Raw genomic sequence first — 55,844 nt, 5'->3', positions numbered from 1 at the left:
TAGGTCTGGCAGGCACCCAGTTGTGCAGAGCAGCAGAGCAAGCAGGTGTTGTTATCTTTCATTCTGCCCTATATTCCTTCTCTGGAAACACTTAATCAGCTACTCTTTAAATTGAAATAGTAGCGGCACTTCACCTACAGAAAAAAATATTCAACATAAATTCTGTTTAGCATGGCTTAACTTGGTTTCAATGATGCTGTGACAATAAAAGAGGAGCACAAGTGATTTAAATACAAGAACATTTCATTTTATTTAGAATTGATATAAATACAAGTTTCATATCATACAGTAGCTCTAACATTTATACTTTTGAATATTATAATACAGATCACATTGTGTATTTTAGTTGTGGTTAATTAAATGTAAGGATTTACATACAGTATAAACCTATTATATAAAGACTGTCTAGGGGTGTCTATATATTCATTGGTCATCATACATTTTCCATGCTATTGGACTACCATCTATGTTGTGTCTTTCTGCAATATAAGATAGAATATAAGATTTAAATAATGACACCAATACCAAAAAGCAACAAAACTGACAGCTGACAAAAATGTATTTTGTTTGTTTGTTTTTTTAAGTTTATTATGGACCTATTATTTTTATTTTTAAATGTATGATACACACGCAATATTAAGGTGAATTTAAAGATACAATGATCCAGTGCCTTGAAAACACAAAGGCACTTTTAAAGTGAGATTAACCGCATGAGGCTATGTACAGGAATCTCATAACTGTAAATCTACAAGCTTAAACTATTCACATCTACTGTATATATTCCTCACATTTTGACAAATGTTTCTAACTTCATAAAATTAAAAATAAATCATAGGTTTGCAGGTGGTGAGGTTGTCACCTGTTTGAGCGGTGTATTTGTAGGAACCTGGACGATGTAGGTGTCGTTTGGCAGCTGCTGGGACAGAGCCAATCCTAAATGGCCTTGTGCCCTTCTGCCACCCCCGCCACCATTCTCTGCCGAGATGTGTCCCAGCCGAGGGTCCGAGTCGATCTCGTATCGGTAGTGGTATCCCTCCAGGACGTCATGGCATGCGTCTCTCATGTCCAAGATCCACTTCTTCATATCTTTGCGATTCAGGTAGAGCACAAAGAGGAAAACCATACCCACAAACCCCAGCACCAGGCCCAGAAAGACATAGGACGTCTGCAGGGTGAGGTCAACCACCACCTCCGCTTGGACTGGAACCACACACCCTATGGCCTGGATGCCCAGCCCACGCAGCCGGGTGTCACTCAACCCTCTTGGCTGGGCGCAACTCACAGCCTCCACGTCCACCTGAGCTCTCGATTGGTTCAGCCAGGCCACAAAATGACCAATCTCACAAGAGCAGGTGTAAGGGTTGTCGCCGAGAAGGATCCGGATGCTCCCGAGCTTCTCCAGCTCTCGCAGAGCGTCGGCGCTGAATGACCTGAAGGCATTGTAGGTCAGGTCCAGCACCTCCAGGCGGTTCATGCCAGAGAAGGTCTCACTGTAGAGGGACTGCAGGGAGTTGTTAGTGAGGAAGAGCTGCTGCAGGTTTGGAAGCTGTGAGAACATGCCAGGGGGCAGCAGGGCCAGGCGGTTCCCGGAGAGGTCGAGGCAGACTAACCCACCCAGGCCTCCCCAGCGCAGGGCCGTGCTGAGGTCTGTCAGGGCGCTGAGGTTGTAGAGCGAGTGGCTCAGGTTGAGCTCCTGAAGGGGACTGCCGGGGATGCTGAGAGCTTCTGGGTGGATGAGTGCCAGCTGGTTCCCGCTGAGGTCTAGGAAGCGCAGGTTGACCAGGCTGAAGAAGGTGTGGGACGCCAGCTCTGTAACCCTTAGGGGAAGATGACTCACATTGTAACACACCTGTCCTTGCACATTTTATGTTATTTTCAAGCTCATAATACAAAACGTGTTTCACTTACTGTGAAAGGAAACAAGGAAAAAACACTCAAGAAAATTTGACTTTAAAAAAAAAATGTATTCGATACACATCCAGAAAGTTTGTCATATTGTCCAAATGTTGCTGTAAGTACATGAATGTAAAAATAATTAAAAACTGACAATGACATTCTCACCTATTGTTGCTTAAAATGATTTTGGTGATGTTCTCCAGCTCTGTGAACGAATCGGGTCCAATCTGGTGGATGTTATTCCCTGTGATGATGGCAGTCCGTGCGTATCCTGGAACAGTTTGTGGGACTGTGAGCAGATCCTTGGAAACACACTTCACTGTGCGAGTGACGACAAAACACTCGCAACTAAAAGGACACTCCAAGCACAAGTGTGGTGCACAGAGGAGGACTCCCAAAAACACTCGTACTGCAAAAGCACACATCTCTTAAGTACAGCCAGTAAAGAAAAAAAAAAGTAAAATTTGGTAATCTCAGCAACACAGATAATAATAATTTAAAGTGGATAAGTAAGTCAAATTGTAAATAGAGCTTTTGTTCTCAAAAACGTATCAAACTCTGCAGAGGAGGCAAACCGCAGCTCCGACATTGGCTCTCCCGAATCTGCTCCACTCTGGGAATAAAGGTTCCCTTAAATTGATGGGAGTTCATATCACGCAGAATCTGCCCGGATGAAAAAGTGTATGCAGTTCCCTTAAAGGTACAGAGGACTATAGGGGCATCCACCGCTTGTGACCTACACCACAGGATGCCAGGGGGGACTTAAAAGGCTTTGTATACATCCTACATTAACTTACACAAAAACACATAGTAAACTGATGGAGGTAAAAAAAATAAAAATAAAAAGTATTTTGTCTTTTGGGTACATTGTATCAAACAAATCCAAAAATAAACAATACATAAAATAATTTACTGTGGTACTGCTTCATTTCATTTGTATTACTGAGTTATAGTCACATAAAACACAATCAAATAATACACTATAGAATGAAAGAAAAAAGCTTCACACATTTGTCTTTATACACCAGAGGAAAGAGGATTCAAGAGCTATACCTCTATCTATCACATGTGGGTCCTACGTCATTCTATCTTTGGTAGCGGCTCACATCTCTTAAACGAATAATTGATGAATACTTTCAGCATTAAGATTTTTGCGATCCATTCTGTAGCGATTTATCACCCAAATGTACATTAGCCGGTACGAAAAAACACATTTGTCACTGACATTCCTTGAAAAAATACATGGCTGGATTTCAACATTTATCAATCTGGGTGATCTTCTCTCTTCAAAATACTCTTTCAAAGCAAAAACACAAACACAGAACCCGCAGTGTGAAAAACATTAATGGTCAATTTTTAAATTTTTTTTTTATCGAATATACATAAAGAGAAGAAAAAAACATTCAAAACATAAATTATTTGTTTTAAAAATTACCCTCAAACAGCTCTTGGTTGCTTTTAAATACTATACACATTTGAAATAATAAATAACATAATAATTTTTTGTGATGAATATGAATGAATATCCTGTCAAATCACGTCAACCACATCGAGTTAAACCAAAGTCTATGAAGTCATCTGACTGCTCCTCTAATGTAGGTAGAAGGTTAGCATGAATGTGGTGAGGACTCCGCACAGCATGAAGGAGGGAAGCCAGGTCTTGAGGAACGCTGCCCAGCTGAAGGATACAGAGAGGGTAAGGTGTGTTAGGGAAGTTGTGTGTGTGTGTGTGTGTGTGTGTATGTGTGTGTGTGTGTGTGTGTGTGTGTGTGTGTGTGTGTGTGTGTGTTTATGAACAGACAAGGACATGCCAAGTGTGCTGTAGTATCACAAAGTTCAACCTCTTAACTCCCAGAGGCCCACAGCTCCCCCACCCCTGCCCACACTCTCTCTCTCTCTCCTCCCACTCCCCCTGAACACACCCCAGCCTGCACTGCGTCCTACTGTCCTCTCCACCCAGCAGGTTGCAGGGAGCCCCACAGGAGAGTTGACCTTCAGCTGCGACACAGAAGCGAAGCGGCTGGCAGTGATGAATTACACGACTACCCCGTTTTAAAAGACTCCGGTGCCGTGGGAGTGTGAATGTGCGGAGGCAGCACAAACTGTGACGCCAGCGTTCTCTATGTGGGTCAGCGGAGAATAATGCGAGGGCTTCTCTGTGCCATATGTCTCTTAATGCTCCCAAGCAATCCGACAGCGGGGCAATTTAAAAAGGCTGTGAACGTGTTTGTGAGACGAGTGCTTCAGGTGTGTTTGGCCCAGTATTGCTAACATCCATATTTCCCCTCTAGTAACTTATGATCCTTCTGCTGCTTCTTTTGTTTTGCCTGCATCTGTTGTAGAGAGTATATGATGGAAATGTTTACGAAGTATAAGCGGTTGAAATATTACTTCACACTATACAGCAGTGGTGGATTTTTATTTAACTTTTGAGAGCGAAAGAAGACCCCACGCTTGAGCAAGTGCAAACTTGGAACTATGGTTTTATATGTAAACTCTTCCTAATAATGGTAATACAAATTGCGGCTGCAATGAATCTAAAATACTTACCTTACATGTTTTCCATGAATAAGAGACAGCGCACACAGGTTCACCATGTTCCAAGCGGAGCTGTTGTTGTAGCGCATAAGGTTTAGGGCCATGGCCACGTGTGAATGACAGTTATCCATGCACAGGTTGTGCTGGAAAAAAAACAGGACATAAAAAAGCAGTTATTGCTTTGGAAATAACGTATCTGGAAATGTGTGTATTATTAACGAGTCGTAACTATCGTCTCACCGGTCTACATTTGTATTCCTCAGATGCATCATGAACTGCTTTGTCCCATATGGCAGCACTGCTGCCACACACCTTGTCCACATCGAGCTTCCAATACCTGTCAATTTAGTAAACAATCAAAGTGTTGATTTAAAAGTGGGGTTTGTCTTATTGAGATACTATTTAAATATATTATTTTGATAAATAAGCTTACTTAGTTGGTCTACCAAAGCCCATGTTGTCCTCCTGGTGGGGACATAGTTTAAAACATGTAATGAATCATACAGGTTCATTTTGGATTCCACCTCTGGTTGAGTGGGTTTATAATTTTATCCATGAGAATAAAGCAGATGAGAAAAAATTAAAGAGAGGAACGACTAATCCAGAAGGCAACAACTACCAGTTCAGCAGCTTTGCTGTGCACTCCATCTCAGTTAAAAGTTGTGCATTTTCCTTTTATATCACTAGAGATTACACTGAAGTGAGGGTTTACATAGGCTAGATAGATTGAGTTGTTTTGTTTTTAAAGCGATACTCACAGAGACAAAGTATGATCCTGCAAAATCTCGTATGATTCCGGAAGAAGTGCATATGCCCATGTGACCAATGAAGGGGAGCACCCACCTGCAGGATGCGCCCAGCAGAAAACAACACATTCAAGTCAAGTCATGAACGTGTGATTGATTGTGCAATAGAATGCATACTGTGCAGTATAGTAGAAGTTAAATACATAACATGGCATTCAATAGAAGGCTAAAATACATCTGCTTCGTCTTATAGGGCGTTATCAACAAGACGTCACATCACACGATCAACTCGGAAGGAGCAGGATAACTAACAACATTGGTAAGCCTCTTACGATAAAATAGGAATAGGCGTCCACACAATGCAGTAGGGGTAGCGGCTGCTTTTCCTGTCGCTTTTTAAGAAATCCGCCTGGTAGCTCATCATCACGTCAGTCTCGTCCACCTCCGCCATCACTACCCGGAATGACGCACAGACGGCGCGGGAGCGCGCGCGCCGCGCGGTCGTCGCCTACAACGGTCGGTCAGTGAACGCAACACTGGTCCATGTGTAGGCTACAGTGTTAGCTGTTTTTAAATGAGTTTAAAGAGAACGCTACTGCAGGTTTCCAAAAACCTTTTTCCCCCATTATTTTTTTATTCCAAGCCTTTGTGTATTTTATGAGGATTCTTTGAGTTACAGACAATGCTGCTCAACTGCTCCAAGGACAAGATCAATCATGTATTACTCAGAGGAATGGATGTAGCTTGTCTTATTTTACAATGTAAGCCTATTAGTGTTAAACGTGCTCGTGTTTTTTTTAATGGAGGCCATTCAGCCATGGTGGGCTATATCACTGACAGCCACAACTATTCAAGCTGGGTCACCTCATTACAGTAGCTACAGCATGTGGGGCATGAGATGCCCCCTGACTACTCATGCTTGTGATGTAGTGTGCTCATATTTGTTGCCTAATAGTCAGCAAAACACTGGGAGTAGAGCAGACACTGATAAATGAGCAGGATATTTTCAGAGTTCATGCCGCAGCAACAGTACATCTTCCCAACCTAGTTAGTAATGTGTCAGTGCTGCTGTATCCGGGACTCCAATAGGAAAACAACTTAACAAAAATTCAACATTAATGTTGCCATTTAAAGCGCACAAGCAGAAGTACACAGCCTAGGAGGGGATCAATAATTTTATTCTTCACTTTTTTTTTGCAACAAAAGGTAATTATAGGATTCCTCCAAGGAAAAAAAGAGTATCTCAAATTAATGAACAAAGTCCAACGCATAGGAGCCTAGTGTTGCAAGTTGTTGAGAACCCACTCCTTTACGAGCTTTTCACTGAGCATCAGATGGGATGGCTCTGTGTCCTTTATTCACCCGCAACTATGGCCAGAGAAGCCTCATGCAAGCAGAACTGAACAACTGACTGCAGCAATAGGAAGCCTATCGCCACCCAATACTTGGTGCCCAGTTTCCATATATAACAATTAAGCATCTGTGTCTCACTTACCATAACATACCAAACAGACTTTTCACACTGACATTTCATGCCAACCATTTGAAATTAACGGATTTGTTTTAAAACAACAAAATACATATTAGAAACTCTTTTCTTTTTTTACAAACATTTTTTCATTGATATCTTGTTGATCTTGTACATCTATTGTAGTAAAAACCCATAACTAAAAAGGAGCCCAGTAAGCCAAAATTATGTTTCAGTGAAACAAAGTAAAGCAAACATTAATCCGTGGCCATTGGGATGGTAAATGAGTCTGACAACCTTTGGCAGGAGGAATGGCCTGTTTTCTTTCTGTTATAAACTAAACAAAGCTTATAAATACTTTTCATTGGAGCAACACTTGCAAAACATTTCATATCCCCACATAATGACAAACTAAATCTTGGCTTCCTGTGAGCCAAATTCCAACTGAAAATACGATCAAGTCTAACTCAGAAACGATGACTTGGGTGTGTAGCCTTTCTGAGATGAGCGGGGACCAAGATTCTTGGCTCAGACTGTGAAACAGTCAGGAGGAGATGCAACAAAGCACCGTCTTCTGTCCTGTGATCCAATCCTCCGAGGAGGACGCTGCGACTGTGTGGCCACACGGACCTGAAAATAGGTCGCCCGACTGCAGGCTTCTCCTGCTACGTGTCTAGTGTATCTCCAACATAAACCTGAAGAGCCATTAGTGCTCAACTCCTCCTTCCTTGTGAGAAACGGGGGAGTGCTGTGGAAGGTGCTCTCCTCAAAACATGTCACCCCCCCTGCCACCACTGGGTGGAGGGAGAGGGTGAGGTGTCGTCGGTGCTCTGAAGGGGGCGAGATTGGGCGTTTTTCTCCACCCTCTGTGAATCGCTCTTTCCCCAAAGTGGTCTTCACCAGTCCTTCTTTTTGGACAGGGGAGGGCGATGCATAGTGCAGAGATGTGACATGACATTCACTCAATGTTTCTGTCAGACAGGAGGGAGGAAATTAAGATTCAAACAGGAGCTAGGGAGGGGGTTTTTCCCTTCCTAACGTCCATTCAATAGAATGGCTGACCAGTTTTTTAGCTGGGCCGACACTGCACTTGTCCCTCTGAGCTGTCTTCTTCGTCTGAGCCGTCTGGCCCGACGCCGCGCAGGCCTGTGATGCGATAGCCCATGTTGAGCAGCATGACCTCCAGCGGATCAGCGTTCATACGCCGCTGGTTGGCCTGAGCAGCACTGTCCATGTCCTCCACTACTCGCCCGTTCTCAGTTTCTGTCTGTGTCATGAGAAAGTAGAGGGGAGGAGAAATGGGTTTGTTAAAAATGCTGTGCAATAAGTATAAAACAGATTAAGTTAAAAATTCACTTGATCAGGTCATCTGTAATCTATTGCTTTGGCCTTTCGGGTAAAAGGTTTATAGTTATATTTTTTTCATGTTTATTTAAAATACATATAATGTACTTTTTTTTTTTTTGGAAAATGTATTTAAAATCACATATACTTCAAATAACGTTATGCAGTGTTGCCTTATTTTCCTCATTTTAAGTTTAAATTTACCTCTGGTCTTGGGTTCCATAACCGAACCACTGGGTCTATACCACTGGTAGCCAGGAAGCAGTAGCTTGGGTGGGGCTGTAGGCAGTTGACTATGGACTCATCCCCCTGCAGGATCCTCACCAGGTTAGTGGTCTCCTTTTCCCAGACAAAGAAAGAGCCGTCGTCTGAGCCGCTGACAATGTACTGGCCTTTGCTGCAGAGAAAAAGGGGAATCATTCAGACATGTCTAATGAGCCATGTTCTTGGGACTTATCGTATTTATTAGGAATCACAAAATTCACAGCTGTTCACCTCAGCATATGGGTGTGTAACCAGGCCTTTCAGTTCTGCTGTGAAAAGGGAACTTAGCAGGGCCTTCTGGTATACAAGGTCCAAAGGTACCTGAGCTTTGTTTTACATTATGTGTTTTACATTCCAATGCTTCAAGTTATTAAGACTGGATATTGTGACAGGAACAACCAGGCGAGGGTTAAGTACAGTACAAAAGGCTGAAGATTCCTGCTTGGAAGGGATTAGACCCTTTAATTATTGTTTCACATATGTTGCAGTGGCTTGTGTGTGTTGTTCAACATTTTGAGTTATCAAACTATTTGTAAATTCCGCACCAAACCGACAAAGTATTTTTTATATAACATCTAAATTACACAAAGTCTCATGAGATAAATAAGCACACATTTTGACTGACATGTTTCAGTGTGAAACCGACTTTTGCATTCTAAAGTTTAAAAACTGTGAGAAACCACTTTTTGAATTGGTATACACAATGCACATATTATGAAATATGTGCCTGTATTGAAATGTTAAGTCTTTACAAGGAATGTTTTTGCCCCATCACAAAATCTGGTTGAGAGCTAGTGTTCATCGCATTTTGTTGATTCAAAGTACATTCATCGTTCTCTGTCTCAATCTACAGAGCTTGTGACTGCCCCCTAGTGAACCCTCAGCAGACTGACAGTGTGATCTCCTGACCTTCCAAAGAAGTTGGCCTCTTTGATATCAGTGGTGGTGTTGCAGTGACCACAGTATCTGTGCTTGTAGTCAAAGCTGCGGTCTCTCAGCACCAGCTCATCTTCAGGTATGGACTCTTTTCGACTGAATGAGTTGAATCGAATGGAGCTGTTGGACTTCTTATCCTCTGCTGGTGAAGAAAAAGATATCCCACTTAATAAAGCAAACTGATTCAGATTTCAGATACATTTACAAACAAACAGAGGCTGTCTGTCACTCTTGAAACACACAAAGACATCAGTTTACTTTGTATAAAACTCTCTATTTCACTCTCCTAAAGGAAAATATATACATGGGTAGTACCAATGAACTATTTTTACCTGATTCAGTCTTGGTGAAGAGAGCAGCCTTGATGTCTTTATCCAAGGCGTCACATGCACTACTGTGCGCCTGCTCTGGAAACTTTCCTTTGAAATCTTCCAGACACTCCAGAGCTTCAGCTACATACTTCAGCTCAAACAGACACCGTGCCAGCCTGAAGTGAGCCTTCAAATGACCAGGGTTTAGAGTGAGAGCCTTCAGACAGTCCTTGAGGGCATCGTAATGGTCTCCATCCCTGTGAATTACAGATGGGAGCAAAACACTTGATAACTGCTTCCTGATCTTCAGCAGAAGATGATGAATTATTTGCCTGAAGTGACACAATGACACATACCACTTGCGTTTCATGTAGGCTGCAGCCCGGTTCCCATACAGCATGGCGTTGCAGCTGGCCTGATGGATACCTAAACTGTACAGCTGGATGGCCTGCGTCCACTGTTGCCGGGCAAACGCATCATTAGCCTCTTGCTTTATCTTCTCCAAGTGAGAAGGGAGCTCACTAGAATAAAAAAAAAAGATAGCAGAAGATACATAATGGAAATATGTGTCTAAAAGAACAATCACTGACAAGGTGAAAAGAGTATTACCTAGAGTGCATCTTGCTTTCAGCAATATGAACATGGCTGGTTGGCAAGTGGATTCCATTGGCGACGCCATTGGTTGTCTTCCCGTTCTGTACATCTCCTGTGAAGCCAAAAGTTCCAGAAACCACCAATATTACTTTATGATCTCAACACGGCACCATTCAGGATCTTTTGTCAAAGTGGATGGGACAGGCCTACCTGGTGATGACTGGCACCTTTTTGGGAGCAAGAAAGTGTATGGCTTCTGTTTGAATGTCAAGTCGAACAGATACACCTAGAAGAACCGTTAAAAGAAAATGTTGAAACACTAAAACTGAAAATGAATTACTTCCCTCACCATTCTTTGTTGTTTGTTCTGAGAACCATTACCTGTTCCCCACCCATGTTGACTAGTAGCTCAGTGCCATCTGGACTGAAGGTGACATATGTAGCCACCAGGACCCTCAGGCGGTTATTGTAGTCCGGGAGTTTCACTGGCAGGTGGCCTGGAGCATTCAAGCAGAAAGCGGTTGTTATTCAACCACATCCTCCACATTAACTTTCCCACAGCCATTACAGTATAACTAGAAAATAAATGTATCCATTAAATACATTTGATACCACACAATTCACATATGCACCTGCAACATAATACTGGCCGGCTCCGTCGGGGATGGGCTTCTGCCTGTCACAGAACGTGTGCACAGCTGCTGATGTGCTCTGGTTCATTGATTTCCTGCGTAAGGACAAGAAAACGTGGTTGAAACCCCAATTGTGTTCACATATACATCAAAAGCCTTAATGGGGGGATGTCAAACAATTGAGTGGTTTTCAAATAAGTATTGCAAAATGGAACAACATCTTAGCATTTAACCAACCTGTGATCGTGAATCATTCTGATGTCATAGAGACGAACGAATGGACCGTTGGCTCCCACTGCCATGTAGTTGTTGTCCCGCGGGTTGATGGCCAGACACTTGGCCTCGACCAGCTGACCACAGAACTCTGTTAGGTCTATCAGCACTTCCGAGCGTTTACTGCTCTCCCTCAAGTCATATTGTCTGTAAGGGAACAGGACAATAGTCAACATATCACCTGTAAGGGGATATCTCTTGAGTCAAAAAAACAAGGTGCGATCTCTGGGGGCTCTAACCTGATGATGCCATCCTCTGCAGCACTCCAGAAAGTGTTGGGCCACATGGGTGCTACGGCGATGCGTTTGACTCTGTTGGTGTGATCAGAAAACATATGGATGGTTTCCTTCACTGTCAGGTCGTGCACGTGGACCTTTGTATCGGCCGCGCCTGTTATCAAGATTCTGTCCCCGGAGTGTGGGAGGAACTGTGGAGACAGACAGGAACGTCAGAGTGAACTAATGACAACAGACACATCCCAACTGTTCCCAGTAACTTAAGTCTTTGGCACTAATAAATGTATTTACACACAGTTGATATCCCCATTTCTATGCTGTGGATCATAGTCTGATGACGTCTTTTGTTATCGCCACCACCACATTGAAACTGAATAATTTTCCCTTCAGTATGGACTTCTTCCTAAGCTTTCTGTCATGCAGCCATAGTGTTAGGCCCTTACAGCGATCCATGTTTACACACTGCAAACAAGCCGTGCCTTGAAAAGCATCAATGTATTCAAACATGTACAAAGATGGTATCCGCAAAACAATATGCCACTAAATAGTGCCACCTACTATACAGGATGTGAATTTGTATCAAAGAAAGCCTTTTTATTAAAAAGGAATGAGGACAGGCAGAGCGATGGGTCGTATGTACCAGCCTTTTTATACATGACATCCTGACATTAAATAGCACTTTGTCGGAAACTGTGATGGAAATTGTTAAAGCAAGTTGAAGTTGCATACATGTGTTCAGTTCCCATGGTTAAAATGTCCTTCAATGAGACTAGAATGGTAGCACGGCACTTGCAGTAATACAAACTTAGTAAGTTTGCTGCCTTATTCACAGTATGACTTGATAATCAATGTGTATGTAAACGCAGCCATTGTAAATTATTTCAGCCCAGCGTTCCAACTTCCTTTAAAATGCATCCATCTTTCACCCAGTCTGCCCTTACCTTTACAGAGAATATATTGGCTGCATGACCTGTGTGCATAGTTGTAAGCTTCTTGTGTCTGAATGGATCCCAAATGATGGCATGTTGATCATCTGAGCCCGAGGCCAGTAAACTGAACACAAAAAAGTACCACCAGGACAAGTCAAGCAACATTTTGTCTAGGCTATTTAACATATACCTTCTAGTGCCATTTAAAAAATCTGTGTACTTTGAAAAATGTTAAGATGAGCAATCGCTGACTCAAGGGAAGCATTATTTGTGGATTCCTCTTGCTAACTGACAACTTTTTTATTTTGGGGTGATTTAAGTCAATCTTTTAGCACTGAAAATGTCAAGTGTGAGGAGAGGGAACTAACTGCTTAAAAATACACTCAGGCATACAGATGCCATAACAAAATAGTAAAATTGTCTAACTATTTGGACATGTAACCCAGCCATAGTAGGCCTTCACTGGAAATACTGTACGTATAACGTGCCCCGTGATGTAACCCAGGCAGTGATCCCCAGTCAGAGCCTATGATTGAACAGAAGATAAAACTTTCTGAAGACTTACTCTCCTTTTTCGTTCCATTCCAAACAGTTCACACAGCCAGTATGGCCCTGCGGAGACAGACAGTTTAGAAGATATGATAATACACAGACATATCTTCATTCTCACTTTCTGTCTATACACATACACACACACACGCGCACACACACACACACGCACACACAGTCACTGACCTGCAGCTCAGACTCCAGTCCGAGTCTTTTGATGAAGGGGTCCGTCACATGATAGGACCTTTGGAAGCCTGATGCTCTTTTGTCCTGAAGACATGAATCAATGTGTCCATCATTTTTATGCATTCAGAAATAGTTACAAAAAATATATAGAAATCCTTTTGCATGGGGAGGGTCTTCTTAGGTTAGTCCCAAAAAGATTGATTCTACAGAATAGAATAGTACAGTGATATGGTATTATCACAGATAGATAATGCCCATAAAGGTGCTCTGGCATTTGTCTACTCACTCTTATCTGCCTGTGCAAGATGTCTTTGGTGATGTTGGCTGCAGTCATTGTCTGACTGCAAAACATAGATTAGGGTCTGGGTTGAAGGGTCCGGTGGTCAGAGCTCTGATGACATTTACTCTGTTTTTCCAGAATAGGCGTAAAGACGTAGGACACTTAAGATAAGGGTAGATGGTACATGAATACAACTTTTTACAAGCAAGTGGTTTTACTTTGGTTTAATGTCAGTTTTAGAGTAAATGTCAACAAAGGCCTATTTAATTGTTCACTATAGCCTATGAATACTATGCAAAAACCTGAAACATAAGCATGACATAAAGTTAGCTGCTTGCTGGGTTATGGTTGCCAAAGACAGCCCCGTCAACGAAAACAACAATGCGACTTCTTTAGCTACCTAGCTAATGTTAACTACGCAGCTCAGTCAGTGTTGTATTCCGTTGACTGTAAACGCAAAACACTGACACTACGTCAAACGGCAAGTTTTTTTTAGCCTGTTAGAGTCGATAGTCACCTATGCATCGGGCCTTTAAGAGACCTGTCGTAGCTGGCGTTAGCGTATTGGCGTTACCTTGCTAGCTAAAAACAACGTCCCACTTCAGTCAACGTTAACATTTGCAACGCTTTCATTGCTATTTACGGCTGCTGAAGATATCTCGCCACTTTCCCCGGACTGAAATGGCTTCTGTCAAGAAATATCCATTTGATAGACGTGATAAATCATACACTCTATGTGAGTTTGTTGTTCACGCTAATACCTTTGGCTTGAACACAAACCTCCTCCCACCGAGCACTTCCGAAACATGTCTATTTCAGAATAAAAGCACTCTACCCACAGCCGAAGTAGCGAAAGAGACGTCGGACATGTTCTTTTAAAACATAGTTGGTCTATGACCAAAAATAAGTATTAAATTAAGAATGAAAAAGATCATTGTGATCAGAGTGGACAACTTGTGTGGTCTCTTGCTGCAAAAGTAGGTAAGAGGTTATGCTTCATAACACAAAACTGGAGGATGAACAGCATGTTCATATTTTCCAATTTTAATATCAGGTAGCCTAATTATCTTTTTGTGAATAACACCATGACAGTTTCTGAACAATTGTTCAAATGTGTAGCAGCCTATAGACCTATTGTGGTTGGCCTAATTTCAAATGAGCCTCTAGGCTATTTAGTTGGCCTATGTGTGTTGCTTTCCTATTTAGAATGGCCTAATTAAAAAAACAACAGCTTTTGTTGTTACTGGAAAGTGCCACCTCTTTGAAGCTGATTTGAGGGATAGCCTATAGGGCTACATGTTATCAAGAGATCTTATAAATAGGCTATCTGATATTGTGAGTGCTGAAAAAACTCATAAATCACAGCATCTCTCTTCAACTGTTATTTTCACCAAAGGAAAAGGTCCAAACAAACGTTCTCTACGGATCTATCTATCTATCTATCTATCTATCTATCTATCTGTCTGTCTGTCTGTCTGTCTGTCTGTCTGTCTATCTACAGACAGACAGATAGATGGGTAGGCCTAACTATAGCCTACCCATTTGGGAAATTGTGTTGTTTTAGAAGTAGGCGGCAGGCATAGCCTATGACACATAGCCTAATTGTGCATAGGCCTATACGCTTAGAGTAGGCTATTTACCTGAATTCCAATTAATATTTTTGAGGGTGATTATAGGCTAAGATATATTTAAATAGTTAGTTTTTGACACGTTTTTTTTCTTCATTTCAACGTATCTTGGTTTGATGCCTTCGTTTTGGGTGACTGTAATGGCTTCAGTCACATGGCAGGTCTTCTTTTTTTTTCTTTATAAGCAGCAACATTTCAATAAGAGGCTTGGGAATAATGCTGAGTCCGTTTTTTTGGCGGCAATGTGCATATTTAACCGCAGTCGGCTCATACTGGCTACTTTGCAGTTAAGAAATAGAGAGACAATACAAGGTCTGGGGCAACGAAGCGCCACTAAAGGGCGGCGCTGTGAAGCAAAACAAGCGTCCTCTGTGTCTTTGATGGGTCTTCTGCATAATCAGAGGGGATCTGTTCTGCTCAGTCGACAAGCGGAACAACAGCGGATGTTACAGATTCGGCTCCGGTTGCCAGCATCAAACCGAGATTTTCCCTCTGCGTTCTGTCTTTATGTGAAACAAAAGGTAAAGTCTTTAACTAAGCGACGACAGCCAGTTTTAGCTACAGCAACGTCAGCAGGACAGCAAACTGAGGTTTTTAACGTGAATGTAAACTCAAGTCGCCAAGCCAACGCTGAGTTAGCCGTTAGCTAGCTCGTTAGACGGAAACGGATTGTCGTGGATTAGCTAAAATGGTTAACGGGGGGGTTCATCCAGTACAAAACAAAAATGTACATAACGGGAGGTAATAGCCTAACATATAAATATTTTTTTAAACAGCCTAGACCACCATGGGTAGATATGATAGTTGTGTTTGGCCTGCATTATAACATTTGAAATTTAGCTATTAGTCGTTTATTTTCGTCTAGCTTGGTTACGGGTTAGCGAGTAATTTCCTTTATGCATTAGCTAATGAAAATGATTATTTCGTTGCAACCAGGCTGCACCTCAGGCTGCTCATATTCACTATTAATCTCCTTGCCTGTCTCATATTATGTTGTGCTTCTTAAAGCCTCTTAGGGTTCGATGTTTGTGTAACAGATTATGTAACGCTAAATAAGACATGTGCTTGTGTTGTTATTTTGGATGCTGCTTAGAAAAGTCACCCGAGGTTGTTGAGGGGCAGATAGTTTGATAGGTGACGAAATCAGTCAATGGACAACAGCTGTTGAGTCCTACGTTTAATTAGTTCATCATGAAAAGTATGCAAGGAAAGAACTTATCACAAAAATCAAGTTATAAGCCTCTTTCACTGTTTCCATATTGAATTGTTGGTCAGATATTTATAAAAAAGAAACTGTTAGGCAAATTGAACAAGTTCACATTCAGATACAATCATTGCCATTGACTTAGGTTGAGAATTTGATTTTAAACCTTAACAACCCTATAATATATTTTCAGTGTGTCTGTATTTAAAATAATAATGTTGTTTTCTTCCTTGTCTCAATCAGGTGACATTGTCTTGTATGGAATGACAACCTCACAGAGATATATAGAATCCAAACCAGCGGGTAAGTTGACACTGCACAGTCAAAATGCATACACTGTGTATGGGTTCGGTGTCATGTGCTGATGTACTCCTCTGTTGCTGTTGTCCTGTCTCACAAACACACATTAGCTCGGTTTGCGGACATGGAGTGGCAGACACCAGCTGTGTCGGAGAAGTTCCAAAGCCGCTTTGGCCGGCGGCCGGGAACATCGGACAGTGGGGACACTGGTCTTGGCACCTCGGCATCTGACAGCACAGAAGGTGATGACATTTGCTCCCTCTTCCCTTCCTGTATTGTGTAACATTGCTTTGAAGCCTGCATGGCGTTTATGGAGCTCCAGTCCAGTTTGCACCCTATATGCACTTTGCAGGATGACTTTTCATGGTGGTTTAGCAAGTAAATACTTCTAAACTGGTGTTTAAGCTGACTTGAAAGTTGAGAATGCGTTGTGAGAATGGCCCTCAGACTGTGTCGTTGTTGTTTCTTAAGCTATTTATAGAGGGAGAACATGTTCATGATCCACTGTGGTTGCTCGGGAGATTTGCAGAGGTGGATTAAGGTCCCAGCCAAAAATGCTCCAAGGCTCTGCTGCACTACTCTGGTGTTAATGTTCATTTTGAGGATGAGGTGCTAGGATGCCAGGGCTGGATTGATAAATGGAAACTGAAGACCTGTAGAGCGATTTAACACAAATATTTATATTATTACAGTTTTTAAAGGGTAATAGCCCACTGGAGAAAATGTCAAATCCCTCTAGAGATGGTGCATATGTGTATGCGCTATTTTTATTCAGTGAGTGGAATAAATAACAGAAAGGTTCCATGTAATGGCCAGCCTGTTGGGGTGGAGGGTCCCACGTGCCACAGGAAACACTGCAATCTGGAAAAATATCAGAACGGTAACATTACTGTGGGGTTTGAACTTCACAAAGCTGGTATTCATGGAAAGGCTGCTTGTTGGAAACTATTCATAACAAACTGCACAGAACAACGGTTTGTCCTCCTCAAAACAAGTTACATCTGTGTGTGTCGGCTTCCCTAAGGTCAAGGTGCATGGGTAGAAAAAAAAGTTTATAAGTAGTCTTTTAAAGCATATTCCTACATCAATTGATGTGTGTCTTTATAGCTTGGGTGAATTAAGAGACCTCTGCACACATCCAGTCACCAGATACACCTGCGACACCTGAACAGTAAGGTGTAGAGCGCAGATAGTAATGTTAATAGATGCATTTTGTATATAACTGAAAATACCTGATATTGAGGTGTCCAGTCCAGTGTTAATCTGAAAAGCCCTGAAAACATTGTTCCGAGTCGAGGGCCTGTGAGACGACATTCCTTGGAGGAATCAAGCTGCATTCAAGCAAACTGGCCGAGCTTCTTATTAGATACTTGATAATAATGAATTGTTCATGTTTGCAGGATTTCTGAAGTCTCTTTTAATGTGCCTGGTGGTGTGGTGTGACCATAAAGGAGTAGCAGTGGTAGTGTTTATTGCAAACTACAAATGTCTCCATAGTGCCTCTACTACTCAGGATCTTGCTCCATCAATAGTCAGGGTGTCAACAGATTTGTCTTTTAACCAGCTGCACAGCCCTGTCTGTGTGATATGTGTGTGTGTACTCTAAATCAGTCCCGTGTGTGTTATGTTAACTATAAACATGTCTGTATTCTTCTGATACATTTAGCTTTTTATGAATGTGCCTACTTCACACAGACCTTGCTTGTTTAGTCACGACTGTTGAGCATGCTACTGATGCTGCTACAGCTTTGTCCCGGCACTTAAACTGACGGTCGTGCTGAGCAACCTAACAATTAGCCCAAAATAAAGCCACAGTAATGACCCGTTGTTGTGACTCGGGTGTAAATTAAATGACTTTATAATACCAGACTTTCTTTTTTTAATAATGAAGGATCTTGTTTTAAATAGTTGTTTCTGTTGAACAGCTGCAGGTAATTGTCATGATGTGCTTTTCCGAGGCAGGAATTTGAGCAAACATCTAGCCAAAGTTCTTTTTACAGAGTAGTTTAGACTTGTTCTAGCCAGTCATGAATCAGTGCAGCCTGGAGGCTTCTGTTATATTTGAAGTTTTACTTTCCTGAAAGCCTGAAGTTGATAACAAAATATTCTTGCCTTAATAAAAAAAAAAAAAAAAAAAGATCATTTCTAATCCATTATTTTCCTCTCTGATTGCGAGGAGTTTCTGGTTCAAGTTAGTTGTTGTGGTTTACACTGATCAGACCGTTCAGTCTTTGACTTTGGGTGCACACGTGTGTGACGTGTGTGTTACAGTGGGAGGAGGCAAGGTGCTTAAATAAGCGGCACCCACAGATCACCCTGTAACTTGAGAGGGGGGCTATAAATACCCCTAACCTTTCCTGTGTGCCTGTTTGTGTGTGTTTGCGCAGAGTTGATACAGGCTAGTCGACTGTTGGAGGACAATACAATACGGCTTTGGGCACACGGCCTGCCTGCTGCCACTCTGTCAATCTTTTCTCCAGAGGTTGATTTCGTACTGTCCAGAAATGCGAAGAACAGACATTTGTTTTGATTGAGTGTTCTGCAGCTCCACTCACCTCAGGTCAGCAGTTGAAAAAATGCCACTGCTAATAACATGTTTGTTGCGTTCGAGTGAATGCCAGATTTCCAGACTTCAACACGTCTCTCAGGTTTGTACTGCAGTTGAAATCAAAGTTATGCAACTTTTGGATTGTGTTGGGGCTTGTGAAGTTGTCTGTACGTTGGTGGTTGTGATCTTGGATGTGTTCCTGGATTTCTTTGTAAGCATAATGTGATATTCAAGGTTTTCAAATGAAGACGGTTTACATTTTTGTTCCTGTTTAATGGAGTGCATTGGGTGTGGACTGTGTAATCTCAGAGTGCTTATTTTTCTATGTTGTTGAAGAAATAATTACAGAACTGTATGCTAATAAAATAGGATAGCCGTTAGTCAACAGTTCTTATACATGTTATGTATGTACACTCGGTGACAAGGCAACTAGCCCAAGCTTTATCACTGCTATATAGATACATATTGTGTGTGTTTTTTTTTTAAATCATGTAGTGCAGTGCTTTTATTGTACTGGTTTAAGTCTATTATAAGTCTACTCCCCGGGTTGAGTCAGTCAGGGCCAGTTAATTCTTTCAGTGGTGACATCTCATCAACAAAGTAGGCCACCCATAAACCCTGCTGCATCTACTTTACATTACTGACTGAAAATAGAGAAAATGGCCTGCAGAGCAGTGCTCTAGATAGTATGCACTGAATATAACAAGGCATATCTGTATGTTGGATATTGAGAGTAAAACAAACACTTAATGCACTTTCTAATAACTTTTTATTCTTTTACTCTTTAAAGATTTCTGCAGTTCCAGCAGCAGCCCCCCTTTCCAACCCATCCGCAGTCAGATCCCCATACCCACTGCACATGTCATGCCCTCCACGGCCGGAGCCCCGGCCTCTAAGCCCCAGTCATGTGTCCAGGAGGACTCCCTATCCTCTCTGGAGGGCCACAGGTCTTCCTCTAGCTCTAGAACCACGAGTGGCGCCACCTCCAAGTCTTCCTCTCTCTCCAAATCAGCTTCTTCACCCAACCTGGATGCTCAGGCTGGTTTGGGAGGTGAACTTGTGGGGCCAAAGCCTGACTGCCTGAGCCGCTACCGCAGCCTGGTCAATGGACTGGACCACTCACTGTTCCCCTCCGATCACACACGGGGGGATGAGGGCCAGAGGTTTGACACTCCCGCTGTGGAACCTACGCTAAATCAGTCAGCCCTACTAGGGGGGTTATGCCCCGATGTCAGACTCCGATTACAGACCACCGGGATTAGAGACGCCTCGGACTGTGTGTCAGATGCCTACAGAGGAAGCATGGAGCACAGCTATAAGGTTCTGCCTGAAGTTAGAGCCAGTGTTCCAGGCACAGCAGAAAGCTCTCAACAGAGGGGCAGTCAGCCTGGTGCGACTGGATCCACTGGAGTTTACACCAGCCCTCTCAGCCTGCAGACACAGACTTTGCTGAGGGAGCACGCAGGCGCCAAGGGCTATGAGCCATTGCGGCAGGACCGATGTAGTGAACTGTCCAGCTGGCAGCAACAACAGCAACATAAGCAGCAACTGGACAGTTTACGCCTGCAATTGGAACAAATGCAGGTAAGCGTTTATCCTACATAGAGAAATTCAACGGTAGTATATAGTTAAAGAAACACAAACATGGGGGTGATACCTCGGCTGTCGAACTCACCTCGTCTGCTGTTAATAGGGTGAGGTGGATACTTGCTTTGTTAGGTTTAGGGCCATTGGAGTAGACATGCGTCAGTTGTTTTGTGGACATTGATTCCCGACACACATGTAGGTCAACATTGGAAAAACAATGTCCCACAAAAGAAAGCCTGAAGCCATACAGACGCCTTGTCCTATTTAATGGCAGGATTTTCTCGTCAATATTACATAGGAATAGCAATATGAAATTCACATGAACTTCAAAGGAACTTTATATAGAAATTCCATCAGATCCTACTGTATGCTTGATCAATAACAAACAGCTTGTGGTTTATGTTCTTCTTGTCACAGCTGATGAGTAGCGGAGTGGGTCAGTATCCATCACTGTACCAGTCTCCCGTTCACTCAGACTGTGGCAAGTGGGACGCTCTGGTCAAAGCCAGCGAGAGTCTGCTGAAGGAGAAGGAGCTCATCATTGAGAGGCAAGTGTTTCTGATGATGTTACTGTTGATGTGAGGACATTTAATGGAGGGAAGGGTAAATAAACCATTGTGTCCCTACTTGATAACAGTTCATCTTGGTACTGTGGTATTATACAGTGTATTCTTACCAATAATTAGATTTCATTTAGCTTACCAATAAAGAACATCAGTCTGGCTTAACAAAATATTAAAGAGTTGCTAAAGTGGGAGAGAAATGTAGTATTTAAGTATTTCTGTTTGTCTCGTAACCCCAGGGGTCTTAACAATGCTTTAAAAATATTGTTTTTCCACTCTGTTACTGACTTTATTGTTGTTCCTGTGTTGACCTGGTCCCTGATACAGACAAAAGCAGCATATGACCCAGTTGGAGGGGCGTCTAAGGGAAAGTGAGCTGCAAGTCCACGGAGCCCTCCTGGGCCGAGGAGCCTCTTATGGGGATATGTGCATGCTGCGGCTACAGGTTAGTGAAGACACGCACCAGCTCCCACGAGCAACACTGAGAACGCTCACAGTCTTACGCGGTCATAGTCCTAACAAAAACAATTCCCCCCCTGAACCTCCATTGACACTTTGGTATCACATGTCATTTTAGGAGGCTCAGAGGGAGAACGTGTTCCTGAGAGCACAGTTTAGTGAGCGTACCGACTGTGTTGCCCTGGAGAAAGCAGAGGCAGAGCGCAGGCTGGGGGCGGTGGAGGCCGAGACGCGTCGACTTACTGACTGTCTGAAGGAGAGCTGTGAGAGGCACGCGGAGGAGATGAAGAAACAGGAAGAGAGGGTTAGTGCTTGCCTAACACTTCTTCCTGACATACGGTGTTGAAAGCATGCAAAAACATGAAGTCAAATCATTTGCACATCTAGACAAAGATATTTGTTTCTTTTTGATTCTATTTTTGTGCTGTTTATTGGTTAAGAACTGCATTTAAACGTCTGCTCTTTGTGCACATTTTTAGCAATGAAGACAAAGCATTAACTTCCTGTCAAATGTACTGCCTGATATTATAGAAACTGTACAGGAAACTCTTCTCTCCCCACAGGAGCTGAAATGCTTTTGATAAAATCACTGTTAAGCCTAGAACACAAATAGACACCCACATGTTGCATATAACAAGCTACATCACTCAATTTGTATACAGAAGGATGAAAGAAAGGAGCTGAGGCCAACGTGTCAGCAGTTTGCAACACGTTTAGCACCTGTTACTTTATGACCACATTACTCTGCTTACCACATGTGCCTATTTTGCAGATCCGCAGTCGAGACAAGCACATCAACAACCTGAAGAAGAAGTGTCAGAAAGAGAGTGAGTTGAAGAGAGAGAACCAGCAGCGCATTGAGACTCTAGAGCGCTATCTAGCTGACCTGCCCACCTTGGAGGACTACCAGAGCCAGAACAAGCAGGTAAGCTCATTTCTGTTGAAGCGTCACCCATTCTCACTGGGTCAATTCTGTGTGACTCATCAAACTTCCACATGTTATCTTTGTGTCAGCTTCTAGAGGCTGAACAGAAGGCAGCTCAGTTACAAGACAAAGTACAAGAATTGGAGGTGTGCCTGGAGACGACGCGCGCACAACTGCGGGAAAAGGACGCACATATGGAAGAACAGAAACGCAGGGAGAGAGACCTCTTGACAACCATCACAGAGTACATACACACACACACAGTTTGAAATCAAAGTGCCATCTTCTAATTGAGCATATTAAATTATTCAAACGCTAATACCTCAGCATAATGTATGTTGTATGTTTTTTTACTTTGGTCTTCCTCAGGATGCAGCAGCGGGTACAGCAGGGCCTGGAGGATGGAGCCAGACTGCCTTCGCTGGATGTTGAGAAGCTCAGAGGAGAGAACAACGCTTTGAGAGAGGAGCAGCAGCGACTAAAAAAGGTCTGTTGCTTTTCTGACTTCCCCTTTTTAAATGCTTCCAGTGGTGTGTATCACAAAAAGAGTTCGACATAGTCAGGATTTCTTCACATTAGCTGGATTGACAGTACCTAATACCCCAATCAGAGATTTTGGGTATCATGACGTTGATTGTCAACATATTGTATATATGGGTGGGGGGGGGGGGGGTTTGTGACCTACTAAGTAAATGCTTTCAGTCAAACACACTATTTCCATGAAGCTTAGGTCACAACCTCCCAGTCCCAAAGCATAGGGAGGAGCAGTGATATGTCATTGAGTAGGAGTTGTTTGTTTTATAAAGTCTACATAGGAAGTTTTAGTTTGAAATTGCAGCTCTTTTTCTTTGCAGGTCATTGAGAAGCAGCACCGGATGATGGAGCAACTGGGCTCCCAGATCCAGGTACATATCTCTTCTAGATGATCCTCAATGGTCTTTGTGTGGTCACTCTCTCGTTTATAGTCTCTCTTAAATTCATTTGAGAGCCAATAATTCTTTGTGTGTGCAGGCTTTGGAGGAGCAGATATCTCAGGAAGAGAGCAGCTCTCAGGCCCTCAGAGAAGACGTGTTGGCCAAAGAGCAGAGCGTGGTGGAGCTCCACACGGCAATGAAGGAGGTGAGACAGACTGATGTGTTTCTACGGTATGCAGAGAATGTTTAAGCATTTTCTGATCATACAATTTCTCGACACATGTTGACCCTGCTACTGCGTTTCAGCTGTCCACCCAGAACCAGAACCTGATGGAGCAGAATCTGACCCTGCAGGAGCAAATGAGCGACCCAGAGCTAAGTGGCACTAACCAGGCATCGACTAGCCTGCTGCCTGCCGGGACTCGCCTCACGCAGAGGCTCCACTTGGAGATCGCCTCCTGCCTCGGTGACATGCGCTCCCTGTGCAGCATCCTGACCCAGAGAGCTCAGGGACAAGATCCCAACCTCTCCCTGCTGCTTGGTCTCACATGTAAGACACAACATCATTGTTACTTTCTCTCGTTTTCTCTCTTGTTGATAATAGAGTTAGGTACCTTTTTTTTTTAACGTAAAAAAGTGTTTTTAGCTAAATTGTTGGTCCAAATATTTGTTGTCCTAGCGCCCCCGCCAGTGTCGGAGCAGGGCAAGGACTGGATGAGTCCAGAGGTGCTGCAGAAGAAGCTGGTTGAGGCTCAACAGCTCCGTCGAGACGTTGAGGAACTACGCAACGTCATACTGGACCGTTACGCGCAGGACATGGGCGAAAACTGCATCACCCAATAACCCCGCCCCCCAGGTGATGCTAGAAACTTGTGTAAGCCCCACTTCATCTCCGAAGCATCTAAAATGGGCTTGTCTTTCAGTTACTGAATGTCAGACAGAGGACTGTATTCTATTTCTCTTAAAATGAGGACAGAGGAAAGCCCAAATGGATTAGCTTCTCCCTCAGCTGACTATACGTCCATACTCAAGCCGCCTGCCTGTAGCGCAGATCCCTCCCACCCCGCCTGTCAGTTCATCTATTTCTGTCCAAGGGCTTACAGAAAATAACGTACCTCTAATACTTGATCCTTAAGCATTGCGTGTGTGTGTGTTTTTTGTTTTTTAATAATGATGACATGATGCTGTCAGTTACCAAACAGTCTTATACTTTTTGTTCCACTCTAGTGGATAACCATTTGTGTAGAAGTCCCACAAATATAACTTATTTAAATCCTAATTTCCCTCTCGAAGGGGGGGGAATCATTCAAGAAGTGGTTGACAATCAACTGAAAATATTTTAATCTGTGCTTTTAACTGAATTCACAAGGAAATGTTACTAACATGCCATTATTTACAATGGTGAACACTGTAACATTGGACTCTGCTGTGAGGTATAAGACTCCGCGACTAAAGGGTTTAATACCAAATCAGCTTCTCACACCAACAGGCCTCCAACAGTTTATTAACCAAAGAAACTCTGGTCAAAGCAGTTGTGCAAGTCTGTGAATGTTTGTGAATGCTTGTCTCCTGCTGCAGGCCTCGTTCTGAATGAATACCAACATGTGCCTTTCTGTCATGTTTGCAACCCCAATGCTAATTCAGTTGTAGACCAACCACAAAGGGCTCCTTGCAGCTGACTCTTCCAATATGACCTTTGTCACAGTGTCTCAACTAGTAGGATAGTCAATACATTCCCTGACTCTGAATGTAGTGGATAACTTTGGGCCACATCACAGAGCTCCAAAAGGCCCCTACACTGTTTGTTGTTACTGGTAGATGAATGAAGTTAGTTGACTCTTCAGTCTGTGTGATCTGCTATGTGTAGATGTATGACTTCACAGTATATTGTACATTTCAGGTTAATTAATGGCTGATTGAACATAGTGGTTAACCGTTTGATAAAAGTTTGACTGAGAAACAGTATTAGTCTTCAGTATTATTTATTTATTTGTTTTGTTTGCATTGATAACTCAGAGGTTCCTGCTAATATGTTGCTGTTACAATGTGCTAATGTAATAATCCACAATGTGTAGAGGTCCCATGAATGGCTTTTTCAATGGTACATTTCTCCTGTGGTTTCATATAGGATGTAATGTTGGGAAGGGGTAATGGCAGAATTTAAGGATTGGCAGCAGGCAGTGAGGGATGACCTTTAATCCCATGTGATGATGATGGTGTTTGGGGTTGGCTGGATCACCCCTAAATCAACAATTGCATTGTAGTTGATGGAATTCTTATATTTTGCCCTGAGTGTAGGAGAAGCCATTCAAAGAAAAAAAAACAAGACGCTTTACAGGAAGAGAAAGGGATTTTAATATAAAAGAATATGCAAAATGTTACAGAACACCACACCCAGGGACACACAAGCCATTTTTTATTTCATTGGACCTTTTTAAAATAATCAAAACATTTAAAAAAACGAGTAGCACAAGATATATCTTTGGAAAGTCGGGCTCCATATGCCCTAACATCTCAAATGTTTTTGCAAAAGGGAAAAAGATGTTTATATTTTCATATTCTTGTTTGTATTTGCATATTTTAGAAATAAAGATTTTCAACATTTTGTTTTAATTTGTTTGGATTTGATTTTCATTGATTCCTAACTACATTATTTGTGTCTTTCTATAACTGGGGATGCTTTGATCCACTGTGCCAAATCACTATCAGCTGTGATACTTCTGTTATGGAGGGGATCGGGAATCAACCATGCGCAATCAGTCCACATAGAATAGTTGTTCTTTTCAATGTCTTAAATCACAGTCAGTTATGTTCCATTAATTCGCCAACTAAGTAGATGGGCAGCAATCCTTGCCCCCATGGTATATAACGTAGTTCCGCTAAACGAGATTTACAGATTTTAATTCCTTTTGGTACAACATAGGTCAAAATATCTGAAGTCACAACCATTTATAAGTTTCTTTTATTGATTTGGGTCAGTGAATGAGGGAGTTGCCTTCTTCGCAGCAGCAGATTTGCATTAGTCGTGAGTCCACACGATTGGAGAGTCGGGCTCTCCTTGACATAGCAGCACTGTGGGTACGCACTGATGATGTCGTAAGCAGGGAGACCACCCCCTCTGTGATGCGGAAAAAAAATTACAAGTGATCTACTCATGTAAAGACAAACACTAACAGAGACACTCTTTGTACATAGTCTCACCTGTGATGGTCAAGATACTGCCGCAGGTGGCCGATTGTCTCTGTGTGGCACATTTTCAATATGTATGTGTGATTCCCATCTTCAGATTTCACCTTTAGCGTGATGACATCATTGGCAGTTGAAGGACGGTCCGGGCTGCATGTCTTCAGTCTGTAAGGCATAACATTGACTTAATACTTGGCATCATATAAAGGCTCAGACTGGTGTGAGACTCTTTTACAAGGTCACGGATCAAAATCCTATACCCCCATCACAAGCTCACAAGTGCTGGCTGTCCATGGTGACCTGCCCTATTTTTGCATACAGTAATCTCCGCAATCTTGATTGCCATTGCATATTAGCATTTTAATCATGTAGTGTGTTCTTGGATCTAGTAATTCCTTTAGCCCCATAAACCCTGTTCTATCTTGTAACTTCTACATGGCTGTAAAGCTTTATGATTTGAAACCACCATATGCACAGTACAGCTTGTATCTTAGGACGAGTGACTTATTAAACCCAAGGTGCAATGTGTTTCGTGACCATGCCTTTATATGAAGTGGAAATATTCTAGATATTTGCATCATAAATCTATCCTGACACATTTTGTGGATTTGCTGTTTGCGTTACCTAGTGACCAAATGCCACTGGTTAGTATAGTAAGTTGTCTGTTTATATTGGGCATCCAAATTGTGTATCAGTGGGCATCCATAATGGATATCAACATTTGTATTACCTCTCTCTCATGGCTTGCAGCGCTGGCGTGTCTATGAGGACCACTGAGTTGCTGCTCGGGGCGTAGGAGGAACCCTGGAGAAAGTACTTGTTAATATTATGTATTAGAACAAGCTCAGACAGGCAAGTTTGTGCACAACAGCGATGATCTACTGCCCTGTTAGTGATTCCCTAACCCTTTGGGAAACAAATCTTCTCGGCTGCTCACCTGCATGGCGGCCCTCACTGACTCCCTGATATCGATCACACGACCAGCCTTTACCACCACCTTTGGTAACCGCTTCAGGAACTGATCTGTGCTCAGCGCTCTGCCTGTGGCCAGAAGAGGACATGAGAATGACGGAAGAATGAAAACTGAGGATTCCAACCTCAGCTATGACTTCAGAGGTGAAATCAGTGTGGTGTTCGTAGGACGGACCGTGTAATGACGATTCATCCCTCAATCCATGAACAGCCTTGCCTTCGCCAGGAAATGTACCCCATGTTTGCCTGGGGATGTATTCCTCCTCCCGTCTGTCACAAACCTGCACCAGAACATAGAGTTAAACAGCAAAGTAAGTAACACATTTAGGCATTTTTCTGGTAAGACAGACACAAACCTTGAAAGGCACACCATCTGGAAATCTTTCTTGAAGCTCAGATGGAAAATACCCGTCCATCAGGTCTTGCATGCACTCCTTTAAAAGACCAAAGAGAAGATTTGAACCACACAAGAATACAATTTAAAGTTTAAAATTGTTTTTCCCTTTGCAGTTACTTTGGTAAGCCTAACCTGAGTGCTGTCCTCCTGATACGAGCGGAAAGGACCATCAAACATGAAGATCCCGTTACTATAGAGACTCAAATGAATAGGATCCTTCTTTGCCAAATGTGCCCCCGTGGACGTGGACTGTACAAAACACTCCCCGTCCCCTGCCAGGATGTTCAGTTCCATGATATTCTGCTGCACCAGGTCGAAGTCCATGCGGAAGGTACTGTCTACCGAAGCTTCTTGCAAAAGCAAAAGATAACCCAGCATGTTAGGGGAATGGTTTGAAAGGTAGGAGATACAGTGTGCATTTTTTCTGGAAAGCTTGGGAAATGACCTGGCTTCCAGAAACCTTTCTCAAAGGTGTGTGGTTGCTCACTCTCATCTCCAACCCAGATCAAACCGTAGTCATTTAGGAAGCTCTGCAAGATGGGGATTGGCAGAAATCAGTTAGGTGTCATCACAACATATTCACATTAAAGGTGGAGTCAGAGATTCTGGAGAAAGCTTATTTTCAAAATCAGGGAATATCTCCTCACAATATGCTACCTGTCCGTACTGTGTGCGCGCTGATAAGAAATCTGGTGTTGATACACAGTTCAGGCTCTGCAAACTGGTATGTAAACCTCTTTATAGGTCCATGATGTAAACAAAGGGTGCCCACTGTAGCTAGCAACACATCAACATATGTTGATTTAGACAACAAGGATTCTTCCTGAATCACTGACTACACGTTTAATGGGGTGGAGTGTTTAATAAATGAACCCACCTCCATTTCAAACACTTGATTCTGCAGTTGTTGGCACCTTCTTTCCAGGTCGTCTCTACCACTCAGATCATGGGTTCTCCCTAAATCCACACACAGGCCCAAGTCAAACCCTTTTCTCTAGAAATATACAAGCCAAGGTAAATCATCTTAAGAGGCTGCAGTGGTAACCTGGGTCTTTTTGGAGCTTCTTTTTTTTCTCCAAGACTGAAATCCTTTTATCCTTTTAGAAGAAGATTTTAAGTGAGAGTTTGACATGTTTGAAGGATGTCCTTTATCCAAATTTAGCTCAGGTGCATGTTCACCTTGCACTCGATCTCCTGTGCTTGGCTCTTCACAATTTTCTCCAGCAGGGTCACCCGCTTCATCATGGAAGACATGAGCTCAAAGTCGCTGGGTGGAGCACCTGAATACATGGGATCTTAATGTACGTAAAAGCATCCTTTTCATATATGCACAAAATAATACCCAAAGTGCGATTGGATTAAGGTTAGATTTTGTAAGAGTGTTTTAGTTTGTTTGTCAGTAAGTATGAGAACATAAACTTTGATGTGGAAAAGATGTTATACCTTTCTTTAATGGGGCTTTAGACATTGAAGAGGAGGCATTATTGGTTGGAGTTTGAGCTGTCATGGGTGGGATTGAATCAGATGATGTTTCGTCTTCATCAGCCAGTGCTACCTGAAAATCTGAGAGGAAAAGAGTTGTTTGATAACCAGTAAGTAGGCTACACAATTACTGTAAAGTACTGCATTTAAGAAAATATTTGAGGTTCTTGTAGCCTACTTATCTTTTCATGACGCTTAATACGTCTACTCCCTTACATTTTAGAGAGAAATATTGTACTTTTTTACACTTATACAATATGATGTTACAGTAGGATATACAATAAGAGAATAAACCATTATTTCTTTATACAAATAGGCTATGTCAATTGAAAAACTATTTTATTAATCAGTCAAGTAATTTTTCATCAAAATATAACATATGAATTCAGTAATCGCCAAATAATTCATAATGCAAATGATCATTAGTAGCAGCGTTATATATAAAAGCTCCCAAGTAAAATGCTTTTTTACACATTAATTCATAAGTAATAATTATTTAATTATAAATATAAAAGTCAGTGGCTTTTTTTCTGCACTGGGTAGGCTATTTCTGCTTAGTAAAATTAAATATTTGACCTACCTTTTAACAGATTCCTCCTGAAAGGCACTTTTTGTCTGCCCCTGCAGGTCAAACACAGTTTTAATGTAGGCTATGCTACCTGCACTCTACTGCCTTGAGTGAGCTATTTGATATGCACTTGTGTAGTAACCCACCTTGGCTCATCCACAGGGCCCTGCAGTGGAGTGCGCCTCGTCTTCTTAAGCATTGACAGTGGTGAGCTCATTTTACCCGAGACAGGATAGGTAGCAACCGCAACTTAACTCCAACAGCCAAATACCTTGGACCTGACTGCTGCGAGTGAAGTCCTGTTTGTTTCTCAGAGTTTGTGGTCTGTCGCCATTAGCAACGCAGACGCAGCAGTTTGTAAAGTAGAATGATGTCAGGGCAGTTCCTGTCTCAGCCACAGGAGAGCGCTGTTTATTTCACTCTGCCACACACACGCACGCGTGCATTGAGAGAGGTGCATGTTGGTGTCGTTTGTTCTGTAAATTGTTTCTATTAATGTCAAATAAATGCTTCCATACCGATTTGATTATGAAATGGTTTGTTGTGCAAGAACAATGTAAAAAAAACATAAAAACAAAACAAGCAGAGTTCGCAACAGAACTTTTAATGGGACCAATTGTTGAAATTAAACAATTTGTTTAGGCCTATATTGCTTTTGAAGAATAGGTTAGGGTTAATATTGCGCTGCAGACACCCACGAAGTCACTCGCCGGGCTGTCATTATGTCCCTCTGGTTAACTCCCTTGTTAATTTACCAAAGTCCATCCGCTCACAGCCACTAGTCGGCCCGGTGCGATGCGGCCATAGGCCTACTGCATGGACCTATACTGTCCGGCTCAGCCTCGCTCGCTGCGGGAAGTAAGCGGGCATTCAGAACAGAGAAGATGCTGAGGCCTTCCAGCCAGTTCCACCACACACGCCTATCACTAACCCGGGGCTATTAGGCTGCTCCGGGCTATGGATGCACCTTTCGCACACTTGGACGACGACTGGCCGATCTTGGGTGATTTGAGCATGGTTTCAGACCAGAAAGGCCGCGTAGCCGCCGCGGGGGAAGCGGCTGCAGCGCGGCAGCTCCTGCCTGATCATGAGGATGCTGATGGTGATCATATCCCCGGTGCTTTCAGGTCCATGGAATACCTGGTGAATGATTTCGATGAGCGGTTATCTGCGTGTTTCCGACAGGTTACCGTCGGGACGGACCGCGTCTCCCCTGTGAATGTGATCGCCGAGGAATCGCTGCTGCAAAAAGACGAGTGAGTGGTGTCTGTCACCGGCCTGTCCGCGGGCTAGCCTACTTGTTTTTCGTCATGTGTGGATGTGAAGGAGGCTTCTGCTCAATGCTGCAGGCTGCATTTGGGAAAACCAACCATTCAGGGGCATATTATAAGGCTGGCTATCTGCAGTAGGCTATGGAAATTAATTTCATGGATCAGAAATGAAGGTCTGTTAAAGATATGACAGGGCTGTATAGTGACAGCACTCACTGCCACCATCTTTTGTCACAACAAGCCATCACAACTCAGAGCATAGGTCCCTCTGCTCTCCTCTGGAAATGTAGGCCTAAGCTCTTTGTTTTTGTTTACACATTCAACCAGTTTGTGTTTGTTCTATATTTATCAGACAATTAATCAATTACTTGTTCATATTACAAATACATTATAATAAATAAATGAATGAATGAATGAATGAATGAATGAATGAATGAATAAATAAAAATAAAAAATCTGCATCTTTTCAGTACTCCAGCGACAAACTTAAAGGCCTACTTCACCGGTTTGAATATGAAGGTGTATTGAATTCTGAGATCCTATGTAGTATAAATGTGCAATTTTTTTTTAAATCGGTTCATCCTAGCCTGAGAAAAGGCAGAAAGAGTGTTTTTTTTAACCCTATATTTCTCTTTCTCGCGACATCACAGAAAGAGAAATATAGGGTTAAAAAAAAAACTTACTTTGTAAATATTACTGTGATGTCTTTTACTGTGACATCACAGTAATATTTACAAAGTACGTTTTTTTTAACCCTATATTTCTCTTTCTGTGATGTCACAAGAAAGAGAAATATAGGGTTAAAAAAAACACTCTTTCTGCCTTTTCTCAGGCTAGGATGAACCGATTTTAATTTTTTTTGCATATTTATTCTACATAGGATCTCAGAATTCAATACTTATATATAAGTTATATTCAAACCGGTGAAGTAGGCCTTTAAGCAAAAAAATAATTAAAATAAATGTAGTGATTTCATACGGCAGTGGTTAAGACATTTGGGCCAACTTTAAAAAAGGTAATGAAAAGCAAAAATGGCTTATCCTACAGAAGCTAAGACACCCTGGTGATTATTTGACCGAGTGGTTCAAACTCCTAAAACACTGTATCCTACATTTCCCACAATGCAATTCAGTGACATCTTTTGTTTTTAGACTTCCTCTGCCCATGTCTTCCAAACTCCCAACTCCATAGTCTTGTCTGCTTTAGTTTTGTAGTCTCCAAAACCCAACAACCACAACAATAACAACATCATTGGGGCTCTCTATAACTGTTCTAAAGCCTGAAGGCAGTGTCACCAAGTCTCACGCTTTGGCCGTGAGACACACGCATATCAACCAGTTCACACGCTCACACGCCACACCTCCAATTTCTCACGCAGAGAAATGAATCCCCGTAATATATATTTTTTTTTTGGTACTTTTACTTTGAAAGTCTTATTTTGAAAAGCTAAACGGACTGAGTTCCGTGACATCCTCTTTCTGCCATGCTTTCTGCATGCGCGGTGTCTTTATAGGTCCATGGCCGATGGCCGTGTGCAGCCATGGACCTATAAAGAAAGTGTGCAGCCCGTAGCCGCAGCAGCCACTTGGCAAACCACCACGGCCACGCCCCCCTGCGTTACACTACAAAACTAATAAAAACCCTCCGCCTCCCAGTCCCGCCCTTTGTTCAAATTATATGGAAAATTAATGACAACAAGGACGCCGGTATTAAATGAACAAAGAGGTAAGAACACCTTAATTCAAATCAGTCACTTCACTTGATATATTCAAGCTTGTTTTGCATTATGTTATTGAGCTGGTTGACACACCAACACATTTTTGTTCTAAAATGTTGTCAACATTAATTGAATGAATGTATTGAGTAACTAAGCTTAGAGGTTACTGTGGGAAAAATATGTTCTGAGAAGACATCAAGTGTCATAGATTTAATATAATAATGGTGAATTGAAATTGGATAATTGGATAATAATAATAATAATAATAATACATTTTATTTATATAGCGCTCTTCTCTCACTCAGAGCGCTTTACAAAAACAAAACAATAAACAAACAAAAATAACATGTAGAGTTGGGTTGGTGGGTGAACTAGGGGTAGGCAGAGGAGAAGAGATGGGTCTTGAGTTTGGACTGGAAGATGGTGAGGGACTCCGAGTCACTGATATGTTGGGGGAGGCTGTTCCAGAGCCTGGGAGCTGCCCTGGAGAAAGCTCTGTCACCAAAGCTGCAGAGTTTAGATGTGTGGGTGGAGAGGAGACTGGCTGAGGAGGATCTGAGGGCCCGAGGGGGTTGATAGGGGGAGAGAAGGTCAGTGAGATATGGGGGGGCCAGATGGTGGAGGGCTTTGTAGGTGAGGACCAGGAGTTTGTAATTGATCCGGAATGAAATGGGGAGCCAGTGGAGCTTTTTGAGGACTGGGGTGATGTGGTTCCACGAGTTGGTGTGAGTGAGGAGACGGGCAGCTGCATTCTGGACACGTTGGAGTCTGTTGATGGAGGTGGTGCTGATGCCGGCGAGGAGTGAATTACAATAGTCAAGGCGGGAGGAGATGAAGGCATGGATGAGTCTTTCAGCAGCATGGGGTGTGAGGGAGGATCTAATCTTTGCAATATTACGGAGGTGATAGAAGGAGGTTTTGACAGTGTGACAGATGTGGGGTTCAAGGGAGAGGGTGGGATCAAAAATAACCCATACAATGTTGAATAGGCCTACATATAGAATAATTACCTTTATTACAGTTTAACCAAATGTTTTAACAATAGGCTACAGGAGATATTTGAAAGCACTACACATGCATTGTAGGCTATTCAATTAAATTTGTGTCAGCGAAACCGTGAATGTTCTCTTTTACTTTACATAAAAATTAATGCAGAAAAGGCACACATTGCTTCATAAAAATTCACCAGAATGCAGGAAATTAAGTGTTTAATGCTAAAAAAAATTCTGGGGGGGACCCCCAGACCCCCACATACAATATGTCCACACCCAATGTTTAATTAAAACCTGTCCTACGACTTTGCAATTCATGAATTCGTTTATTTTAATAAGATTTTTGATGTTTTATCACATTTTCCAATTGTCTTTTATTTCTGATTTATTTTGAACAATATGTAAACTTGCAGGACACTAGCAAAAATTATTGGGTGGGAAAGAGGACACGGTTTTGGGTCCCTCGGCCAAAAAATCTCACTCCAAACTTTTGGTGAAACTTGGCAGCCCTGCCTGAAGGTTATTTTAGTCTTGAAATATCCCATCTTTTACTGTATTTCCCCCACAGAATCTGGAACGCTTTAACCAGTAACTATGGCTGCGTGATGCCGGTGGACTGGAAACAGTCACGAATGCGGTCCCTCCACTTCCCCAAGTTCAACCTGGAGAGGAAACCCGTGAGTGAACCCAACCCCTCCCCCTACCCCTACCCCTCCCCCTACTCCTACCCCTTTCCATTCTCTGCCCCACTTTTCCCCTTCAACCCCAGACCCCCTAGCCTGGTCCAACCAGACCATCGTACTTAATTTCACTTGTACAGAAGAAAACCAGCGAATGCACCGCAGACCTAGACTGACTACTGAAGTGAAATTAAAATTGAGCGGAAGTAGGTAGGCGGGCGGAGCCAGGCTACAGACCCCCCCCCCCCCCCCCCTCCCCCAATCACCAAATCTCTTCTCTTTTCCCGTTCATCTCACAAATCTCAAATATTCATTGTATCAGGGTTTAGCGCTTGATTAAATCCCCCCTCCACCCCACTCTGTTCTGGCCAGGGAAAGGAGCCTGACGTCAGGGCGGAGCTGTCTGACGACGAGGAGCTGAGGGAGCAGCTGGACATGCACTCCATCATCGTGTCGTGTCTGGCAGACGAGCCACTGTTCACGGCCGAGCAGGTATGTTTAAGATGCCGGAGCAGAAAAGGTAATCCCCCCCTCCCCCAGACGTTTAATCACTGATTTTGGTTGTGTGATTTGGTGCTCTGTGTAGGTTATCGAGGAGCTAGAGGAGATGATGCAGGACTCCCCTGACATGGAGGCAGAGCACAATCCCTCTCAGTCAGACCTCTCCATGCTCTCCATGGATGTCCAGCGCTCCACCAGCAGCCCCATCTACGAGACCAGTGAGTGTCCCAGGATATTTTTTCTCTTAAGAACTTTGATAACACATTAAAGAAACTACATTAGAATTACTGCCCAACGGTTACATTCCTCCGCAAGGCAGGCAATTGCCGGACTGTGCAAGTGCAGTAGTGGCGAGTCAGGAAGAGCAAAACAAAACAGAAAATTTAAATCAGAAGGTCAGTGCAACCTCACAATATGTTAAATCGCAGTGACCTTTGACTTCCAAAATCTAATTTCTTTCACCCTCGAGTCCCAAGTGTAAGTTTGTGCTTAATTAGACAAACATCCCTCAAACCAAAGCATTCTTGAAAAAGTGTTCTCTCAAGATTTGAGGTCGCAGTAATCAGTTTACCCTTGAGTCGAAGTTGACATATGTGCAAGCTTGGCCCAGACGGACAAAGGCCTACGACCCTAAAACCAAATGCCTCCTGCCTTCGGAGAGGCATAATAAAAATGTGGATGTTTACAGTCCAGACCCCTGTTTTTCTAGGGGTGAGGACCATGAGTGTGGCGGAGCTGAACGAGCGTCTGGAGGAGACGGAGGCCAACATCCGGAGATTCTCGGAGGAGCTGGTGCAGCAGCTGGCTCTCAGGGATGAGCTGGAGTTTGAGAAAGAGGTGAAGAACAGCTTCATCTCGGCTCTGATCGACGTACAGAACCGGCAGAAGGAACACCGCGAGCTGCTGAGGAAGAAGAGGAAACTCAAAGGCGGAGCTGGGGCGTTGCAGGGCCAGGCGGAGAAGACCTCGGCATCAGTGAGTACTTTGAACCTTTCACAAACGGATTTATTTACCTTCTTTCTTAGCTTTCTTTTTCACTGTTTGCTGCATTTTCTTGCTGTATTTCCCCCTGAAATCTTCTCCCAATCTGTGGTCTTCTCCTTTTCTTCCTCTCCTCCTCCTCAGCGCTTCAGCATGGAGGGGCTCTCCTCTGTCATTCAAAACAGCTTCCGGCAAAAGTTCGGGAGCGGGTGCAGTGAAAGACAGGTTACCTTGCGTTTCTCCCTCACTCTCAACCTCTGTACTTCATCTTCCTTGTTGTTGTTTTCTGCTACCGAAGACATTACTCTTTGACGGTACATGTCTGTCCTCAAACAGAGACATCCAAAGCAGCACCTTGATCCTCCTCTTTTTTCTCTGCAGTATTTGACCACAGTCATCCCCTACGAGAGAAAAGGACACCCCCCTTCACTCGGAGACCTCCAGATTCTGACAAAGAGTGAGTTTCTACCTTGACCTCTTCTACTTGGACTGTAGCGGCTGATCATGTGTGTTTATACGTGTGTGTGTGTGTGTTTGTCTGATGCCCTGCAGTTCTACAGGCCATGAGGGACGATAGCGACAAGGTGCCCAGTCTCTTAACAGACTATATTCTTAAAGGTGAGCTCTCCTCTTTTTTTTCCGTTTACACTCTGTCGAAGTTGGTTGTGACCTGTCCTGTTTTGTTTGCGTGTGTGTCATCAAGTAAACCAAAAGATCAATGATTGATCAATCCTGAATATGGCTTTGCATCATGTTACAACCTATTTGATGTAAATCATCTATATTAAAGGGAACTTTAGACCATTTTTTTATCACATATTGTAGATTAGATTTCTTACCTCTCAGTCGTTGGTTTCATTTCATTATAAAACCTTTGTTAAATCATGTTGAAAACTAGTTTGATAGAAACAATCCTTGAATGTGTTCTGTCTGATTCAGATTTATAATACAAAATATGACCAACAAATAAATCCGGGTGTGATATTATAGATTAAGATGAAATTTAATCGATCCCAAAGGGGAAATTTAAAAGCCAATCCAACAGACTAAAATTAAAGATCTCTGTAAAATCTGTTATTGTTGAGAAATCTTTGATACATGAAAAACAATAAGGACGTATTCCTAGTGTGAGACTATATAAATCTAATGTAGTTGAGAAGTTTGGCAGCTGACTCTGAAGTCCCAAATGTCACAGTGCTTAGTCATTAGGTGTTTGAACGCGTCATCAAGAATAACTTTCAGTGAAACATTTACTCTCTATGGTTTTTTCATGTCCTTTCTTCTCGCACATGTCCTGTTTTCATTCTGTGGTGTTTTCTTTCTCTGTGATGAACCGATTGCTGCTGATAGCTCTTGTGTGAGCGACGGATAAGGAGGTTTGTGACAGGTCCACAATGTGATGTGCACTGTTGTGGTTTTGCCGCCCACACTGGGGAAAAGCGCACCAACTGTAGTGCAGTCTGACCCTAATGTTCTCCCTTTTTCACTTGTCCCCCCTCGCACACACGCGTTGAACTGACGCGTTGCAGCATGGTCAATCCCTCGCACTATCCACACTCACTAACAATGACTCATTTGCCACGCACATTCAAGCTTCGTTCAAGACACAGCTTTATCATTATTAAAGTTAATTAGCACTGTTAAGACTGCATTTTGTCTCTTCACCTTTACCCACCCCACTTCAGAAATGTCTTTGTGTTGTCGTTTTTCAGATATTCAACACTAACTGGTGTGTGAGAATAATTCAAATGTCCTTTCCTTTTAGTTTTTTCCTCCTCTCATCTCCTTCTTTGTCATTTGTGCTGATCCCCTCGTGCTGAAGCTTCCTCCCCGCTCACTCACAGCTCTGCTAATATTTATCCTCTACTGTTATTACAGTGCTCTGCCCGACATAGACCAGAGGGGTGGTGCCTAAACACTATGCAGAGGCCTCCCATAGTTCTCCATGGCAACACGATGAAGAGGATACATTGAGTTTTCTGCAGACATGAAACACTTCACTTATTCCTGCATGTTTTTTACCTCCAGGTGTGTCTTTCTCTGTCTTATTTTCTTAATTTAATTGTATTTATTTTGTGTTAAGAATTGTGATATCGCAAACCTTGTGTGTTCCTTTTGAATAGTCTTTTTGTCAGTATTATTTGTATTTATTTATTTTTCTTGCACTGGGAAAGAGTATTGTAAACGATATTAAATGATGTGATACAGATATCCTATGCATCCTATGCAGCAGAGGTGCTGCGCCGTTAGAAAACGGAGCATTGCTTGTTGGTTCTAACCAAGAGCAGGGCTACAATGCAAAGGGATTTGTAATTATCTCAAGTGCTTAACTATCCACTGAGCAATAAACAAATGCACTAAACACATTGAACACACAAGTGGCAGTAAAGGAGAATTATAAAAAGTTTCAAGCAGAAACAGAAGAGTGAAGTAAGATGATACTGTTTGCCAGTAGCAAATCATTATTAAGTATTACAACATCACACGAGACGAACAGAGAGGTGCAGGATACAGAAAAATAAAAATATTTAGCAATAACAAATATATGAGTTGGTTACAGTAATGCAGTGGGTGTAACCATAATGTTAAAGCATCACATAATTCAAAACAGCCTTCCATGTAGCAACCATCGGCTTTTATATCAGCAAAACTCTACATAACAATTCTTCAACGGAAGATAAAGTGTTAATGGTCAAGGTGAAGTCTGGACTAGAATGTACAAACAAACTAACTATGCATTTGAGTGAATACTGAATTGCGACCCATGCACTGTCTGTAGCCCACCTTGGTAAAGCTGACCAGGACTCTCAATCAGAGGCTGGAGTGTCGGCATGCCTGCCCTGCTGTTCACTGGGCAGCGAAAGAACGCCACGTATGAATGGGTATTGATGTTCCGTGTGTATTCTTGTATATGAACAAGCTGCCTTTGCCCCTTTGCCTGAACTTTTTTGTACATTACAAATGACTATTTTCCATGTATGTCAAATTTCTGGACTACTTGCAGAGCCTGTTTAATTGTTAATTTATTTTGTAAATATTTAACTAGAAATATATTGATACAAATCTCACCCTCTTTGTCTCAATGTGTTTAATATGATGTGTGAACAATAAACACACAACAATGCAACACAACAGAAAACACAAACAAACGGCTGCTAAACATCTGTTAGACATTTGTTCTCACTGAGATAAGATTTCCTCACTCAGCTCGTCACCCCGGGCCTGTCAAACACAACAGTCTGCAGAGCTGCAAGGAGCTTTTTGTGTTGTGCTGCACCCAAAATAGTTATCCAGCTGCACATTTGATTTTAAAGTATTTTACCCAAGTGAAATGGGTGCTAGAAGGGTCTGCTTGATCTTTATCTCTAGTTTTGAATATCAAGTTATGCTGCATATATACAATGATAATAAAAAGGGAATTAAAAGTTGTAACATTTGCATTTCTTTCGCTCAAATTTAAACATTGGCAGGTATACCAAGAATCGTTGGAGAAGGAAAATGCGCAAATACAGGCTCATAAAAAAATAACTCTGTACAACTATTAATAACTTACTACTGCTGGATGAGTAGGCTGCAATGAATTACAGTGTCTCCATCCACCCACACTCTTAATAGCCTACTCACCCAAAGGAGGGTTACATAAGATCAACATGTTTAGATGACTCAATGGACATCCAGCTGCAGCTGTTTCTCTAGAGATCATGTCCTCAAGTCTAAAGTCCCATCTAATCATATTCATGGCCATCTTTAAAATTTCTCTTAACCAAAGTAACCTCACATTCAAAGAGAAGAAGGACACTTTAATTCCTCAAGAGTTAAACTAGATTCAGAAAGACTTTTATGTTTTTCTCACTCTGCACTTTATTTGCAGAACTGTATGAGGCAAACATGCCTTTACAAGACAAACAACACACAATTCATTCAGTATTTTACCACTACTTGAATCCCATTTTTCCTCAAATTGAGACTAGTAGATATTCTGTGATCTTCTTGGTCCACCAAAAATCGATTAAAAAAAAAAAAAAATTAAACATGCTGTTGTTATTTTTATGTCCAAGGTCATGTAACAAACTTTAAAATGTTAAGAAATGTTAGTGACGACTTGATTTGTACTGTAACCTTTTTAGATCAGTTTGCTGTTTCATGCTAAACAACCAAACTGACAGCGCTTTGCTCGACAAATTTAATTTGCGCCATTATAGTCCACATTAGAGGTCTGTATGGTCCTCAAAACAAGTAACTAGTGGTTCTCATTCATTGTGAAACATAAGTTTGAAAAAAGTAGCAGCCGAGATGAAGGGTTCAAACTGTATCAGCAGGAGTGCAGTGACCACTCTGTAAGGCACATGTATGGTGTCTTGATACTGTATCTAGAGGTCTCTATAGCTGGTGCAGAAGCAAAGATAAATAATAAAAAGCTAATACTGCATGCACATATACACTGCTGTTGCAATCTCCTGTAATACAGGCCATTGTGTTTTGACGTTGCTATAAAAGGTGCAGTGTATTGCAGCAGTGGATTCCTCTCTACTCACTGTTCAATGATTAAAATATAAAAAAATTAAAAACTCAGCATGTAAACAGCACACACATTTGCTCCTGTATAAACATCTACAATTTGTACAACATATCTGCAATTAAAAACAGGCATTACCTAAAAAACCCAATACAACATCTCTCTCTTGAGGCAAAAAAAAAAAAAAAATGGTAGAAATGGGGCGATAGGGGGGCACCCTTAGCTCAGTAGGTAGGGCGCCCCCGGGCCCAGCAGCAGACCCGGGTTCGATTCCCGCCCGCGGTCGTTCTCTGCATGTCACTCCCCTCTCTGCCCCATTTCACCTCTGTCTCTTCATACTATCAAATAAAGCAAAAAAAATGCCAAAATATATTAAAAAATAAATAAATGGGGCGATAATGTTTGCTTTCAAAACCAAATGGGCCTTCATCTGAGATTCAAGCAAGGTAACAGGCTATAGGCAGGTTTGAACAGGGTGTTTCGGTGTGCCTGGCTTTGTTGCAGTATACTAAGCTTGAAGGAAGGAAAGAAACAAAATCAAGAGGCTTGCAACATAATCAGGTATTCACACAGATTCCAGGGAATGAAGATCTCAATGTTCAAGTAGGTAAGGTGACAAAGAGGAAGCCAAAGCCAATGTTATTCTCAGTTTCCTCTCTCTGGCTCCATCTGTGGTCCCAGCTTTGGAGAACTTTCCTCCTCTTTTTTATCCCCACTCTGGTAAATTCCATTGTCCACCAGGGATTTGCCGTGGCTCAGAGGCCTGACGGGGAGCGGAGGACCTGGTTGAGATGGGTACACAAACGGCTGGTAGGCCCCGACTTGCGCTTCGCCGTCACCTTCTCCTTTGGAGACCAGTGGCTTCTGTGAGTCGGGCTGGTACGTGTCAAACTCTCCGTAGACGCCAAGCTCTCTCCCTTTCCTCAGCAGGTGTGTGTAGACCATTGTGTCCTCAATGGAGGCGTACTCGTGGTTGTCGTCGTCTTCGCTTGTTTTCGGGGTTCCGTTTTGTCCTGGCAGGAAGCTGGTGCCGTTGGGATTATAGATGGACACCTGATGTTCCAGCTTCTTCTTCTTCTTCCTGTTGGGCAGGAGAGACAAGAGGATGAGAGTTTTGTACACAGCGTCTCTTTCAGTTGACCGTTGAGTAAGAACGTTTTAACCCAATTTTCATATCGGTAAGATAAAGAAATACCTACTTAAAAAGTACAAATAATCAAGTCTATTTTAATGTGACGCACTCAATGCATTTGATTTTCTTATTGTTAAGCTCCTTGAGCTGCATTTCTTCTATGTTAGACGCTATCCTCAACTGAAGTTCATCAATTCTATTACATTTGAAGAATTAAAAGCAATTGCACTGACCTTATCACCACACAGACAGCAACCAGCACGATGACAAAAACTACTACCAGAGTGGCCACCACACTAAGGATGATCGTCAGCAGAAAGTCTAAAAGAGAGTAAAGAACTGTGTTGTTAACACTACATCATACACTTAATTAAGGATACAATCAAGATATTTGATATGGTCCATACAATTCAAAAATAAACATTTGAAGTCTTGAGATGAACAAATATTAACTTATTGTGCTTCTTATCGGCCTAATATGTCATTGTTCAACCTTCCCTGCAGAGTCAAGACACGTTTTTAGCTAAATGCAAATGCACTCTGAATGACAAATGCTAACATGAACGTAGAGCAAAGTACAGCTGAGACTTATGTGAATGTTGTTGGTATTTGCTGGGAAAAAAAGCACTTTATCTAATAGCTGTTGGGTTTTTAATCAACCCAGCAATCGTCACCCTTTGTCTTTGAGATGATGACTATGTGATCCAATAAAGAAAAAAGTATCAAAATGTCCTCTCACTCTTGCTCTTGTGCAGGGTGATCTCGGTGATGACGCTGAAGTTTCCGTTTTCAGGCATACAGTTGGACATGTTGAGGTAGAAGTTCCCGGAGACGGTGATCTCGCTGTCGGCCTCCTCGTCCTCCCTGCGGCTGTAGTCCTCCTCGGCGCGGCCCACTCTCTGAACCCTGATGTTGGTGTGGCGGCGGCTGCACTTGGGCTGGCTGAGGTTGGCGAACATCAGGCGAGCCTCCATCTTGGGGGGAACGGTGACGATCCAGGAGACGGTTGAGTAAGACTTCATCCCCCCCGGCCAACCAGGACTAGCCAAAAGGACTCCAGCGTCTTTCTTTAGAGCCACGTTGAATATGTATCTTTCTGAAAACGAGTAGGAAAAACAAGCATATGAAATATTAACTGAACAAACATGCCTTTATTTCATGAAATGTACTTCCTCCAACCGAAGCTGCTTGTCACCTGATATCCTCTCTTTCAGTCTGACATCCAGCACAGGCTCCCAAGACTTTGTCAGTGCTCTTCCCACTATGAGGGTCACAGTGACAGACACGTTGTTGTGGATCTGGACCTTGTCTATAGTTCCCTTGGGGCAGAAGCGTCCGACGGTGGTGCCGTCTCCCTCCTTGATAATGATGTTGTTGTTGCATGGCTGCCCAGGTAGAGCCTGCTTCAAAGGCCCAGAGGGAGAAGTCAGCTCCACTGTGCCACTTTCCGGAGGACGGAGGCTCCAGGTCACACTGCTCAGAGGGGCCGGGAGGCAGGGCGGCAGTGCAGGCAATAACAGATGGACTGGAGTCTTTGGGCAGTCTTTGAGTTGACTACACTCTGATATAGAAGTACAGGTGATTTAAAATCAGAAATCAGTACAGATTACGTTTTCATAAATGAGATATAATTTGTTAAAAAAAAAACTACACAGTAACAAATACCTAAAATGTGCTTATATGTGGTTAAAACTAGTGGTCGACGGATATGGGTTTTTCAATGGCCAAGGTCGATATGTAGGGAAAAGGTCGGTCGATTTATAATACCAATATCACGCTATTATCCCTTTTGAATTGTATTTGATGAAATACATTAATTTAATAATAACAAATGAGAAACAATGTTGAAATAAAAATATATAGGAAATATGCATTGTCTATTGCATTTGGCCTACTTTGGCGTTAGCTTTCTAAATATTACCATAAGGGACCTCTAGAATTCGATCCAGCTTTGATTATTGAAATAGAAGAAAAAAAAACAAGGTAAATATTTGGGTGACACATTTTTAAAACGCCAATGCCGATTATCTCAAAATGCCAGTAATCAATTTATCTATCTCTAATAGAAATTTGCGTTTTTCAGAACAGGCTTGGTGGAAATGGAATATAATATTCATAAGTATGTTTTAATTAGTGTTTAATCGCTTCAAAATAAAGGACCTAACGCATTTTGTGGGTGTCCGCCAGTATTGCACCGAAGAATAAGTAAGGCCAATGTAGATAAATAACTAAATACATTTTCAACTCATCACTTGACATTGTGGAAAGACTTGAGGCAGTGGTGGATGATGCCATCCTTAGTAACTAGCTTCTTTTCCCTGAAGGCCGATGTAGATTCAGTAAATTCTGTGAGCGGGGGGGTAGACACGGAATGTGCAATCTAGATTTGTCACTCACCATTAAATGACACCAAACTACACATTATTAAACACTACACCTTTAAACCATTCATTACATGTTTATACAGTGCTTATAAATCCAAATTATTCAATTATTTTCCTATAATGCAATCAGACTCTAAATCGGCCGTCGTGTACAAGTACAATATGAGGTGACCATTGAAAACATCCACAACTGAACACATTTTGAAATGTACCTATGACTCTTGTGGCAGTGATTCGTACATCCTCTGGAAGGCAGTCCTGGAAAGTCAGATCACTGTTTGATATGACCGTGATCTTCGGCTTCAGCACAGAGTTTATTTTTATTTGGCAGTGCGAAGCCCGATTTGCTCGCTCAATGTGAAGAGAGAGGCCATCCATTTTGCTCACATCCACTTTGCAAGGCACTACAGAAAGCAAAACGACATAATATTAAAATGTCTTTCGCTTGCATTTTTTCAGCCCCACTATCTGTCTCACACACCAACACCATAATTCTCATGTTTGGGCAAGTGCCTTCCAGCAGAAATCAAAAGCATATCGCAACCATGGCTGACAGGAATTTACCCTAAATGCTATTCCCTTACAATTGAAGGAAGAGTTTCCTGGCGAAGTGCCAGCTTTGCAGAATGATTCAGCAATGATGCAATCTCAGAGCTCCCCTAACTTGAGACCTGAGGCAAAGAACAGTCCCCACGTCACTATTGTGTTACTCATCCACAGTAAAGCCGTCTCATAGAACAGGAAACTCTTGTCATTAATGAATAATGAAACGAATATTTATAATTGGCAATCACATGCCTGCTGCAACATGCAGAGGACATATTGTTAATCCTCTAGACCAGTGGTCTTCAACAGGGGGTTTGCAACTCCTAGGGGGTCAGTGGAGGTACTGCAGGGTGTCCACCAAAATTATTTTATTTTTATTATTATTATTATTATTATTATTATTATTATTATTATTATTATTATTATTATTATTATTATTTTGAGCTACTTTTTGGAAAATCGATTTTAAAAATTGAGTGATTCCCATGACCCTACGGACGGGTAATGGGTTCATGGGTAATGCTACGGAGCCCAACGTGATTTGTCTCACGCCGCCATTAAATTAAAAGCTGAAAAGAAAATAATTGACTCGACTACCAACTTTGCTTATTATTTTCAATAATTGTATTAAAAACATTTTGGATCGTGGATGTTATGGGAAATGATTTCAATACTGAACTGAGATTTAACTAACTTCAATATATTTAATATTGCAGTGGCACTTTTTCCATCATGGGGTGGCTGTGGCAAAGCGAGTAGGGTGGTCGCCACATGTTGAAGTCTCCCTGGGCAAGACACTGAACCCTAAATTGCTCCTGATAGTTAGCTTGCACCCTGCGTGGTAGATGCTGCTATCAATCTCTAATTCCTGAATCATTTCCCAGACTTTATGATGAATCCTAATTACGCTAAACTAAACATTTTAATATAAAACACTAAGTACTAAATTTTTTGTCAAACTTAAGAAAAAAAAGTCTACAATACAATGGGCAGGTCGTTTTGTTGAGCTTTCTCTCCAGAAAGAGCTCCAGAATGGTAAAACTAAAAGATGCTTGAACAGATTAGCTGTTGTCAGCAGTATCTCTTACATTGCACATAGTCATTAATAAGATCAAGCAAAGTTGTTATTTCCAGTGCATTTTCCATATTGAAAGCAGTCTCGAAATGTAAATTCATCAAATAAATGTTTTGGATAAGACCTATCCACAAGTAGGGTACTCTTCTGGCTGGACTCTGCAGTGGGAGTTGGTCTCCATTTAGATATTACAAATAGTCCATGTTCTCTCACAAACACCACTAAACTGAAGTTAAACCTGCCTCTTTGGAGGATTAATTTAAACTCAAATTTAGACCTAGAGTAGCTCTAGTCGTCCGTCATGCAATTGGCTTTGTTTAATCCAGAATATCTTTAATCTAGGACTATTTTAAACTGAGTCTGTGCAAGTAGCTTTGAATTAATCCAGCTCAAACAGGCATTTTAGTCTCGGACTAGGTTTAAGCCTTATCTGTGAAACCGGCCCTTAGCCTTATTAATTAAACTGGAACTTACCCGATGCAGCCAAGGCGATGCCCGTAAAAAGGAAAATCTGAAGGGTGGCTTTTAGTAAGGACATGCTTTCCGTCAGTAGGGATCTTCTTTTTTAATTACGATCCTGAGGGAGATCTGCGCGTTTCATTGCTTCTCGCCCGAAGCTGCGAACTTCATGCGCCACACTTTCCCCTCGTATTGGCATAGGCCTACGTGAAGTAAAACACAGCTCGGAGTTGGGAAGATTAATCAAATCCTGCACTTCCTGTGTTGGTGTATGAGCTGAGTGGTGAGTCAGCAGCATGGACCTATAAAGAAGGTCAGCAACAATGGGAGTGCCGAGGAAGCAGGTAATTTAAAGGCGCGGCCAGATCGGCCATTTTGACAGGTAGAACTGTTCATCAATGCTCTAACGATCATGATATTAAAAAGATGCAAAGAAAAAAATAGCTTTGTTAGGATATTTCAGGATTAGGTTTTAAGATTAAAAGTTAAAAAAAAACTTTGCAGTATAATACAACAACTCTGCAATAAATTCAACTTTAATGAAGGCTATAATTTTAATAAAAAAACTGTTACAGAGGATTGATTCGAATCCTATAAAATATGTAGCAGTGTTTATTGCATTGTTATTTACTGATGTCACAGACTAAAGTGCAAGTGTCAAAGGGGCTTGTGTAAGGTCAGCAACCAATAGCCTCTAGCATGATCATACAGCTTAATCAACTTTTCTCTGTAAAAGTTTCAACAATAACTGAAACTCATAACCTTCATGAATAGAGGATGTATTGCAGGATTGTTGTATTAGATTGCATATTTTTTTATTAACTATAGGTGTAACTTATAACTACAACAACATTTTCCAAAAACTTTGACTGTTTTGGCTCCCTTTTGGATCAACATGCTGCTGCTGTCTTGCAGTAAGTCTGAAGCAAATTGATTTAGGCTACAGAGAACAGGTAAGAGAGAATCTGAGATAGCCTATAATACATTTTATTTTCATTTAAACCGTTGGAACATAAATACAAATAAGCACTTATATTGAACTAGACATTATAATTCTAACAATATAAATATTGTCAGTCATAAACCACATCTATTTGTCTAGTGTATCGGAGAAAAACTATTACACTTACTGTGCACATGACTATAGGTTATATATGTGACGGCACAATTTAAAGTTCAGTTTTCAGTGCAAAAGTCCAACACATGGGATAAGGCAGAACACTTCCTAGAAAGATTAAAAACTACAAACACTGTTGAAAGAGAAAAGTGTGCACAGTTTACGCAGACATAATCTACAGGAAGGCCTACAAGGCGATACAAAACACATTTGTATTGGTCCCAGTATAGATAAATATTGGCTATGATAATCCATCATATCAACCTCGTCTGTCAGAATGAGGAGGAGGGAGGTCTAATGAGGGGTTAAAGAACATCCACAACTGAAGCATTTGATCAACAAAAAAAAAGGTTCTCCAGAGCTCTGCAATCACTCATTCAAGTGAACAATTGAATGGCTACAATTATTGTATAGGCAGCACAGGCTAATTGAAATGAAAGATTATTTCAATCATCTCGGTCTCCTCTGCTCCATCCCGTTGGGCAGAAATCCTGCAATGATCGGGACTGGCCATATGAGAGCAGCAACGCTCCACACGATGATCACCAAAGTCATGAAACAAGCTACAAGTGTCGACTCGATGGGCTTTCTGTTCAGCCTCCAACTTTTGTCCCCCTGGAGCTCGTCCAGGCTAAAATCCACGCAGCAGAAAGTGACCTGATCCCCGGTCTGCTGCTGGCCCCTCGACCTGCCCTGACTAAACCTGCGGTACCGGGACATCCCGCAGCCCACGCACAGCCGCAACTCCTGCTGACCCCCGTTGACCCCGAGGTGTTCGATGACGACCGGCGAGATCGCTCTGTTGATCGCCGCGGAGAAAAAAGCCCTTCCGTGGTTGTTGGTGGTGTAGATGAGCACGTCACACTGGAAGCCGAAGTTGCTGTCCCAGCGGGCCACCAGCGACGTGGGCAGGAGTCTCTGGACGCTCACGTTGCACTGGGACACTGGGCTCTGCACTGACGAGGCGTCATTTGGGTTATTAGAGGCTGCGTCGCTCTCCTCCACGGACCTCTTGGAGAAGCGCACGTCCACCTCCAGGTTGGCCATGAAGCGGTTGGAGGAGTTGATTGGCGGCAGGAGAAGGTCTTCGTCGCTCCAGCCTTGGCATCGCTGGAGAAGTCCGGCCACCGCGGTCAGAGCCAGCAGCAGGGTCGGGGAGTCGTTCAGCATGGCACAGCAGGGCGCGTCTCTCCCGCTTGCATGGTGCTGTGATGTGACAATCAGCAGAGAAGGCGACGGACGACGCGTGCAATGTTTGAAAACGCCAGTTGCCGGTGATGAAAAATAAATAAATAAAATAATAATGCAGCTTCCGATGGAGAGATTCACTTCCCTGCCCGAATGGTATAAATGAAATCGTCCAAAGCCGGTCACATGCGCCCATCCAGTCCCCTCCCTTTGGATATTTCTCTTATCACTTGTTCTCCAATGTGCCCTGCAATCGCTCTACGGGAGAAGCAGGTTGAGTAGCTCCGTTTTCATCACAGCTCTCCTCACTGTCACCTCATGAGCATGTGAGCGCCGAGCACAAAGACACAGAGGAGTGGTGAGGGCAGAGCCTTCAGTGCGCAATGACAGAAATAAACAACAAGTTCCACACACGTCTCCCAATAAACAGCCCTAACACACACTTGTCCAATGAAACTTTCTCAATGAAATAAAATTGCATCAAATGGACTGATTAGAAAATCCAGCCTTACTCTGACATCCTCCGAGGCTGACTTCTCACCTGTGCGCGGCGCACGTCCTCTCTCCCGGGATAAGAAAATACCTGAGGGTAAGGCAAACAAAAACAAGTGGTAGGCTTACACTGTATTGAATTTGTTGGCTTAAAAGTAATGACATTTCAATATGTGGATAATATTAAATAATCAATACATAACCGGCACCTATCACAAATCACCTCCCCCTCCAAGATTTGTATCGAAAATCTGTCAAAAGTATTAAAAGATAAGTCTTAAAAATGTAGGCTTCTTCTTTGAAAGAGTATAGGTGACTTTTGTGGAAGTCATTTGAACTATTTTCCCTCCATTCAATGATAAACCATCCTGATCAATAACCTAAAGTTGTCACATTTTAAGGTCACACACACACACACACACACACACCCTCACACACACATACACACACACACACACACACACACACACGATGAAATAAACTCTTCTGTGTTCATTTGTTACTATGGTTGACGAAACCGATGACAATCTTGGTTTGTTATAAAAATGTTATTCTGCATAATACACTGCATATTATCCACAATTACATGTCAGAGCTTGTAATTCAGCTCTTTCGAGGTTCAAAACAATAATCTTCACAGCGTTTGTCAAAAATTTAAAAACAAAACAAAACAAGAAACAAGGATAACACAAGCAATGTATGTGTTTTCATGTATCTAAGCTGATACAAATGACAAAATCTCTGAGTGGTAAACTCAACAGCCCCTAATCCATTTGCTTGTTTGTCCATCTGTACCCTTGGTGTTTGCCTCTCTGTTTGCCATATTCTACTCTCCTGGGGAAGCCAGACACATCAATAAACATGTGCATCCACTGTGCAGCAGCAGCAGGGGCTTTTGAGCACATTGTGTATAACCTGGCTGCTGTATCTGATGCTGAAGAGGATACGATCACACCCCTTCTTCACCCTCCCACCCCCCCCCCCCCCCCCCCCTTTGTATTTTGGATCCATCACTTTATCATAGAACAGAACATCTGATTACAATCCCAGCTCAGGGAACCAGCTGCAGTTAATCTCCATTCTGTGGAGCTCCCAGCAAAAGTTTCCATATTAGGACTAGTGGTCAAACACCTGGTCCGTTTTGGCGAAGAGGGATTCAAGCTGTGGTCACTATGAGCCAGGGTTGATCTCGCACAGTCGCGAGTCGAATCGCACAGAGCTCAGAGTCAACCCCATCTCCTCAAAACAAAATACGTAGTGTAACTTGGAGTGGAACTTGGCGTAACGTGATGATAAGAAAAATTACCTTTTGAAAAATGGCGTCCGCTTCATTCAACCCAGTCAACCATACTTAAAACACTTATCACTGGAGATATCATCTATCCAGGTATGTAATGCCTTGCTGCTTTGATTAAACACATTCTCATTCTCAATGGCAAAATGTGCACAAAATGTATTCTTGACCCCACCTTGTGCGTGCTACAATTTTAAACAAAACTCAGATGTTGCACTTATCGTGTTCACCCTCCTGAAGAGGTTATGCCTTCCTCTTAGAAAAGATTAATCATCTCCCCCTGTCAATCACTTAATTGTCCATTCATCTCGCTTCTGGTAACCCCCTTTTTAAAGGTTGATATGGCTTTGAATGAGGAAATAATAATGCCTTTTACCAGGATACCCTACCTAACAATGTATAATGCACTAGAAAAGATGGTAAGCTGCTGACAGAACTGGGTCATTGGCCAGAGGTAAAATGATGATGAATGATTCCCTTTCATGTGTGCAGGCTAGGGAATATGAATGCCTGTTGTATGAATTGTTTTCTTCTATGCTGTTTAAAGGGAGCAATCAGCTCTTAAGGGCCTGCCTGTGTGTGTTTGATGTGAGGGCCAACTCAAGTGAAAGACGCTTTGGCCTCAATCTGCACCTGAAAGCCCTCGTTCTCTAACCCCTGTTGGATTACACACCAGTGTTGTATGGTACTAAACACCTTTGGCTTTAAAACCATCATTTAGTTGCCTGTCTTTCTGCGCCCTCAAGACATCTCTGTGGTACTTGCAGACACTCCCACACGTTTGCAAATGCTGGTCCCTCCGCATCAGATATGCCCTAGACTAGACAACATGTCGAAGAACAGAGCAAGGAAATGTAAATGACTTTCTTTCTCATTAATTATGCTATAAAAATGTAAATTGCTTTGGTCAAAAAAATGCAAATGGGACAAAGATAAAAGTCTCTTGTGCCAAAAGAGAACATATGAAAGATTCATTTTCTCAAAATGTGGCTCTTTATTCAGGAAACCAAAAAGGATGACCTGTTAGCAGCTCCTGGCCGGCCTGTGCTGAATCTGAAACTCATTAGTCCGATCCACCGGCTCACCCAAACAACTGGTTTAAGTAGTCCAACCTTGATTGAGGATAAGGTATGTGCATCCTCATAGCTTTCAAGTCCAGGCCCCTCATATACATCCGAGCATGGCCAGTCCCCTTGTCTGTCTCCGGGAGTCCTGTCATAACACCAATCACTGCCAGGACTCATCACCACGGCAACAAAACGGCGGTCTCACTGCAAGCTCAGGGTCGGTGGAATTTCGAGGAAATATTTAGTCTGATCAGTTGATAATAGTAATAAAACTAATCACATCAACACAGTTCTAATTGTTATGTTTGTGGTCCAAGCCAGGAGTATTCCAGGGAACCGGAAAAGGTACACATACTCATCATAATGTTGTGTTCAGGTCCCGTGTATCATAAACAATTCACAGGGTGAGTCAACAGCAGAGTTTCATATTTCTCATTCATATAGATATCATAAGGTGAATGTGATACATCTATTAAATTATGTCTTTGAAACCTAAGAATACCAAACATTTTGGAAAGGGGCTCATCAACACCTGGAAATCAAATCTGAGGTTATTTACATAGAGTGGAGGATGAAATAAATCTTTTATTTAAAGGGGCACTCCACCTATCTCACAAATCTATCTTATAATTCATTAGGAGGAGTACTCACTGTGAAAACAGTTGAAATATTCCCTCTGTTTCTCTGAAAGGAGGTTTTAGTCGTATTTTTCCTCTGATGATCATACATGACCGAACGCTATTTTTGTAAAGTTATTAGTAGCCTAATGCCTTTGCACAAGTCCGATTTTTCCCAGAAACTTACCAAAACTGTTTAGGGCAGGCAGTCCGGATCAGCCTGTGTTTCCCGAACGTTACTAAATCAAAGTTTAATCTTCTTAACCATTGTCATATTACCATTCTTAATCTGACAGTCACATATATAGTCAATACATTACCTCATCGCGGTGCATCCTGCTCTCTCAGATTCCCAAACAAATGCATGCGGCGCCGGCACTAGCCTGGGTGCTGGTGTCATAATAACACGCTTTTTTCCAAAGGTGCCGCTAGAATCAACAAAAACTGAATGTTCCTTTGCAGCTACTTTAATCTAGACCACTACTTATACTTAAACTGTATATTGTATTCTCTTAATATGATTTAATATCCCAATTATTCTCACGCTCTCATGTTTGCCTCCCTATCTCATCAAGGTGATATCAAAACGAGCAGAGGAATCTGCAGAACCGAGGAGTCGAACAATAATTAGTAACAAACGCAGCAGTACAAAATTACAACAGTAAAGATCAGGGTGGAGAGGGATGCTGTCCGACACTTCTTTATGTCTTCTTTAAGATCTTCTTCCAAACATCCTCGTCTCCTATGTGCCAACATGTTTCTCTCCAAGGCCTTTATGTTCCACGAGGACAGATTAAGTGAGGGACATGTAGGGTCTGTGGATACGAAATAGGCCTTGGAAATCACATCACACTTACCAGGCTCTCTGAACGGTCAGAGGCGAACAGAGTTCCCATCAGCCTTCCCCTTGTTGGTCTTGCAGTGCTGAGATGGTGTGAGATTGCTTCTCCGTCGAGCCACCAGCCTTGTTCTTATTGGAATGGTTGTGGACCTGTGAATCACACACCCGTCCCATGAAAAGGTCACCTTAGACAGGTGAAGACAAGTCAGCCCCCCTCCCCACCCGCACCTCTCCCTCCCACTCATCTACTTTCAACCTAACGCATTGCTGCTCTGTGTGGTCGTTTGTCATCTGGTTCGCTGCTGGTGAAATGCAATCGTCCTCCGAAAACAGGGAAAGAGGGGCTGATTACCATGGGTTGTTTGTCAAGGTAGGAACTGCGAGGCAGAAACGGCCCAGGTTGTTTCTGCATGACTTTCCCCTCTCTGCCCCATTTCATAGTTGTCTCTCTAAAAAAAAGTGATTACAAGACTTCAAAATGAGGTGAATGTGCCATGCAGCTTTTTTTAAATTATAATTATCATATTTTACTGTTAATTAGAGTCTAATATAAAGAAGTGAAACACTGAGACACATCTTGCAACTGGAGAGAGGGTGAGACGTTCTCATAAGTCATTCCATGCTTTATTTCAGTGTTTCCTTTCTCCACAGATTTCCAGCCACTAACTGGCTTTGCTCTGCTCCTGTTATATGATACAGATCCTTTATTCGTTCCATTGTGTCCCATTGTGAGAGGACCATTATTTTAGAAAAATCTTGGCCTGCAGCCATCAACAATCCCCACAGCATCCGATGAGGACAGGACTTGTTCATATTTGATAACTGGAACTATCTTTGTTTCATCCAGCTTCTCGGTGACGGATGCAGCGCCTAAATAGTCTGCCAAAATTAAAACAGTTTTATTTATTGCATATGGGCAGCAGTGGCGAAGTGGGTAGGGAGATTGCCTCTGGAGTGCAGGGTCGGACGTTCGATCCCCCGTCTCCCCGCCACATGTCGAAGTGTCCCTGAGCAAGACACTGAACCCCAAATTGCTCCCGATGGTTCAGAGAGCGCCTTGCATGGCAGCTTCTACCATCGGTGTATGAGTGTGTGTATGAATGGGTGAATGTGGTAAGATATGTAAAGCGCTTTGGGGCTGAGAAAATCGTCTAGAAAGCGCTATATAAATCAAGTCCATTTACCATTTACCATATGATTGATTTCAGGGAAATTTCACTGGGAGTGTTGTGATTACATCACTAGGCTATCATAACAGGACCAATCTGGATTAAGCAATATTCAAATCAACCAAAAAGTAATGATAGATGCTGTAAACCAAATGTGAACAGACCACACCAAATCATGATAAATCTATTTATACTTGTTCCAGTTTTTTCGGGTTGGGGGACACTAACACAATTTCTGACACTTGACTTGCGAATGAAGGCCCAATTAGAATCGAGACAGGAATGATGCAAAATTGTTGCATGTGCTGTAACCACCACATATCTACCTTTTTAAGAGTTTCACTGGAATGTACAGTAAGCTTGACAAGTTGAGGTTTAACCGGTATTATGTGGTAAACAAATGACATACAATCTGTGAATTAGTGAGTTTCAGAGGTGCTGGTAGGATGTTCCACCTGGCTCTATGCCAGGCCAAGCTAGCCTGATCTAGCTTCATATTAAGTACGGAAATGAAAGTAATAAGCAATTTAAATGTTGAATATTTCCTAAAGAAGTTTCAAAGTGTTGTCATAAATATTTAACCTCATTGAGAAACAACTTTTCAGGAGATTTAATTCCCAAGATGCTGTCTTTTTATTCTCTCCCTTCTCGTCTTTGTGAACCTTTTACTTTTGCATGATTTAACACAAATCAAGCCATCGTCTGAAAAGAGACTCAATGTACGTTGTGCTTATTGATCGGAATATATGCTGCTGTAAATGATGACGTTTAAATCTGTAAGCTTTGAAATGTGTCGGTGTCATTAAATATGTAAGAGTTACACCATACATCTGTGTGTAGCCTTAGATCTGTTCAAACACTAATATTGACTCAGAACATGAAAGCACTTCAATGAAGTCGGACCAGAAAAAGACCTTTTAGCTAACCCTATTTTGCTTTCAGCACACCTTTACTTTGATTCCTCTCGCTTAATATATTTTAGAATAAAGGCATTGCAGTATATTTTCCGGCCTTTACTCAGAAAAACGGCGTTGGTAGTGGGTTGATGAAAGAAGACGCAGTTTGAGGCAGATGAGGAGGTCTTCAGGAACAATTCTTTTATTTACAACAAAACTCATCCTGCAGTCAAATCGAAGCCAATAAAAAGTTAAAGTGTTTGTGGCCAAAAAACTAAGGTACATGCATAAAACCAAAAGCTATGAAAAGTTCCTGTATCCTAAAAGACCTGATTTTTTCCAGAATTGTGGCTGCTTTTAACCCTAACCAGCTCCACCCTAATGGTCAGAGGGCAACCTCTGGCCCCCAGAGGACATCCTGAGTTTAGTCATCACCTAGAGTCGATATGTCACGTTGGCCAAGAAGTCTGATTCAGCAACTTTTAAGACAATGCTGATGATGATGATGATGATGGCCAAGGTCAATAAACTACTGTTAACTCTTAGCCAGACTGTCTTTGATTAACTCACAAGACAGTCACCTTTGTGTGAAATTTGAATGATCTACAGGTCAGCCTTGAGGGTTTCCTCACTCAAGCAGCTGACATCCCTGACTTTGCCCCCTGCCAGATGAGGCTAACTGTCTTTGTCTCCTCTGTAGTAGTAGACCTTAATATAAAATGTATAGTAACATAATACACTACAGTAATCTTAGAATGTGTCATAACAAAATACACTACAGCATTCAAATATAATTTGGCTGAAGAAGCATGTTTTCCTTTTGTTGGAATTCTGTTTGAAGAAATTCGTCAAAAATGTAAATTTTGAAAAGATAATATAACACCATTCACTAGCACCTGTAGTACTTTGTGAACACTGTAACGATGGGGATGTGAGCATCAGGTGCATTCACCAAGGAGCCTCCCTCTGCGTCTGTGGACAGATCTTTGTCTGC

General features: G+C 42.2%; 8 protein-coding genes across 14 annotated transcripts; 2 read left to right on the top strand and 6 right to left on the bottom strand.

Moving 5' to 3' along the window:
* Positions 1 to 253: 253 nt before the first annotated feature.
* LOC307260029 (trophoblast glycoprotein-like) lies at positions 254 to 2,337 on the bottom strand. The gene is made up of 2 exons (XM_080040146.1): positions 2,062 to 2,337; positions 254 to 1,817 (listed from the first exon to the last, which is right to left on the bottom strand). The coding sequence occupies exons 1-2, from the start codon at positions 2,319 to 2,321 to the stop codon at positions 830 to 832; spliced, it is 1,248 nt and encodes a 415-aa protein (XP_079896272.1). The 5' UTR covers positions 2,322 to 2,337; the 3' UTR covers positions 254 to 829.
* A 50-nt stretch (positions 2,338 to 2,387) lies between these two features.
* On the bottom strand, positions 2,388 to 5,636 carry LOC307260030 (transmembrane protein 222-like). Its single transcript, XM_080040147.1, has 6 exons — positions 5,513 to 5,636; positions 5,193 to 5,277; positions 4,868 to 4,899; positions 4,675 to 4,771; positions 4,447 to 4,577; positions 2,388 to 3,574 (listed from the first exon to the last, which is right to left on the bottom strand). Exons 1-6 carry the CDS (start codon positions 5,629 to 5,631, stop codon positions 3,487 to 3,489), a joined length of 552 nt encoding a protein of 183 aa, XP_079896273.1. The 5' UTR covers positions 5,632 to 5,636; the 3' UTR covers positions 2,388 to 3,486.
* A 713-nt stretch (positions 5,637 to 6,349) lies between these two features.
* On the bottom strand, positions 6,350 to 13,966 carry wdtc1 (WD and tetratricopeptide repeats 1). Of its 6 annotated transcripts, none has more exons than XM_080040012.1 (16): positions 13,944 to 13,966; positions 13,189 to 13,308; positions 12,903 to 12,986; positions 12,733 to 12,779; positions 12,180 to 12,291; positions 11,242 to 11,429; positions 10,967 to 11,149; positions 10,730 to 10,824; positions 10,479 to 10,594; positions 10,308 to 10,383; positions 10,113 to 10,209; positions 9,860 to 10,024; positions 9,525 to 9,760; positions 9,166 to 9,334; positions 8,197 to 8,389; positions 6,350 to 7,915 (listed from the first exon to the last, which is right to left on the bottom strand). In XM_080040012.1, exons 2-16 carry the CDS (start codon positions 13,252 to 13,254, stop codon positions 7,718 to 7,720), a joined length of 2,025 nt encoding a protein of 674 aa, XP_079896138.1. In that variant the 5' UTR covers positions 13,255 to 13,308; positions 13,944 to 13,966; the 3' UTR covers positions 6,350 to 7,717. The 6 variants fall into 6 exon arrangements, with proteins under 6 accessions (XP_079896138.1, XP_079896137.1, XP_079896140.1 ...); XM_080040011.1 differs by having other exon boundaries at positions 13,189 to 13,343; positions 13,757 to 13,955; XM_080040014.1 differs by having other exon boundaries at positions 9,166 to 9,331; positions 13,189 to 13,343; positions 13,757 to 13,955.
* Positions 13,967 to 15,236: 1,270 nt separating this feature from the next.
* On the top strand, positions 15,237 to 25,917 carry cep85 (centrosomal protein 85). 2 transcript variants are annotated; one of them, XM_080039445.1, is made up of 14 exons: positions 15,237 to 15,331; positions 16,258 to 16,317; positions 16,425 to 16,556; positions 19,653 to 20,446; positions 20,867 to 20,997; positions 21,340 to 21,457; positions 21,590 to 21,775; positions 22,244 to 22,396; positions 22,486 to 22,640; positions 22,766 to 22,883; positions 23,251 to 23,301; positions 23,408 to 23,515; positions 23,617 to 23,860; positions 23,990 to 25,913. In XM_080039445.1, exons 2-14 carry the CDS (start codon positions 16,278 to 16,280, stop codon positions 24,151 to 24,153), a joined length of 2,394 nt encoding a protein of 797 aa, XP_079895571.1. In that variant the 5' UTR covers positions 15,237 to 15,331; positions 16,258 to 16,277; the 3' UTR covers positions 24,154 to 25,913. The 2 variants fall into 2 exon arrangements, with proteins under 2 accessions (XP_079895571.1, XP_079895572.1); XM_080039446.1 differs by lacking the exons at positions 15,237 to 15,331; positions 16,258 to 16,317; positions 16,425 to 16,556 and adding an exon at positions 18,736 to 18,962 and having other exon boundaries at positions 23,990 to 25,917.
* Positions 25,918 to 26,083: 166 nt separating this feature from the next.
* ubxn11 (UBX domain protein 11) lies at positions 26,084 to 30,132 on the bottom strand (the record flags this gene model as incomplete). Its single annotated transcript, XM_080039540.1, is given in 14 exon segments — positions 26,084 to 26,428; positions 26,512 to 26,661; positions 27,227 to 27,300; positions 27,434 to 27,537; positions 27,644 to 27,749; positions 27,825 to 27,902; positions 27,998 to 28,294; positions 28,297 to 28,395; positions 28,743 to 28,822; positions 28,911 to 28,962; positions 29,045 to 29,145; positions 29,309 to 29,428; positions 29,928 to 29,968; positions 30,062 to 30,132. Coding segments are annotated over 14 exon segments (1,542 nt in total). The 3' UTR covers positions 26,084 to 26,259.
* Positions 30,133 to 30,783: 651 nt separating this feature from the next.
* fez2a (fasciculation and elongation protein zeta 2a) lies at positions 30,784 to 39,125 on the top strand. The gene is made up of 8 exons (XM_080040281.1): positions 30,784 to 31,171; positions 34,464 to 34,572; positions 34,948 to 35,067; positions 35,162 to 35,294; positions 35,786 to 36,051; positions 36,439 to 36,514; positions 36,610 to 36,675; positions 37,936 to 39,125. Exons 1-8 carry the CDS (start codon positions 30,873 to 30,875, stop codon positions 37,950 to 37,952), a joined length of 1,086 nt encoding a protein of 361 aa, XP_079896407.1. The 5' UTR covers positions 30,784 to 30,872; the 3' UTR covers positions 37,953 to 39,125.
* Positions 39,126 to 39,243: 118 nt separating this feature from the next.
* cdcp1a (CUB domain containing protein 1a) lies at positions 39,244 to 46,431 on the bottom strand. Its single transcript, XM_080040280.1, has 6 exons — positions 46,185 to 46,431; positions 44,302 to 44,493; positions 42,901 to 43,266; positions 42,445 to 42,801; positions 41,939 to 42,026; positions 39,244 to 41,654 (listed from the first exon to the last, which is right to left on the bottom strand). Exons 1-6 carry the CDS (start codon positions 46,246 to 46,248, stop codon positions 41,219 to 41,221), a joined length of 1,503 nt encoding a protein of 500 aa, XP_079896406.1. The 5' UTR covers positions 46,249 to 46,431; the 3' UTR covers positions 39,244 to 41,218.
* A 1,305-nt stretch (positions 46,432 to 47,736) lies between these two features.
* Positions 47,737 to 48,456, bottom strand: tmem158 (transmembrane protein 158; the record flags this gene model as incomplete). Its single annotated transcript, XM_080038813.1, has 1 exon — positions 47,737 to 48,456. One exon carries the CDS (start codon positions 48,454 to 48,456, stop codon positions 47,737 to 47,739), a length of 720 nt encoding a protein of 239 aa, XP_079894939.1.
* Positions 48,457 to 55,844: the final 7,388 nt, after the last annotated feature.

Source organism: Ammodytes marinus, assembly GCF_949987685.1.
Source record: "Ammodytes marinus genome assembly, chromosome: 13".
Taxonomy (NCBI): domain Eukaryota; kingdom Metazoa; phylum Chordata; class Actinopteri; order Uranoscopiformes; family Ammodytidae; genus Ammodytes; species Ammodytes marinus.
The sequence above is the reverse complement of the archived record's forward strand: the minus strand, read 5'-3'. Positions and strand labels throughout refer to the sequence as shown.

What these genes read in the sequence shown, in the direction of transcription:
- cdcp1a (XM_080040280.1), bottom strand. Translation starts at nt 46,248, where the DNA reads ATGTCCTTACTAAAAGCCACCCTTCAGATTTTCCTTTTTACGGGCATC. An exon ending in CACTGCCACAAGAGTCATAG is followed by an intron (nt 43,267 to 44,301) that starts GTACATTTCAAA and finishes CTTCTATATCAG; the next exon opens with AGTGTAGTCAACTCAAAGAC. An exon ending in GCTGTCTGTGTGGTGATAAG is followed by an intron (nt 41,655 to 41,938) that starts GTCAGTGCAATT and finishes CCTGCCCAACAG; the next exon opens with GAAGAAGAAGAAGAAGCTGG.
- cep85 (XM_080039445.1), top strand. Translation starts at nt 16,278, where the DNA reads ATGACAACCTCACAGAGATATATAGAATCCAAACCAGCGG. An exon ending in TGTGCATGCTGCGGCTACAG is followed by an intron (nt 21,458 to 21,589) that starts GTTAGTGAAGAC and finishes ATGTCATTTTAG; the next exon opens with GAGGCTCAGAGGGAGAACGT. An exon ending in AACTGGGCTCCCAGATCCAG is followed by an intron (nt 23,302 to 23,407) that starts GTACATATCTCT and finishes TTGTGTGTGCAG; the next exon opens with GCTTTGGAGGAGCAGATATC.
- LOC307260030 (XM_080040147.1), bottom strand. Translation starts at nt 5,631, where the DNA reads ATGGCGGAGGTGGACGAGACTGACGTGATGATGAGCTACCAGGCGGAT. An exon ending in ACGCCTATTCCTATTTTATC is followed by an intron (nt 5,278 to 5,512) that starts GTAAGAGGCTTA and finishes CGCATCCTGCAG; the next exon opens with GTGGGTGCTCCCCTTCATTG. An exon ending in CAGGATCATACTTTGTCTCT is followed by an intron (nt 4,900 to 5,192) that starts GTGAGTATCGCT and finishes TGTCCCCACCAG; the next exon opens with GAGGACAACATGGGCTTTGG.
- wdtc1 (XM_080040012.1), bottom strand. Translation starts at nt 13,254, where the DNA reads ATGTTTTGCAGTCAGACAATGACTGCAGCCAACATCACCAAAGACATC. An exon ending in GCAGAGGATGGCATCATCAG is followed by an intron (nt 11,150 to 11,241) that starts GTTAGAGCCCCC and finishes GTTCCCTTACAG; the next exon opens with ACAATATGACTTGAGGGAGA. An exon ending in TCAACATGGGTGGGGAACAG is followed by an intron (nt 10,384 to 10,478) that starts GTAATGGTTCTC and finishes CGGTTCTTCTAG; the next exon opens with GTGTATCTGTTCGACTTGAC.
- LOC307260029 (XM_080040146.1), bottom strand. Translation starts at nt 2,321, where the DNA reads ATGTGTGCTTTTGCAGTACGAGTGTTTTTGGGAGTCCTCCTCTGTGCA. An exon ending in ATCATTTTAAGCAACAATAG is followed by an intron (nt 1,818 to 2,061) that starts GTGAGAATGTCA and finishes TCTTCCCCTAAG; the next exon opens with GGTTACAGAGCTGGCGTCCC.
- fez2a (XM_080040281.1), top strand. Translation starts at nt 30,873, where the DNA reads ATGGATGCACCTTTCGCACACTTGGACGACGACTGGCCGATCTTGGGT. An exon ending in CACTGTTCACGGCCGAGCAG is followed by an intron (nt 35,068 to 35,161) that starts GTATGTTTAAGA and finishes TGCTCTGTGTAG; the next exon opens with GTTATCGAGGAGCTAGAGGA. An exon ending in CAGCCCCATCTACGAGACCA is followed by an intron (nt 35,295 to 35,785) that starts GTGAGTGTCCCA and finishes CTGTTTTTCTAG; the next exon opens with GGGTGAGGACCATGAGTGTG.